The 72,089-nt window shown below is 40.1% G+C and overlaps 1 protein-coding gene across 2 annotated transcripts; it reads right to left on the reverse strand.

Moving 5' to 3' along the window:
- Nucleotides 1–10,399: 10,399 nt before the first annotated feature.
- Nucleotides 10,400–57,388, reverse strand: KCNJ16 (potassium inwardly rectifying channel subfamily J member 16). 2 transcript variants are annotated; one of them, XM_058170847.1, is made up of 2 exons: nucleotides 57,317–57,388; nucleotides 10,400–12,131 (listed from the first exon to the last, which is right to left on the reverse strand). In XM_058170847.1, the coding sequence occupies exon 2, from the start codon at nucleotides 12,048–12,050 to the stop codon at nucleotides 10,770–10,772; it is 1,281 nt and encodes a 426-aa protein (XP_058026830.1). In that variant the 5' UTR covers nucleotides 12,051–12,131; nucleotides 57,317–57,388; the 3' UTR covers nucleotides 10,400–10,769. The 2 variants fall into 2 exon arrangements, with proteins under 2 accessions (XP_058026830.1, XP_058026831.1); XM_058170848.1 differs by lacking the exon at nucleotides 57,317–57,388 and adding an exon at nucleotides 57,195–57,264.
- Between the last annotated feature and the right edge of the window lie 14,701 nt (nucleotides 57,389–72,089).

The following is a 72,089-nucleotide window of genomic DNA, read 5'->3' on the forward strand; positions in this document are numbered from 1 at the left end:
TACCTTGGCATTCTACAGAGAAGTTAAGCAACATAAGGTTGCAGTGAGAATGGTTGAAGAGAATGTGTCTTACCTTTCTGTCTTCCTATCTTAAAGATTTGAAGCAACAATAGAAATTATGAGTAACATGTCTAGAGAAAGAATGTATTATCCCTTTGGGATAGATGTGGATACTCTAGTTCTTTGCAGCTATTGTCCAGATACTTAGTATATCATCTAGCTTCTTGACATCCACCCATGCATCACTCAGCTTGCTGAGAGATGTTCTCATATAGATATCTGCCTTGAACAGTATCAGGGCAGAGACCCAGCAGTTTGCACAGTATTAAAGGTAGAGTTAATGGCACTTAGAAATCAACCTGTGTGAATTTTCATATAAGAACTGGACTGGTTGTAATTGCAATTCTAAGCGTCTTGGGAATTAAATTCAGTTGTGTGAATAAGAGATGGATAACCACATCAATTTTCCAATCCTCAGTTCCAGGTTCACTCATCAATTTCCATTGAAAGAAAGCACACATTTTTGTGGCTACTTTTTCCAGTATGCATATTTTTTTCTAAATACAAATATTTTTCCCTCTTAACACTTCAGTATTGTTTCTATATAATGCTGCAATTTAATTCAGGTCTGAATCCTTGCTTGGCCTTTAAATGCAGCTTAGTTTTTTTTTTTAAAAAAAGTGACCAGGTGGCCAGCTACTTTTTATTAATGCTATACTAATATAGGTAAAGGTAAAGGTTCCCCTTGCACATACGTGCTAGTCGTTCCCGACTCTAGGGGGCGGTGTTCATCTCCGTTTCAAAGCCGAAGAGCCAGCGCTGTCCGAAGACATCTCTGGTCATGTGGCTGGCATGACTCAACGCCAAAGGCGCACGGAACGCTGTTACCTTCCCACAAAAGGTGGTCCCTATTTTTCTACTTGCATTTTTACGTGCTTTCAAACTGCTAGGTTCGTAGAAGCTGGGACAAGTAATGGGAACTCACCCTGTTACACGGCACTAGGGATTCGATCGACAAGCTCAGCGTCTTACCCGCTAAGTCACCGTGTCCCTCTAATACTAATATACCTGGTCCATAAAAGCAACATAGAGCATAGAGACAGGTAAATAGAAAAAGATGGACTTCATTTTTTTGCACCTAGTTATAGTTAACAGCACAGGAACAAGACTATGCAAAGTGAAAGATAGCTGTTTGCTGACATGGTTTGATGTCTAAGGGGGATGCCAAGCACGTTCTGAAGACAATGGCAACTTATTGATTCAGAACTACTAGATGTTTATGGATAAGACTTTTAGGAAAGGAAATATATACCGTGTACCAACCCCCCAAGTTGATTAAACAAATCACTGGATACTGGGAACATATCCTTTACCTTTCCCAAGTTGACAGAAGTGAACTGACAATTCCTGGAAGGAAAAGGGTTAAGAGCCAGCAATTTACAAATGTAACCAAGTGTGAAAATGCTTTCATCCTCTTCCTTACAATCCAAAGATGTTGATTTTACTGTTCTGAAAGGGTTCATAAAAAGGGGGGTGAGTGGGGTACAATAGCCAGATGTTTGGTACATTTTCATAAAATTAACATTGGTAGAGTAGTCTAAGTCAGGGGTCTGCAAACTTGGCTCTTTTAAGACTTGTGGACTTCAACTCCCAGAATTCCTCAGCCAGCAAAGCTTGGTCTAAGGTGAAACATCACCCCAATTATCAAAATAAAAGCTGCTTAAAGTGAAATAGTATATTTTGTGAAGTGTTTTGTGGGAGAAACAACAGGTGTTGATCAGATTCCTGTTCTGCTCACAGGGAAGAAATTTTGCCTGTTTGATAGAAGGATTTGGACTTTTTATAAATAGTAGGTGCAGATAATATCTTCCGAAGAGCTTATTAAGGAAAGAGGCTTATTTTCTTGACACTCTGAACTGAAATATTCTGTAAAGCAGGAGTCTCCAACCTTGGCAACTTTAAGATTTGTGGACTTCAACTCCCAGAATGGCTAATCTTCTCTTTATTGAAGCATATCAGTTTTTAAAAAAGAAGAGAAAGAAAAAGAAAGAAAAAGATGGGGTATACACTGCCTTTGCATGTGCTGGGAATGAACTGTTTTACAAGAGACCCTTTACAGCAGGGGTCTCCAACCTTGGCAACTTTAAGATTTGTGGACTTCAACTCCCAGAATGGCTAATCTTCTCTTTATTGAAGCATATCAGTTTTTAAAAAAGAAGAGAAAGAAAAAGAAAGAAAAAGATGGGGTATACACTGCCTTTGCATGTGCTGGGAATGAACTGTTTTACAAGAGACCCTTTACAGCAGGGGTCTCCAACCTTGGCAACTTTAAGGCTTGTGGACTTCAACTCCCAGAATCCCTCAGCCAGCAAAGTCCACAAGTCTTAAAGTTGCCAAGGTTGGAGACCCCTGCTGTAAAGGGTCTCTTGTAAAACAGTTCATTCCCAGCACATGCAAAGGCAGTGTATATCCCATCTTTTTCTCTCTCTTCTTTTTTTAAAACTGATATGCTTCAATAAAGAGAAGATTAGCCATTGGCTTTTTGTGTGTACAGTACACTCTGTACCAAATTTTGTGACACCTGATGTCATGCTAATGGCATGACATTTTCCAGAATCCGTATCCCTTTATGTACAATCCAGCAAACCATATTTACCCATGAATGATAGCTCTGCATTTGAGCAATAATGACACCAATGCCTGTGTGGGAAATCAAAACGCAAGATGAAACAGGTTTTTCTTTTTCTTTTTCAGGTTTTATGTTAAATTATGTGTCTATTATTTTACTTAAAAAAGAACAAAATGCGTTGGGTGAAATGTGGCCACATATATGGGCTACTTCTGTACAAAACTGCCTGTAGTCTTACATTTAGTGAAACTACTGAAAACCCAATCAGTAAGAAATGTAACTATCAATACAACAATTCTTTTAAAAAGCAGGTCTCTGAGGTGTTTCTCAGAGCTCCCTTGCTTTAAATTACCTCTTTATTTTTTTTTCTTGCTCAGGTCATTAGTGTGTCTTTTCACAGTTCCGGTACATGGCCTTGAAGAAATCAGCAAATCTTTCAGAAACCACGTTTGCTCCTTGAAGGTGTATGACAAACTCCAATGTCAGTGCTATTCTCAGATATCCATTGTATAATTGATTTAACACAAAAGGACCATGGATCACTGGGAAAAGCCAACATGGAGAGTCAGATGGCTTCTTAGCAATTATTTGGGCCTATAATGGACTGGATGTCCTCTCATCAGTTGTATGAGCAGTCACATTTCAGAGTGTATCTGGCACTATACGAAATGAAACTCCCGTGGTTGTGTACTTTGTTGGTAGAAAGTATTTATTAGACCGGGGTGTCAAACTTGTGTGGTCACATTATCATGTGACGTATCGTGACTCCCCACCCCTTGGCTAAACCAGGGGTGGGTGTCGCCAGTGTGTGACAGATCTGGCCCGCGGGCCGCGAGTTTTGCACTCCTGTATTAGACTGATTCAGTACCAGTCTAACCTACCTTGGAATCCTTGTGAACGATTAAACTTTCCCATGTGCCTTCTGCAGGCACAAATATATGTAATGTTTGGAATCAACTGTTTATAAGTCACTACTGATTGTTGGATATATTCTATGCTAGTGTTCTTATTCTATTAACAACAAGCGTTGCAAAGATTTGGAGAGATAAAGCTTTTTACCAAGTGTCCAGGGAAATGGTCAGGAATGCCAGTCACTGCAGTATATGACTCACTGAAAAAGATGCACAGAATTATTTTAAGTCTGCAGGCTCATCTAGCATTAAAGTCATTTTAAAAAGATTAATGTTCTGTTACTATGTTTCCTCATTCTAGGTAGATCATTATCTGAGATAGTGGATTAAGAAACTGTGGTTAACCACAATAGGGAGTTGATAAACCTCTTAGATGTTAAAATAATCATATCTACTTCATTGAAAATATATCTCCAATTTTTGTGTGGGTGAATTTTCAATTGTTGGGGCATTTCCTGATGAAAGATTTGGTGAATGTTAATATTTTCCTTTTTATTTACTGTATGGTGCCATTTGTTTTTCATAGTCAGGGTTATAAAGTAATGGTGTTGGATCTATGTAACCTGATCATTAGGGACCTATTTTCCAGGAGCAAAAAAATATATTGTTGGCATGCCAAAAGAGAATTCTGAAAGCTGTAGTTCATCTGGAAACCACAACAAGAAGGCTATATCTATGAAAAGTAGGCAGCCAAATAGAAGATGAGCATTTCTCTGTTCCATTAGCTTTGATAATATTTTTATTGTCTATTAACATATATAGTTTTTGTCCTTTAGTGGGGCCAGGTTCTTTAGTGAACATCAGAATCAGTGCTTTATATTTCAAGCACAATCAATGTAATTATTTATTCCCCCTGTGGTGATGTTATATATTGTTGTTTTTCAAACTCAGAAATTTTAAGATGTGTGGACTTCAACTCCCAGAATCCCAGTGTTTGACATGCTGGTTGGGGAATTACCAAGATGGAAGTTGCCAAGATTGAAAAACACTGCTATGTATTAATAAAGGAAGAGTTTACTTCTGAGTATCATTTCATGAAAAATCATGTGATTATTATTATTATTATTATTTTGCTCAGATAATTGGGTCTTCCCCCAAAATGCCAAAACATTTCTTCAATCACATACCCAGTGTGTGCAAACATAAGTGGCTTGGCAGCTTTTAGTTTCTTGAAATGAATATCTCCTTGGTGGAGTTATGTTGTGCCACCACATAGACAGCTGCTGTCTTTGGAATGTTCCTTGTAGAGGGTAACTAGTATTAATTTTGTTGTGCATTTAGCCTTGGCCAAATAAACAGTACCGTCATCGTTCATGCTTCTGTAGGTGTGTATATATACAATATAAAAGCAGTGGTAGAGATATGCAATTAGAATTCAAGATTTGATAACTTCATCCCTATTTAATAAAGCCGGGTACTCTATGTGCCTTTTTGTTTATCACATCTATACGCTGCCGGAATTTAAGGCTATTGATGGTGATGGTGATTTGTCGCAAAAAGCAGTTACTTGACAATATAGGACAATTAAGCATATTATTTCCAGTAGCAAGGTTTATGCTTTACCCTAAAACAAAACTAAACAAATTGATTCATAGTTTGGATGAATCTATGAATCCAACTGCCATCTGCCTCTTAATCAAGGAAAAATACACTTACAGGAACACCTGGGGATAGAGACGGGGAATAAATGGGATTTTATAAGTTGTTTAGTAGAACAGAAAAAAGGACATAAGCAGATAATTGGAATCTTGTTCAGAGCAGAATCTGTTGACCTGTGTACCATTCTGGGCTTATGATTTACACAAGTGAGACTGCTGAGGTGTTTACTGTCTATCAACTAAAATGTTGGGCTGATTTCAACATGCATACATGTTGTGTGAAATTCAGCAATTTAAGAGACATTGAGGTGGGGCCTTTCCAATGAACCAAAAGAGAAATGTAGGCTTTACCCTGAACACTGGTCTCATTGCTATTCCCTTCCTTCCTTCCACCGCCCAAGGCCCTCTTCCTCTTGTTGATCCAGACTGTCAGAGGAAAACGCTCACTGTATTAATGACTTAGTAGACAGCAAAGAATTAAGAAAACTGGAAGGACCTCACTCAAAAACTTTCCCGTTATTTCAACCCTTTTCAGCATTAATACCCTCTCTTGTGAATCTTGGCTAAAAAGGATGCTGCCAGCAATTTTTATAATGGGATTGATGTCATTGGCTATGCTTTCTGGGAAGGATATAAACCCAAATGAGTTGACAGCCGAATAATCGGCAATAGCATGTTTCCACCCCTGACAACAATTCTCACATATTCGAAGCTAAGCGAATTCATGGTTTTCCGTATTTTTTTTTCTTTTGGATTTCCCCTTTCTTCTGTTCCCAGGCATGGTAGGTAATGTCAAGAGATTGTGGAAGTTACAGTACAACACAACTGGAAAACAACAGATTGTTTGGTCCTGTGCTAGGTTATCAGCAAGAGATCTCTCATGATATCTCTTGCATCTCCAATGTAAGCCTTTTTGCCGCCTACTTGGTGCTTCCTGCTTTTGCAAGTTAAGTGTTTCCTTTAGGGCAAGGGTCTCCAACCTTGGCAATTTTATGACTTGTGGACTTCAACTCCCAGAATTCCTCAGCCAGCAAAGACACCTGCTTTAGGGGACTTACGATGAAGTATCAAATGTACCAAAGGGTACAAGTAACATTAAGGTGAAGAACTATCTGCTCTGACATTGATTCACGCATTTAGATTAAACATTCCATGAAAGAAATGGAGAAAGGGACTGAAGAGCAATATAGTTGACCAGGCAGTTAAGTATACAAGGAATATGGAGTGGCCAAAGAAGAAAATACATGTCGGGCAAAGAGATGCTTTCTCTGCTCAACGTAAAAACCAGTAGGTTATAATAAATTATAATAATTACATAATTCTGGGTGTGAGCCTTTGAAAGGAAATTTGTATTAGGACAATCAGATTCTCCTTAGATTAGAAGAGTTGGAAGGAACCTTGGAGATTTTTTAGTCTAGTCCTGACTATTCTGGGCAAGTGGTTGTCCAGTCTTTTCTTAAAAGCCTCCAGTGATGGAGTATCTACAACTTCTAGAGGCAAGCCATTCCACTGATTGATTGTTCTCACCATCAGGAAATGTCTCCTTAGTTCTAAATTGGATCTCTCCTTCATAAGTTGCTTTTGAGAAAAGGTTCGCTCCCTCTTCTCTGTGACAGCCCCTCAAATACTGGAAGACTACTATTATGTCACCAGTAGCCTTTCTCTTTGTTAAGATTAGACATACCCAGTTCTTGCAACCGTTCAACATATGTTTTAGCCTCCAGCCCCTTAATGATCTTTGTTGCTTTCTCTCTGCACTCTTTCAGTGTCTCAACATTTTTTTTATATCGTGACCAAAGCTTCTGTTGTTGTTGTTTAAATGGCATTTTCAGTATGTGTAATATTCTGCAAAATAAGAAGCGAGAAATACAGTGAGGCACTTTTTCCACTTGCAAGTGCTTCCCAGCAATGCTTCCTTACGCATGACGTGCTACAGTTCCTCACCCATTAAAACCTGTATTTGTCTGAGCCACAAGGTGGCAGCCTGATGACCCCAAATATTCCACCACAGGAGACTGCAAGAGAACGGGGTTCACTGAGGGCATTTGGCGATTTGTTTGCATTACATCCCCTTTGGAAGAGTTCCAGGATGAAAACCAAGTCTTAGGTAAGATGGCAAGTGAACTATAATTAATAAAAACACAGCTACATTAATGATGCACAGCTCTGGACCCCTTGCAATATATTTAAAACTACAGGAATAAATGGGGGTGCGAGTGATCCCTGGATAAATGAGGGTGCGAGTGATCCCTGGAGCTCATTTTTGTCAAGAAGTGTCAGCCAGGTTGGCTTGCACTTAATTTCATTTTTTATTCAGAAGAAGAAAGTTTATTTAGGTCTTCAAGGAGCCAGAGTTCCTTCGCAGAAAAAAATCCAAAAGAGGTAGGAGGAAGCTCAACTTTCAGTGCAGCCTGTGGATTCTATTCTGAAATGCTCAACCGGTATCAGCTTTTGGGGAGAAAGGTTTTAATCCAAATATTCAGATATATTTCAATAATACGGGCTGTATTTAGGGATTATAAGTATCCCCTTGCTAGCATTTCTTGGGGAATTACATTAAAAAATTCCCAGGAACTTTGATGAATTTCAAACATTTGGGAAAAGAGTGGACACGCCTGACTGTTTTTGGTATCCAGTTACCATATCATGTGCTTTCTCCTCTGTAAAAGATAATAAGCTTGGACTCAGGATGAGAGAATAGCAACTTTTGGTGATGCACACGGGACTTTTTTCTCTTATCTGGCACATCTTTCAAAAATGAAAATTACTTTGCCAGCGTACTTAAGTACCTACTGTTATTTTTTTAAAAAAATCTGGGAACCATCAGAACTAAAGAGCAGTATTACTACCTGTTTATATACTTCCAGTTATTGATGTCCTTCTAACTACCACCACTATTATGTACAGACAGAAAAAGGATGTAAACAGAACTGAGTCAGACGGCCCACTTGAACTGGCTTGTATCCAACTCAACTCCCCAGGCAAGAATGAAAGCAGAGTTATTTCCCTTATGCAAGGATTCCTGGTCAAATACTTGACACTTCTAGTTGTAGTAAACCACTTGAAGTTGAAAGGAAAGCTGCTTCCCAAAATATTGAGCGCAGATTTAATTTTTCATCAGCATTATAAGATTGAGGGCAATCTGCTGGCATTGGACTCTGTTTTTCCCTGCTCTCATATCCCTTCCAGAACTTTGCTAAGGAGCTGTTCATGTGATACTATATGATATAATATTCCATCTCTAGAAGTGGAACCTGAACTATGATTTAGAAGAGACATTGTAGGATTTTGAAACCTCCATATGGATTCAACTTCATTTCAGAGAGCATTCTTCCCAGGAGCACTTTCACTTTTACCAATTCTTTATGTGGTCTTATGCAGTGGGGAAATCCAAATTTTTTAACTACCAGTTCTGTGGGTGTGGCTTGGTGGGCTTGGTGTGGCTTGGTGGACGTGGCTTGGTGGACGTGGCGGGAAAGGATACTGCAAAATCTCCATTCCCTCCCCACTTCAGGGGAAGGATACTGCAAAATCCCCATTCCCTCCCCACTCCGGTGCCAGCCAGAGGTGGTATTTGCCAGTTCTCCAAACTGCTCAAAATTTCTGCTACCGGTTCTCCAGAACCTGCTGGATTTCACCTCTGGTCTTAGTTACTGGACACTTAACAGTTTCCACAGGATTGGTAATGTCAACCTACTGTAGTAAAAACAAATGGTCATATGTCTCCTCCCCTTAAAGAATGATATAGTTATAAAAAGTTATACTTTCAATCAAGTATTCTAAGAATCTTGATATCTTGCAGAATTTTGGAAATCACTTGCACAGCTAATGGCATAGCAGCCATTCATTCATTCACTCACTCATTCATTCATTCATTCAATTTCTACATCATTCATCTCACCTAAATGACTCTTTTATCTTTCCCAACTGTGCCTTGAAATGTGATGTTGGTTTGCATATTTTCTTGCATTAAAGAAGCATGAAGTTTTTTCTTTAAGGACACTAAAGACACCACTTAATTTAGATTTTTCTATTAATTATAGATAATACTATTCCCAAGTAATTTTTAGGCATTGTGTACATACCGTATTTTCTTTCTTTTATATCAGATAAAGGTAAAACATGAACCAATTACTGTATATCCCACAAGTGTCATTTTTATACAACCCTTGAGATCATGCTGGCCTATAATAGATTTAGAATGTTTCGGGGGGTGGGGGTTTCTCTGTAACTAAGAAGTAATAAAATAAGTACAACCAACCCATTAAAACGTGTATTTTATTCAAAAGCTCTATTCTGTCAATATGTTCAGTGAAACTAATCTTCTAAGAATAAATTAGTGCTGATTTTTTTTTCCTCATTTCACAATAGCTATTATTTTCAGTTAAAAGAAAATAAAATCCATAATGCCTGCAAAGGGTATCAGTGGTCCACATTTTCAGTTTTCCACCCACAGTTTTACTTTTAAGGGAAGGATACTCATAAACAGTTATTCTCGTGTGCCTCCAATACTACATCTGATGTTTGCCCAGAAAAATTGGTGACCTACAGATTGGAAAATACACAGTTGTAGCTAAATAAGTATGTTTTATCTCCTCAGCAGACTAGTTAACCAATGAGGGCTTGTCAGAAGCCAGGTTTTCAAGAGCAAGTTTAATAATGGGAATTAAGAGCAATCAACCTATATTTAAAAGAACTGGTTTATCTGGTTTACAGATCACTTGTTGAGATTGCAAAATAGAAAAAGAAAACAAAATGTCCTGATCTAGTTAAGTACTTAAAAATGAAAAGTAAAATAATAGATGCTCTCAACTACTAAGGAGAAAATGTTTATATATTAATTTTAAAAATCAGGCTTAGCATTACTATACATTATAAAATTCTGTTTTCCTCAGACAGGAAGAAATAACTTTTAACATTTTCTGCACAGTAATATTAAATGATTTAAAAACTGCTGTTTGAAAATACTACAAATGTAGGCTTGAATATATTTGACCTTATATCACCACATAAGATTAGTAACTGTTACGTTATTAATGTAAAGTGCAATAAATAAGGTGCTTTTGGCAAAATTAGTTACTTGTTTTCATTTTTCTGTGAAATCAGTATTTTCTCCTCATTTATGTGACCTTAGTATTTTCATTTTCAAAAAAGTCATTTTTTAAATTTGTAATTTTAAACAAGAAAAAAAATACATACATTGAAGAAAAGTGTAACAATTTACAAATAAACAAAAATTAATTGTGCTGCAAGATGCCAATAACCAATTTCGAAGCTATCTTGTCAATCTCCAAAAATTATATAAACCTGGATCAATTCCAAAATATGTCTAAATTGTAGACTAATGTGATTAATATTTCAAATAATAATTACCTCTTTGCGAATTCAGGAATAACAAGTTTGAATTTTCAATAAATAACTTTCAGTGCCACTATGCAAAATTTAATAATTTGTGAAAAAGATAGCTGTTAACAGCTAGTTATATATTAAAAGGAATGTGAGAGCACAATCAACATTTTGTCAGTAAATATCTTCTTTCATTTGTGGAGCCAACCACTAGAATTTAAGTGAACTTTGTGTGCTTGATAGCTGTTAAAATTAGTTGTACAGTTCTGCAAAAGTCACTGAATGCTAAATCTGGGATTCCATTGAAATTCTGCTTAATGTCGCCAGAGCTCTGTCGTATGGAAGCTCCATTGGACTGGAAATTTTGACTGATTCTCCAGAAACCTCAGAATGAATAATTAAAGCATCAGCACTAAATGATCTGATTCTGATTCCTGAGGAGCAGGAAGAAGAGGAGGAGGAAGAGGAGGATATTTCTGATTCTAAATTTGTTGTTTTATCACAACTTGTGTATTCTTGTTCCTTTTTATCCAAATGCTTGGCGCTACAATAAGGAGCGTAAACCTCAGTGGTTTCTTCAAATTGCAGGAAGTTGACTTTGTAGTATTTTTTCTTCAGTTGCAGAACATCATTGAATTTGTGTCCCCAGAGGATTTCTCTAGGCACGTAGGAACTCCTTGACTGATGTGATGTTCCTGTTGAATCTCCAGTGTAAACAAACGTAACCAGGATCTCAAAATTTTCCTTAGCCAGAGTTTTCCTGTCAAAATCGTACAGTGGACTATCCTGGTTAATTTCATGGACAATGGTCACTGGAGTGGCAAGAATGATCTGATCATTTAGCAGTTTTAAGTCCTTGTATTCCAATATCATCCTGCCTACCCTATCTTCTACATACCTCAAGAGCTGAGCTCTTACGGTTCCTTCTACCATATGATTAGGTCGAAAATCACCTATCCGCCACATCAGACAGAGTTTACCATCCCGTAAGCCTACTGTTGCATAGTAGCTAAAGCGGATGGTCTGAGCTCGCTTTCGGGCAGTGGCCATTTTTGCTAAGGCAGCTCCAATAATGAATGTGTCAATGATGCAGCCTAAGACAGATTGTAAGACAACTGTCAGGATTGCTGCAGAACACTCATCGGTCACACAGCGAGATCCATAGCCTATGGTGGTTTGGGTTTCCAGAGAAAATAAGAAGGCCCCTGTGAAACTATTGACATTCTCCACACAGGGGGTGACTTCTTCTTCTGGCAATAAGTCTCCATGCTGGAGTGCAATGAGCCAAAACACTAAGCCAAACAATAACCAGGATAGGATGTAAGATAAGGAAAAGATCACAAACATATGGCGCCATTTGATATCTACCAATGTGGTGAAAATATCAGCCACATAGCTCTCCCACTCTCCAAAGATATGTTTGAAGTAAACATTGCAACTTCCATCTTTCTGAAGGAATCGCTTTTGCATTCTTTTAATCCCCACTGATGTAGTTTCCTGGTAACTCTGTGAATGTTTGAGTTTATTGGCTTCCATGCTGATAAGTTTATCGGTGTGCTCCGCCATGCTTCAAGTCGGTATTGTGAAATTAGTTTAGGAGGCACATTCATTCATCTGTTGATCTGTCCCTCTCTTTTCATTTATAACCTGAGGGGAAAGAAAAACAAAGAGCAAAGGCTTGAGATTTTCAATTGGGCCCCAGTTACATTTTGAAGCCATATGTGGAATCCTTATTAACTTAAATGGGAGATTGAAACAATAAATAGATCGTTTTTATGTTGCATCCTTAACTCAATATATAGTTTTCAATGGACCGCCCTTTTCCAGTGATAGTGATTTATTATCTTCTGTCCTTCTCGGTCTTATTTTATCTTATCTTTAACCTGATACGTTAACTGACTGAGATGCTGAGTCAGTGCTCATGGTCAAAGTATCCTTCAACCTGTGCTTGACAACAATTCTGTGGATACAGTCAGGTCATTCCCCTGGCAACTGTATGGACTTCTCTGGGATGTGTTTCCAACTCCCCAGTCTAGTTGACAGCTCTACTATTTCCTAGAGATCTCAGATGTTGATGTCCAAAGATCCCTCCCAATGAGAATTATATGGAGAGTGGTCTAGACAGCAAACATTTTCCATTGTAGCAAGGGTGAAATGTAAAATTTGTTACTACCGGTTCTGTGGGCTTGGTGGTGGTGGGTTAATGTGACTGGGTGGGCGGAGCCAACTTTTTTTTTTTACTTTTAAAAGCATTTTTTTACAGCCTCTTTGGCTGAAGAGCATGTAGAAAAAATGCTTTGAAAAGATTCTGATGATCCCAGGTGGGTTGCATGATTGCCAGAACCCTTTAAAAGCTTTTTTTACAGCCTCTTCAGCTGAAGAGCTTGTAGAAAAAATGCTTTGACAGGGTTCTGACAATCCCAGCTGAGCCGCACGATCATCAGAGACTTTCTTTTTTTTTTTTACTTTTAAAAGCACTTTTTGGCCGAAGAAAAGAATGCAGAAAGAAAAAAAAACCCCCTCTGATGATCACGTGATTCAGCTGGGCATGTGGCGGGGGGGGAGGACGGAAAGGGGGGCAGGGACTTTTGCTACCGGTTCTCTGAACCACCCGCCACCATCGCTACTGGATCAGGCAATCCGGTCCGAACCAGGAGCATTTCACCCCTGCATTGTAGCCTCTAGGTGATGGAACTGGCTTTCCCTATCTCCTTGCCTTTTGCAAAGTATTGAAAAAAACAATTATTTCAATGTACCATTAGACCAAATTATTTAGAGGTATCCACCATTTATTTGTATGGACATCATGATTTTTACTATTCGATGGCGTTTTATCCACGTTTTCTTGTTCATCTCCTAGATTCTTAACTGGTCAGGAGGTTTGCAAATATTGTAAAATAAATAGATATAAAACAGGTCCAACCTAGCTTCCCTTCTGAACCTAGGAAAGTTCATACAGGTGCTGCCACCTACTGAGATGTATTTTACCTCTGTCAGTGTTTCATGTTTTTGGCACCTCAAGTGAAAAGCTATGTCTAAATCTCTCATAAAAGTATTGGATTTCCCCCAAATATCTACAAAGCAAAAATACCTATTGTTTAAATTTTAAAACCAATGCATATTTTAGACACCGGTGTGACTACTTTCTTATGTGGCTGTTCACCCAAAATTAATTTATGGTTTCACTTGATCTCTGGCTTTGGTAACAGAAGACTCAAATGCGGAATTCTTGGGTTTATTTTAAGTCTTAACATCTAGATTACAATAAAAGGTATCCTTGATACTTAAAAAGATGAGGGTGAGCCATTGTGTTTCACCCCAATATATTAAGTGCAATCTGATTGCTATAATGTAGCAAAAACAAATTAAGTTAATATAGTTTATCCAATTTCTCTGTTCACAAATATGATAGAAAATGTCGAGAACATGTTTGTGCATCATTTCCATGTTTTTTCCCACTAAACATTAAGTTTATATTTGTAGAGAATTTTGTTGCTTGCTACCTGGTTATATAGTTTGTAGTCTGAAGTAGTATAATCAGTTCTGTTACTTCAGCCCTGTACCTTTTTAGTACCATCTATTTGCTGTGCTACTTTACCTTTGCTTTATTTTATTTTTTAGTAGCAAGAGAAAGTTATCTATCTGTCCTAAGAATTCATGTGGTGAGAATGATGGAAACATGAACTCAAAACAGTTGTTGTTACAGTTGTTAGACATAAAGTTTCCTACTTCAGCGATACATTCATAATATTTTCCTCCTCACCTCACCCCACCCCAACCACCCTCTGCATTATGCTTCTTGCACACATAACTTTTACAAGCAGAAATTACAAATTTAGAGTTACTAAAAAGGTTAGTAAAACAATCCCCCACACTGCTGCTTTTCATTGTGAAATATCTGCCCCATGGAGTCCATCTCATTCAGGATGTGTTAAAGATCAAGAATTCCTTAGCCATATGAACAATAATGTCAGCTGTACGAATACACTTTTCCAAAACACTTAAAAATCTAGCATACTTTCCTTTTCTTTTCCGGGACAAAAACGAATGTGACATATGGTGACATATCCTCAGAATGTGGCCTTCATTAAAACAACAGCAACATAACATTCGTGGTTCCAAAAATACTTCTGGAATGAAGTATTGGAAATATTCATAGACTTGATGTAGCTGTGGCTTTAAGCACCCCTTCCCACTTTCATTCATTGCGTTTCCAGGAGCTATCTCATATAAATAAGAATGTGATTTGTATTGTATAACTGAAAATCTTCTCAGTGGCTAAAATGCAACATTTCTCATAGGTGTGGATTCATAGGAAAACAACTAGGAGTTGTATTCTCAGGAGATAGGCCTACTCTGGCTTCTGGCAAGAGAGCCATTCCATATCTTACAAATGAGGGCTGCCTTTAGCCAGTTTTTCAGCACCCGTATTGTGGATAGAAATCACCTTATCTGCAGCACTTACAAAGTTGTTGACAATGAAATACAGTGCCAAGAATAAAGTTCTTTGACTTGGAAACCGCTCATCATTTCAGCCATCCAAATCGCAGACTTCAGCATGGCTTCCAGGACTTTGTGATGAGCTGATATATATACAGGTAGTCCTCGATTTATGACTAGTCTCTTAATGATTGCTCAGAATTCCAGTAGATCTACCTGAGGCTTGCATTTACAACCCAGATTCAAAGTCCTGCTGGTTGGTCTCGTGATCACATTTTGGGCACTCTGTAACTGGGGGGCATTTATGACCATCATGAGCTATGACTATGATGGGTAGCCTCCATGATGTTTGTAACTCAAGTACTACTTGAGTACTATAGTGGCCACTCACATCTCTCTCCTCAAGGAACTCAGCATGTGAAAGATGTAGAACATCTTTCTGTATCTTTAACATGTACCCTAATGAGAGAGAGGAAAAATAATTTGAGATCTGAGCAGCAGAGTATTTTCATGACACATCTTATCTAAAGAAGCCCCTTATCATCTGCTTCCAGAAACTGATGGAATCTAAAGGATGGCAGAATACTCTAGGTAAGGCTGGATCCCAAGCAAGACAATTCAGTTGAGACTATATTTCTCCTATGAGATAGTCCAGGGCTGTCAAACTCCCAGCCCACGGGCTGGATGCGTCACACACTGCCACACCCATGCCCGGTTTAGCGAAGGAGAAAAATGTTCCAATACGTCACATGATGCCGCCATGACGACGTGAGTTTGACACCCCTGAGATAATCTGATGAGATGTATTGTTGGTTCAGTTGCTTAATTATTGTCACTATTACTTTCCAGTCAAGAAAAGTTTGGTTTTCAGAAATGATATAGATAATGAAGTTTACCAGGTGACAGCTAGAGCAATAAATTGGATATCTCCTTATATCAGGAGAAAAAAGGCAACTGCATATTTTGTTGTTAATACTGCTCCATCAAATAAGCATTTAGCGGAATTACCTCATCTGGTTGAGAAGCTTTTAGTATCTACTCCTAAAAATGGATTGCTGGACACCATAGATACCTGCTCTGATTCACCTCTACCAACCAATGATAGGCAATTAAAATAGTAGTTTTATTTGTCATATGCTTACCGCTTGGTAGGATAAAAAATAATACAGTATTAATCATTATAAACATGAATAATATAACTCACTTTAATTCAATTTAAGATCACTACTAAAGTACAGTGCCTTGGTAACCTGAATAGTCCATGATATCTACAATAATGATTAACAATTATAAGTAAGAAAAATACATAAAGCAGCTTTTGAAAACCGATAATAATAAATATCTTATACCTTTTTAAGATTAACAACTCCTGGTAGACAGACTGGCCTTTAATGAAAAAAGCCTGTTTTCTACAGCAAGGGTCTCCAACCTTGGCAACTTTAAGACTTGTGGACTTCAACTCCCAGAGTTCCTCAGCCAGTTTTGCTGATTGAGGAACTCTGGGAGTTGAGGTCCGCAAGTCTTAAAGTTGCCAAAGTTGGAGACCCCTGTTCTACAGAGCTGTTATTAGTATAAGTAAGTGCATGTGGGTCATATCAGATGGTCTGGTTTTCTATACTGTCTAAAGAAAAAAAAGGTGTTGCAGTAATGGGGCCTATTAGCTACTCATTAAAAAAGTAAAAAAATGTGCCTTATAAAGTTTGTGGCCTTTGTGCTCCATCCTATAATACTCAGATTATGAGACAAATACATATTGAGTTTGGACTCTTAGTAGAGAAAGGCAAATATTCTTTCATAAGATGTGAGAAACCTGGTGGAGTAACTCCTGTGAATAAAGAATATTAATTGAAGAATTCATTTTGTTCACAAGGAGCAGAAGTAATAGTAGGGGAAAAGAAGGGGTACTCTTCACTAAAACTCTCCACAGCAGCTCAAAAATCCAAAGGAACAAACTTAGTGATGCTGTAGATAGTATCCAAGTTAGTTTCAGTTTTGTATAGCTGCCCATCTTAGAACACTGGGTGGCTCACAATAACAAAAACTAGTAGCGGAGGGAATGCAAACTATTGTTTGTTCAACCATGGAATAAATGTGAATAATATTTTCCAAAAGTAAACTGAAGATCTTTCAAAGAACATGATGTATCACTGATGGGGAACTTTAATTACTTTGCCATCTGTGAGAGATAAACTCTGTTAAATGGGAAATTCCTGACTTGTCTTACTGACAACTTTCTTCTTCAGAGGCTTGGGGAAGGCACAAGAAGCTTAATATTAACCAGTATGGAACAAGTTCTGCTGGTTGGTCTCGTGACCACATTTTGGGCACTCTAACGGGGGGGGGGATTTATGACCATCATAAGCTATGAGCTATGACCATGAAGGGTAGCCTTCATGACATTTGTAACTCAAGTACTACTCACATCTCTCTCCTCAATAAACTCACATGTAACAGATATAGAACATCTTTCCATATCTTTAACATGTACCCTAATAAGAGAGAGGAAAAATAATTTGATATCTGAACAGCAGAGTATTTTCATGACACATCTTATCTAAAGAAGTCCCTTATCATCTGCTTCCATTTACTCTAAATGAGTTTAAAAACTCAAGGGTCAGATGAATTGAGACCTAGGGTTCTCAAGATTGCTCATAAATTGAACTTCAACCATATTAGACGTAGATGGTTCTGATCAGTCAAAAGTTAGATCAAGGAACAGCTACCTACTAAGCAGTATTTTGGATGGAAACAAAAATAAATAAAATAAATATTTCCTATCTCTCCATTTCCTTATGTAATGGCGCTTTATCTTCAGGCCCAACTCTGCTCCTGTCAATGTAATACATGTGATGTCCTGTTTTTATGCAATATATACAATATTATGCAATATATGAAACAATATTAACATCTCCATACAACAAGGGTCTCAAACTGTCATGTGACGTATCCTGACTTTTTTCCGCTTCGTTAAACTGGGGTGGCCAATGCATGATGCATCCTGCCCATGGGCCTAGAGTTTGACAGCCCTGCCATACAACATAGCACTAAGGTCAAAAACACAATCATTCAGGGCTAATCTCTGAGGCTGACCTCAGGAAGCAGAATCACTGCAACACCGTGTCCCCAATTCAAACTCACAAAGGTGGGCCAGGAATATATGGGCAATAGAACTAAAAGTTACGGAGAGATTTAAAAACAAGGATCAATAGAGCCATATCCCCTTTGTTTCTCTTCAACAAGTGGTTGTCTATCAGGGTGAAAAAGACTGGCAGTGCACAAAAATGAGGCTACAACCTAGACTGAGATAATAAGTCTCCTCCAAGAACATGTGCAGCTGATACAGGTTTGACCTCCCAAACTAGGGGTATTTCTATTTGGACAATAGTTGACTATGTGTGGTTTCTTGACCTTTCAACTAAATGTAAGAATTGACTCTGTCTAAATCTAGTGTTTCCTCGAAAATAAGACCCTGTCTTATATTTTTTTGAACTCCAAAATAAGCGTTTGGCCTTATTTTCAGGAAGGTTTTATTATTTTGGGGCACATGGAGCAAGATGGGGTTCATCTTGCCATCTTACCCAATTTTCAGCTTTGTGTTTAAATACTTTTGGGGAGGGCTTATTTTCTGGGGGAGGCTTATTTTAGCACATGCACTCAAAAGCACGCTTGGGTTTATTATCAGGAATGTCTTATTTTGGGGAAAACAGGGTAGTTGTAGACATTCCATAGTTTTATTTAAGGCTGGGAATATCAATGAATGATGTAAAAATATAGTCAATCTTGTCTGAATCTACTCAGCTAATATAAGTTAAGACAGGCTGAGATCAAGACAACATAAAATAAGCTAGGCAGTCACAATCATCTGTCCTATATTCTCAGACCTCACAAATTAGGTAATTGTACTTAAGTAATTGCACCAGATGAGACACTTCGGTGTGATCTTTCTCAAAATGCATGGCTGTTGGCATAAAGACAAGAGGTTCTTATCTTCAAAATGCCTTCTGAAAGAGATTGTAAACCCTTGTCTCTGTTTTGTTTTGTTTTGTTTTGTTGAATGCAGGATAGATTGTAAATAGCCTGCAGTGTCCTATTACCTCATGTCCAATCAGCTTCAAGATGAGCCTTATACTCTTCGAAGAACCTCATACAAGCTCTGAAAAACCTTTAAAAAGGTTTTTGCTTGCTCTTAGGAGTTGACTCACTGCAGTTAATATGACTCTTAAAGTTAATATGACTCTTAAAGCAGCCACAACTATTTTTCAGGCTTACATATAATAATCATAAAAAGACAGGTTGCTTTAATGAATAACAGAAATGCTATGCTTGCACAAGTTCTGAAGCACTTCTTCCCAATAATTTTCAGACTATGAAGAGTGTTATTCTTATTTTTGAGCTGTGGTGGCACAGTGGTTAGAGTGCAATACTGCAAGCTACTTCTGCTGACTGCTGATTGCCAGCAGTTTGGCAGTTCAAGTCCTAAAGGCTCAAGGTTGACTCAGCCTTCCATCCAGGGGTGAAATGCTACCAGTTCACTCCGGTTCAGGCAAACCAGTAGTGATAAAAACCACCGGTTTGGGCAAACCAGTAGTAAAAAAAAAGCTACTGGTTCAGTCAAACTGGTAGTTAGCTACCAGTTCAGTTGAACTAAAAAAAGTTACCGGTTCCTACAAACTGGTATTTCCAACGATCAGTTGTGCCACGTGGTTTAGCTTAGCTAGAAAGCAGGAAATCCTGTTTTAGCGAAGCTAAATCACGCGGCACAGCTGATCCCCCCCTGCTGTTCTACTTACAGTCCCAAGCCTCCTTTTGCTGCATGCTGCATATGCAGGTGCGTGCAGCATGCGCAGGTGCGTGCAGCATGCGCCAAAAGGAGGCTTAGGAAGGTAAGTAGAATAGCAGGGGGGGATCAGCTGTGCCGCGTGATTTAGCTTTGCTAGAAAGCAGGAAATCTTGCTTTCTAGCAAAGCTAAATCGCATGGCACAGCTGATCTCCCCTTGCTGTTCTACTTACCTTCCCAAGGCTCCTTTTGACATATACTGCGCATGCACATATGCACGCAGTGTGTGTTTGATGCACACTGTGCACGCACTCAGTGTGCATTTGGTGCGTTTGCATGTGCATAGAGCACGCTTGGTGCGCAGCACGCATGCACAGCCAGCTAACTGGTACCAAACAGTACAGATTTCACTATTGCTTTCATCTTTCTGAGATCAGTAAAATCAGGACCCAGATTGTTGGGGGCAATATGCTGACTCTGTAAAACCACTTAGAGAGGGCTGTAAAAGCACTGTGAAGCGGTATACAAGTCTAAGTGTTATTGCTATTGCTATTTTTACAGGGGGGGAAATGTTTCCACTGCCAAAACCCTAAATAACTACCTGCATGCAATTTTCTGATTAATATAATTATCTGTGAAACTAAATTCAAAGAGATTTTACACTTTGAGTACTCCGCTATCATTTCCATTCCCTACACCCCCAGGAGTACTTTGAAACTGGTGTAGAATTTTTCTGTGGGATCCTTCATTAACGGGGAATTCTTTTTTCAGGTGATTTATTTAGATACCAATATGATTAGTTTAATTCTTTTAAGAGTAGATGCCCTGCCACCCTTTCCTCTTCTAATAAATGTAGAATTTTGAAACTTTTGATCCAGCTCATCCCATTCATGTTTGAAGCAATTGGCAGAAAACCCCATTTAATTAGTGCAAAGACAGCCTTAAAATAGTATCAATTTTTGGTGTTTAGTTCTTTTATTGGGAGAATATTTAGTAGCATTTATCTGGGAAAAATTGGGGGGTTAAGAATTAAAGGATTTCCTTGTGATTTTTTTTTTCTCCTCCTTGCATTATTTAGTAAATTATTTTTAATTTGATTTTGCTGTAAACTATTTTAACAGAGCAATGAAATATGCTATAAAGTTTTTCAGTTAATTCCCAGTTTAATGACTATAGTTAAAAAGAGAGCTCATGATATTTGCTCCATAAAGCCACTCATTATGTACATACTATATACGTTGTATATTTCCCCATACAATGTACATAGGAGATTCTTCATACAGTTGTATCACCAAATATATAACTAATCTATGAAGATAAGGGCAGAAGTCCACCTTAGTCAGCCGTAAATAATAGAGTTAGGAAAATGCATTGCAAATTAATTATCTCAACTTTAGGCAATTCTTAACCACCTTTCATAAAAGCTATCTGAAGAAAGAAAATGGAAAAGAGGGTATGATGATCTTAAAGAAAGGAAATAGAATTTGTAAGGTTCGTCACTAGCAAATGTCCTTAAAATATTAGCCTTAAAGGAATGCAGTCTCCATCCTTATCTAAAGATTCTTTTGCAGATGTGTTCCATCTTCACAACTTCCCTTGTTAATGTTGCTCTGGCTAATCTTTTTTTTTCCAACAAAGTTTCTCTTCATGCTTAATCTTAATTTTCTTTCCTGGAAGTCCACTGTTTCCTTCTGCTGTTAATTGTCTTGGAATAAAGCATTACATTCAGTTTTGGAAATTTTTCCTATGGACACTGATGCTCATACAAATGGAAAGCTGCAACCAGAGAAACCATGAATTAACCAATCAAATAATAACCATTTGAACCATCTGACTTTCATCTGGCTATGAATGGAAACAATCTTCTACTTAAAGCATTGTCACCACTTTAAAACATGGTGGCTCCAAATATTTCAACACCCTTCTCTCTTTCTCCCTCCCCCCCCCCTTTGTTTCCCTCTTGTTTCTTTTTTTAAAACAAACCTTGCTCCAAACATCTTTGTAGACTGCATACAAATTTGATTTTGTGTATTCCTGGAAAATCCAAATTTATAACACTGCAATGGGGGTTGGAATCTGACCGCTTATTCAGGATATACGATGCCAAAATATAAACGCTTCTGTTTTACCCTATTGTTATCTTTTTTTATGAATGAAAATATTCCTAGTTTGGCATAATTTTCAACTAGGGAAAGAGGTCCAACTTTTTCAGCATATTATCTTTCTCAGCTTCGTGATATTTTGTTTCCAGTGCCTATAACGTACCATCTGTGGTTATATCATGGAATTCCATGGTAACATTATACAGGCTCTTTCCTAATAATTAGAAAAGTGCCCTTTTCACTGCAATTAGAACACGAGTAGCTATTTTCCCTGAGTTTTCTGCTTTGATCCTAAGTCCTTTTTCCTGGAAAATCTGGGCAGGCATCTGAATCCCATCAGTTTACAATATTTGACAAATTTTAGGAAAATCTAAAACAGCCTTTCTCATTTTGTGCCATTTTAATATCTATATATCCAGGTGTTCTTCCAGATGAATATCACTATAGTATACATTAAAGATACGGGAACACGAACAAATATATACTGTCATATTGACAATTTTTCCCTGGCTCTCATCATGTGCTCACAAATGTTTACCTTACAAATTTTTCTTTCCATCCATGAGAGCACCTTAGTGGGGAATTCCAATATAAGATAGATAGAGAGGAGGAAACGAAGATATATTTTGATGACATAAAATAATAAAATAATAATCCCAATAGTAGGAGATCTCGGAAAAAGTCTTATTAGAAAACCTCTTTCTCCTCTCTTCATCGCAAAGCTTTGTCTAATTTTTCCCTGCTTTAAAAAGAGATCAGTGTGCACTAGTGACATTTTAGAAGCATTGATAGTTGGCATTTATATTTGGTAGGAGCAAAATGACACTTGGATCACAGCCTCAATGCCTTGCTACGCCAATATGAAATTATTAAAAAATTGGGAGACAGGAATAAACATCTCTGCACAAAAGGCTGCTCTAAAAGTCTTGAATATCATGCAATGGAGTTGTCATCCATGGTGGAACATCTTGCAATGACATTTAATCCATCTAACCTAAACCAGATCCTATAGCAGGAACACCAGGAGCAGAAAGTAGCATTTGGCCATGGAGATTTGACAGAAGATGTCCTTCAGAGAACAGATTCAAGGCCACTGTAGGGTCATTGCTTTCACCTGATTGGACTTACTGAATTAGATAAGGTATGAACACTGTGTTATCTGATTGTATTTAACAGTAAAAGTGGAGATTTATTATATGTTAATGGCTGCAAGGATTCTATATGCATTTTATTAGAAAAGACCTCAGTCCTGAACAGGTAGCATTTTTTTGCCATTTTAGATAAATAAAATTACCTTGATTATTATTATTATTATTATTAAAAAAAGGGTAATCTACTAGTTGTGAAAGAACTGGCAATACCAAAGAACATGTTTTCTATGGCACTCATATCACACGGGCAGTATAGGGTTTCATATGGGGTTTTTCTGCTTTTCCGTCCCAGGACAGCTACAGATGAAACCAGTAGTAAAATCCTCCCCAGTTTTCCAGCGGTTCACTGCCTGTGCACGCGCAGTGTGTGCCAAACACACACTGTGTACGCATGTGCAGTGCGTGCCAAATGCATGCTGCGCGTGCATGCAAAGTGCACGCCAAACGCAGGATTTGTTGCTTTCTAGTGATTTTAAATCATGTGGCACAACTGATTGCCGGAAATATCGGTTTGGGTGAACCCGTAGCTTTTTTTTTACTTCCGGTTCACTCAAACCAGTAGTTTTTATCACTACCGGTTTGCCCAAACCGGTGCGAACTGATAGCATTTCACCGCTGGATGAAGCTCTCCTGGATGGGGGATCTGTGATATGATAAAAAAAACATGAGGATGATTTCAGCACTAAACTTTGGTTATTTCCAATTATATAAGGAGAGAAAGCAGCATTTTCTGTTTGACTTTCTATGTCTAAGAACTTCTCCCTCGGTATTGATGTATTTTGATCTGACTATGGTTAGAATAGAAAACGTCCATGGTTTTCCATCACTGGAAAACCATGGACGTTCCATTTCTTTAGACTGCTATTTCTCAAGAAGATTTGTAGTTGTCTGCCAGTATGAGATGGGTCAATCCAGTAGGGTTGTGATATAGTTTTCACTAGTAGGTAAATATATTTATCCAGAGATTAGATTCAAGTTTACTGACTCCTGCTTCCCATTGAAGTACTGCATTTGGAACACAGCGGGTTGAACTTTAAGCAAAAAAATTGCTTGGCTAACCCAGTTCAAATTGTTAGAAAAATTGTAAATAGTTAAAAAAAATATATGGTAAAGTAATATTATACGTGTACTTTAAACTAAGAGAGGAACTCTAAAATTCAGTTTTGGATGCGACACAATTCGATAAATAATAATCTGAGAATGGTTTCCACTTAAAATTAAATCTTATTTTTTGCATGCAAAGTTATTCTGTGGGAGGCATAATTTAATTATTCATTCTTCTGAAGAGGGAGTCAGAGATTTACCTGTAACTGCCTATGATCAGTTAATTATAAGCGCCACCTCAATTGAATCAGCCAGCCATCTTCCAGGCTGTTGATAAGAAAAAGAACATAAAAAAAATTGATATGATCTTATAATATCAGAAGCTTCTAATGATGCATTGGAATATGTTATATTTCAGATTGTTTTTTATCCACCAGTATTTCACTACCCGTAGCTGATTCTTCCATTTGTATCATCTGTTTTTTATATTTTTTCATAGATAGTTAATAATATGGAGAGAAGAAAGGAGGAAGAAGATATTTAAGGCCTACAAAGCCTGGAGAGAAGAAAGGAGGAAGAAGATATTTAAGGCCTACAAAGCTATCTACAAAATATATTTTCAGTAGTAGAGCCTAATGAAGTAAGTGAACCTACAACCTGGTTAGGATTGGAAGTCAGGTTCAGTTTGAAAAACCATTTGCATTATTAGAACTATTGGATGCCTTTAATCTAAACCAGGGGTTTCAAATTCAAGGCCCCGGGGCTGGATCTGGCCCACGGGGTGCTTAGACCTGGCCCGCAGGGCCGTCTTGGAAACAGTGAAAGACCGACCCACGGTGCCTCTGCCCATAGCCCTCCAGAGCTCCATTTTTGCTGCCAAGAGGGATGCAGGAGGCAGTCACAGCCAAAAACGGAGCTCGGGAGCCTGTTTTCACTGGCAAAGCACTTGGGCTAGCACAGGCGGCCCCCGACACCAGTGATGTTGAGCTGGCCATGCGTCCCCATCCCACCCCCCCTGAGGACAAACACAACCGTGATGCAGTCCTCAGTGAAATCAAGTTTGGCACCCCTGGTCTAAACAGTATGTCATCATTAAGATTCTTCTTCAAAAAACTCAGAAATCATTATTAAACATAATATTTTAATATTTTTCCTCCTCCACTCTACTCTTTCTTCCTGGGTCCTTTACAGAGAAAAAGAAATTAAGGGATAAATTTCTGTATTTAGAAATTAATGTATCTTTGCAATTCTCTGGCTATGCATTGATCACAATATTGATAGGTGAGCTACATATTGTGTGAAATGTGTATGCCGATTCTTTCTTCCAGAGTACCTGCTGTAAACTAATCTCCCTTGCAGGTTGTATCCTTATCATCAACAACATTCTTGATGTTCCGATTACAGTTGCCACTTCTTTTTTCTTATCAGACTCATTACACAATAATATAGTATTTCATGTTGGGAAAAGCTGTATCTATTGATTGAGAAAGCTGAAAAATACGTTCACCTTGTTTTAGAGCAGAATTAACAAGAAGAATAACATTTCTTTGGAAAAGGGAAAAAAATAATATGAGGTTTTTAGAAATCCAAATATAGGAAACTTCCCAAATTGACAGATTTGCCTATTCGTAAACAAGAGGTTTTTTTTCCATCTTCTTTACTAAATAATATTAAAATATTGACTTAAAACCAAATAAATGAGCAGACAGTTTAACACACTCTAGCTTAATTTGCATTTCCTATACTAAAGCACATGTTGATACGCAATTATCTATTTTCATGTTTCTCTAAGTTTTTGTTGCTGCTTTCTGATTATGAAAAAAAAATAGAATGACTACATTAAAATTGCAAATTAAAAGGCAAGAAGAGAGAAAAGTGGAGAAAAGTATTGAAAATAAAGATATTAGGGAAAAGGCATAAAATATGAATACATTTTTTTGTAGAAATGTTAGAAAACTAAATTTTGAACTCTTTACCTTCAAGATACCAAAAGTATCTGCTGGTCTGTTGAATCAAAGAGAGAGAAAAACCTGAACAGGTGATACTAGAAGAATCTGCCTAAACTCTTTCTGTGTCAATGTCTCATATATTCAAACATAATGTTTCCCTAACTTAGCGATGGTAAACTTTTTAGGCATTGAGTGCCCAAAGTGTGCACACGTGGCCAAACTGCAAGGCGTGGGCGCATGTGCATATGCGCCCTGTGCCCTGCCCAAACTGCAAGGCATGGGCACATGTGTGCATGTGCCCTGCACACGTGTGCCCCCTGTGCATGCATGTCCATGCCATGCGTATGCACAGCAGAGACTCAAAGACCAGCTGGCCGATGGGAGGCGCACACACATGCGTGGCAGAGACCCAAAACAGAGCTGGGGCGACGGTGCACATCCCACCGAGAGGGCTCTGCATGCCACCTCTGGCACACACGCCATAGGTTTGCCACCACTGCCCTAAATTATGCACTTAGTATATAATTTCTGGTTGATAGCTACTCTAACGAGAGAAAAAAAATCCAGAATGGTCTCTGGAAAGTATTAGTGTCACATATTTCACCCAGGTTTTTCTTGATCCTAGAAAACTCTTCATTAAAATTTATGTAACCGTTTAAGTTTTGTTTTCTTTTTTCCCTCTTTTGCATGAGCATGTAATTTAGGTATTTGGTTCAGGTTAACGTTCACAGAATTTCTCGGATATGCGTAAGCTAGTGGAATCTAGGGCTGGAATTAATATGAATCCTATTTTCCACATCTTATTACTAAAATGTCAATAGTCACCAGTTGCGTGTTTTGGAAACTCCAGCTTCAATTACTTCCTCTCAGGGCTCCCATATAAACATTTCTTTCTTCTAGTTGTCTAGAATTCAAGTTGGTTGCGGTTATGGCCTTGGGGCAATATGCTTGTTTATCTGTAGGCATTTGAATCTGCAGAAAACCATAGTAGAAGGGAGGAAAGAATAAGCACGTTTGCCCAGACATTAATTGAAAATACTATTGCTGGGCTCTGAATCAATATCTGTTTCCTGAAATAGTAAGATAGCATTAAGGGGCCTCAGAGAACAGTACTCATGAGGATCTGGTAATATAAGCTATTCGGTATTTCTTGAAACTCTTTATATCAAGAGTCTGAAAGCTAAAGAATTCATCTAAAAAAGATATTGAGGTAGGACATTGAAAAGTCTTCCAGCAAACATCCAGAGCAAGATCATTATTTCATCATGGGTCAGATCATAGGACAAGTTCAGGCAGGCAGATCAAGGAGCTGTTGTGGGGGAGAAAGAGACAACTGTACAAGAGAGACCATGATACCTAGTAAGAGTTTTGGTGGATTAAGTGGAGATGGAACCAATGGAAGTCGCCAATGAATAAGCCGGCTTACAGAATGATAGGAAATCCAGAGTGTAACGTTGAAAGAGGGAGAAAAACGTGGGAATATATCCAATCTGCTCTTCTCCTGTTTTGTGAAACACCCCATAATGAAGGTGTTTCGCAAAACAGGAGAAGAGCAGATTCTCTAAATTTTATTCTCTGTAGGTCCAAGATTTGATCCCCTTACTGCTACTGCACATTTATACTTTCTCAGTAACAAACTCATCACTTTTTCTGTTACAGTTCCCTGTTCCCGCAGCAACGTTTAAGCTAATGTTATCTTTTTTTCTTTTTTCTTTGCTGGCTGATTGTTTGCTTTCTTCCCCAGTTTTTCGGTTCCAAGTATTCCGTGATCTGTGTTTCTCGAGATACAATTTCATTAAAGTAAGCTCAGAGAACATCACTAATGAGATTCTGATTACACAAGTTTCTCGGTGTTTATTACCAATGCCGTTACCTCTTCCAGAAACCCTAAGGTCAAAAAAATAGCAACAAAGGTAAACAGCCAAGATTCTATTTGGGACTATTTCTTTCATTGCAGATTTATTCTGGTAAATGAGCCCAATAAAGACCAGTTTGATTTGATTTCTGGGCAAGTATCACCTCTTGGACTACTGAGGAACAACGTGCCCCATAGAAAGCTCAAGGGTGTTTAATTTACTAAAGTATGCTAAAGTTTAATATGCTGTTCTTTATCAGGTGCAAGTGGAAAGCTTCACTCTTTGGACATGACACAAAATTTCTACCCCATGGATTCTTCTCTGTTATTTGGTCAATGAAACTAGGATCTCGCCATAGTTTTCAATCTAAACAGGATGGCCTTAGCTGTTTTATAGTAGAGCATCCTACTCTCCTTTTTTTTTTAATCCTCTTCATTAGTTTACTATGTAGTGGTGCTGGACCATCTTCCCGTAATTTGCTTGCTCTCTCTTTGCAAAGTTGAAAAAAGAATATAACATTTATTTATCCCACCACAACGAAGCCCAGGTTTTTTTTCCCAACACATCTATTATCATATAGGTCCCTAGTTCACTCACCAGTTAGGTTGGCCAAGGTGGGAGATGCACCATGAGCACAAGCTGCTGCCACTACGACCCCCGAGGTTCACTGAAGTGGAACCAACTTGTGTCCTTCTTAATTTCCTTATTTACGTATGCACCCAATCTCCAAAAGCTACAGTACAACTAGTCTTTCTTCCTTGCAATCTCAATTCTATGGGGTGCTAAGCAACCTTGGCTCCCACAGCTCATTGAGCATTTAGGACAAACTGGCACATCACAATACCTCTGGCAGACATTCAGGTCTGTGCTTCCGCATTAAGTATTTTGGATATTTCCAAAAAGGGAAGAAAAAAAAAACATAATAGGAGAGTTGCATGCTGAACTTCAGCTAAATTCTAAATCGCTGTTGTGGCTTTGCTCAATCCTTTTAACAGGGTTTTTTTTTTTTAATGGATTGTTTTCCTGCCCCCTCCCTCCCCCTAAATTTGGTTCTCATGTTCTGGTCAATTGGGTCTGTTTTAATTTTTGTTTGTATTTTAGAATTACTTTTAAAACCTATGTATGCTTTTTCTTTTTTGGGGGGAGGGAAATAATAAAAGAGGGATTGAGTTTTAATTGACTTTGTAATTGTGTGTTTGGGCAACACTTCAAGCATCAGTTGGAGAAGAGGATGTGACTTGCAAGTGTTTGAAAAGGATATAGAAATGCGGTGCGCTAAAAATATACAGCATGCCAGCCTTTTCGGAGGCAGACAATTAAAATAATCTGTGTGTATTTTCTGTGAGGCTCCCATTCTTCATGTGACTCTCAATGGAGAGTCTCGGCAGTTCCCCTGCTTCTAATTAAAAGCGTCCTTGAGTTCAAAATTTATTTTTCCACCATAAGAGAGAGAGATTGGGACTGGCTCGGGGCTGAGCTGAAGCAGAGGAAATAGACTTGGGGAAGAGAAATTGCCCCTTCTAAAATGTTTGCTTTCGATGACATTGGACAAGAATAAAGGTGTCAATGAAAAACAGGAAGAATCGTCTTCATTTGGGTAATATATATGGCATTCTAATCTTATCATCCCTTTTTCCAGCTGGAAATATTCTTCCAAGGACATCCGTCACAGGGATATCCTCTAGGTATGAGTACAAATAGAGTTGTCGCATGGCAGCACCACAAAGTGTTGTTTTTTTTTCATTTAAGACACAGCTGGGCTGCCCAAGAGGGCTCATTACAAAGAGAGGGAGAAAGGTTCAGAAATGGACTTATTATCTCTATAAGATTCACAAAGAGCCAGCCCCTTCATTAAGCAGAGTGAAGCAACTGCCTCAGACAGCAGAGTTTGATGTTTTGAAAGAGCCTTGGTATGATTATATATATTTTTATTTCCACAGAGATCCCTATAAGCAACCCCACCATAGCGAGACTAGGTCACTTTCTATCCTGGGATTGTTGTGGTTAGTTGCGAAGTTGTGTCCGACCCATCACGACCCCATGGACAACGTTCCTCCAGGCCTTCCTGTCCTCTACCATCCTCTGGAGTCCATTTAAGCTCACGCCAACTGCTTCAGTGACTCCATCCAGCCACCTCGTTCTCTGCCGTCCCCTTCTTCTTTTGCCCTCAATCTTTTCCAGCATTAGGCTCTTCCTTCTCATTAGGTGGCCAAAGTATTTGAGTTTTATCTTCAGGATCTGGCCTTCTAAAGAGCAGAAGGGTTGATCTCCTCCAGGACTGACTTGTTTGTTCACCTTGCAATCCAAGGGACTCGCAGGAGTCTTCTCCAGCACCAGAGTTCAAAGGCCTCAATTCTTTGGCACTCAGCCTTTCTTATGGTACAACTTTCACAGCCATACATTGCAACTGGGAAAACCAAAGCCTTGACTATACACACTTTTGTTGGCAGGGTGTAGTCTCTGCTTTTTAGTATGCTGTCTAGATTTGCCATAGCTTTCCTCCCCAGGAGCAATTAATCCTGGGTTTAATGCTCTAATAAAGGACTATCTTTGGACAACCCAACAAATGAAGCATCATTTTGATGTAGAAAAGAAGAATTCCTGTTTAGAGTGTAATAATCTAATAAAAGATTTTTGTTATTGAGTCACTAATTCGTGTCTGGTTCTTCCCAACCCTGTGGCTCATAGCACGCTAACCTCTTACCCCATCCTCCACTGTCTCCCAGACTTTCTTCAAATTCATTCTGTGGATGACACTATCTAACCATCTCATCCTCTGCCATCCCCTTTTCCTTTTTCCAATAAGTTTTCCAATAAGTCCTCTCTTCTCATTTGGTCGCCAAAATATTTCAGAATTGACTGATTTGATCTCTTTGCATTCCAAGGGATTCTCAAGAATCTCCTTCCAACAACACAATTTGAAAGCATCAATTCTTTGGCACTCAGCCTTGCTAGAGGAGATGTTTTGTAGAACAGTCCCTCATCTCAGATGGCCTTGTGTGTGCTTGTGTGTAAAATTGACCCTGAGCTATTTGCTACTGCCCCAGAGTTTACCAATCCCTGCATAGACATTTGGGCCTCCTCAAACCATCATTGGACACGGTGGCTCAGTGGCTAAGATGCTGAACTTGTCAATCGAAAGGTCGCCAGTTCAGCGGTTTGAATCCCTAGTGCCATGTAACGGGGTGAGTTCCCGTTATTTGTCCCAGCTTCTGCCAACCTAGCAGTTCAAAAGCACATTAAAAATGCAAGTAGAAAAATAGGGACAACCTTTGGTGGGAAGGTAACAGCGTTCTGTGCACCTTTGGCGTTTAGTCATGCCGGCCACATGACCACGGAGATGTCTTCGAACAGCACTGGCCCTTTGGTTTTGAAATGGAGATGAGCACTGGCCCCTAGAGTCGGGAACGACTAGCACATATGTATGAGGGGAACCTTTAAACCAGGAGTCACTAACCTTTTGGACCTCAGGGAAACTAAATTCATAATTTTAAATCCCATGGACCACTAATATGATCTGTTTAATGACCAGCTAGTTGGGCGTGGCTAGGTGGTCATGTAACTGGGTGGGAGTGGCCAATTCAATGTCACTCATGTCAAGGGGCACATCGCCAGCCTCTACTTGTCCCTCCCCTCCCAGTCACTCCTCACCTCCTTGCCCAGGCTCCTTAGGCCCCCAATAGGAAGCAGTTATTGGAGCTAAGCAACCACCATGAGAAAGAGTTGGCAAAACAGCTCAGTTCAAATTGGATCTGACCGAGAAGGAGGCTCAGCAGAAGCACCTCACTGAGGACTAGGAGCATAGATTTTCTAAGCGGAGGGAAGATTTGCAGGAGTGCAAGGCCAGGTACCGGCGCCTGGAGGCTCAGCATGCTGAGATGATTAGCCAGTTCCGGGCCATGATGCAGTCCCACTGGAACAAGGTTCTCCGGCTCTTTGCTACCAGCGGTGCTTCTCTCCAGCCTTCGCTCAAAGTCCCACACCAGGAGGCTGAAGTAGACCCCAAGTCGGAATTTCTACCCACTTCTAACCCATACAAGAAGACCCCAAAGGGGGAGACTCTCTACAGCAACACAAACATTCATTGCACGTTTCTGTCCCAGGGGCGTTAGTTTGAGGACCCCTGCAATATAAAAAATGGAAATAATTTTTCTGCGGACCACCAGTTGGTGACCACTGCTTTAAACCATCATTAGAAACTGGGCTGTGGTGTCCCAGATGTCACGCCATCGACCACAATATGCAAAGATTATTTTTTTTTAAATGATGCTCTAGATTTTAAAAGTCACACCGCAAGGTTAAGAACGAAGAAAAATGTGATTTTTCTGAATAAGGGATTTATGCAGGCTTTCTTTCAAAGCAAAATCATTCTCTGTGTTATCTGGCTGCATCCAAAGCAGCCTAGAAACTTGCAAGCACCTTCCATCTTGGCAGAGTGAGAAACAAAAAAAATAATAACTTTAGCGTGATGCCTCAAGGGAAAAAGATCTCGCTTTTAATAGCAATTGCCTGTAGGCAAATGAAAGAAGGGAATCTCTGGGCTAAATAATCAGAGGGAAAAAAATGGCAGGAGGTCAAGGTCTCAGACACAGCAATTTTGTCTGGGGGCTGAGGGGAAGGGCTGGCTGAAAGAAAGCCGATTTAGCAAACAAAGCTGTAATTGTAGTCATATAAAGTACATATTCCTATTACATAGTCCATTCATGCTAAATAACTGCTATATTTACTGAACAATTCGTTTTAAATAGGTCAATGATACCTTTCCAGATTGCTTTTCCATGATCATGAACCACATTAAGTGGCAAGTGTGGGTTTGCGGTTCTGCTTTAAAGTGTTATGAATTGCATCCTATTTTCCTGGTGAGCGAGACAAAAGCGTGCCTGTTACCTGACTGGCCTTCTTCCTCTTGTGCACCCTCTAGCTGGGTCATCTTTTTCATACCAGTTCCTGAAATATCTTGGCAGAAATGTAAAGCAGTCCAATCAGTATTCTAATTATTTACAGCCTTCTATCCTTTCAGTGTTGTTCCCCTGACTTCTCTTCCTGGATGTCTTGCTACTGTTCACCCAAAGGTTGCACAATGAGCCCAGTGTTTTGCTTTAGTACTTTTAACACTGTGCACGCAACACATTCTCCCAAGACCCAGAACTAAGTTTTTTTGGTTTTTTTACAGCCAGGGATGAAGGATACATTTTAAAGAGCGGCTTTCAGAGTGAGGGAAGCCTCAACAACTTGCCTTGAACTGAGGTTACCTATCTGAGTCTCCATCAAATGCTGCTTTAAGGTTTCTAAACGTATTCACCAATAGGAGTTGATGCATATATTACTTTGTTTTCTTTTCATTCTTTCAGCTGAACTTTAAGAGGAAACCCTTTCACTAAACTGTATTACAGGTATTCCTCAACTTAACAACTATTTGTTTAGTGACCCCTTGAAGTTACAACGCAGTGGTGAAATCCAAATTTTTTTTGCTAGCGGTTCTGTGGGCGTAGCTTGGTAGGCATGGCAGGGGAAGGATACTGCAAAATCCCCATTCCCTCCCCACTCCTGGAAGGATATTACAAAATCTCCATTTCTATCCCACTCTGGGCCAGCCAGAGGTGGTATTTGCCAGTTCTCTGAACTACTCAAAACTTCCACTACCGGTTCTGCAAACCGCTCAAAATTTCTCCTACCGGTTCTCCAGAACCTTTCAGAATGTGCTGGATTTCACCCTTGTTACAACGGCACTGGAAAACATGACCTATAACCAGTTTTCACTCTTACGCCCATTGCAACATTCCCAAGGTCATGCAATCAGAATTTGGACGTTTGGCAACTGACATGTACTCATGACAGTTGCATTATCCTGGGGTAATGTGATCACTATTTGTAGCCTTTCCAGCCGGCTTCTGACAAGCAAAGTCAATTGGGGGACTGGGTTATCAGATACACTTCATGACCACATTATTCACTAAACTTCAGTGATTCGTGTAACAACTGTGGCCAAAAAAAGTTTGTAAAATGGGGCAAAATCCACTTGACAGCTGCCTTGCTTAGCAACAGAAATTTTGATCTCAACTGTTGCTGTAAGTTGAGGACTAGTAATATGTTTCCTTATTCAGAAAAATACCACGAGTCCTTTCTATGGGCTATATCTTTTGATTCTGCTATGTGAAGTGGTGAATAAAGCCAGTCAAACATTGGTGGACTTCCTCTTGAGCAAACAGGCATAGGGTTGCCATGTTAATAACAGGACTATCGCTTTAGCAAATTAAACTTAATTAAATAATAATATTGGGTGGCTTAAAGGTTCAGTTATAAAATAAACTTTTTTTCAAGTTTAGTTTAATACAAAAGGTTTTTTAAAAAAAACACTATATCTTCCTTCTGTGCTGATACAACAAACACAAACCTGGATAGAAATGACCTGGGGCAAACTCAGCAAGATGGTGCTTATGTATTAATAGAGCTATAGACTACCAAGTGGCACACAACAATAAATGTCAAAGTAATGAAACATAATGCAATTTGTTCTATCACCTTCTCACCAACACTCTGAGAAGTATTTATTACCATAAGAACTGAGAGGAGGAGAAAAGTACAGAAAGAAATATACAGGAGAAATCAAAGGCATCAGAGAATAAAATTTCTACTCCGTCAGGTCTTTGACATCTGGCTGCCTGAAGCACATGGGCAAGTCAATCTGACCCACCAGTCAGATTCAGGTACCTAACCTTATCACCCGTGTTTCCTTGAAAGTAAGTTCTAAGTAAATGACCTTGCAACATTTTAGTCATCTCACTGCTGGGGATCGGGGAGAAGTGTACACAAATGAAGTGGAACGAAATTTACAAGAAAGTACAAGGAGGTTTTATAGCATTTTGTAGACTCATTGCAAGAAATACTGTCATGATCTCAGGTCATTTCACCTGATTAATTTATGAAAGTGTATGCTGCAATACATTCCTCAAACTTAAAATACCAAAATACTTCACTGACTTGAGATAGTAATCCTTCTATGGCATGGAGAAAACAGAATTTTAGGCAATTTTGGCCATTGTCAAGGAAGGAGGGAGGGAAATTTCTTTTCAATACCATTTTGACAAGCCAGGTTATTTATATTCTACAACATACAAAATAGTCTCATGTGATAACTAAAACACAAATTTCATTCAAAGTTCTAACTTTTAATCTCCAATGGCAAAATAATCCTTGTACATTAATTCACATATTAGAATCCCAAGTTTGGAATATATACAATTATATCATAGTCTGAAATGCCATTAAATGTTTTTCATGAAACACCGTGAAGTTGAAACTGTATCCAAATTCTGAACCCATTGTCATTCCTCATTTGCAAACACATAAGCCAAATGCTTTCAAGATTTCATCTTGAAATATCGCATTCTGTTCTCTATTTGTTCATGTATGGTGTGCTCATATTTTCCATGGAGAGTGATGTCAGTCGTGTTATGTCTACAGTCAATATGATGTACACTTACAAGTAATATACTGAACTTTTGTGGGTAACCCTTTTTTTAAAAAAGCAAGATAGATTTCAAACATTGCCCCCTCCCTTCCTCCCTCCCTCCCTCCCTCCCTTCCTTCCTCTTATCCATCCATCCATCCATCCATCCATCCATTTCTTCCTTCCAGAGAAAATAATAATTCTTAACGCTCTTACCTATACTGCAAGATAATGTTTTAACATTATCTCTACATAATAATCATCTACAATAGGGACAAAGAAGCTATATTTACTATGACATCTATTAGAGGTACTCAGGATTGCTGAGCTACAACATTGCTTGCTTGACTGATTGATTGGTTTTCTCCAGGAGAACTACAATATTCCTCAATATTAAGGGGCCTCTGTAGCTCAGACTGGTAAGACAGTCTGTTATTAACAGCAGTTGCTTGCAATTACTGCAGGTTCAAGCCCCACCAGGCCCAAGGTTGACTCAGCCTTCCATCCTTTATAAGGTAGGTAAAATGAGGACCCAGATTGTTGGGGGCAATAAGTTGACTTTGTATATAATATACAAATGGATGAAGACTATTGCTTGACATAGTGTAAGCCGCCATGGGTCTTTGGAGTAAGGGCAGGATATAAATGCAAATAAAAAAAAAAAGTATCGCTTCACATCTTCATCATGAATAAACTTGTTTTGACACCATAACAAGTTCGGTGTAAAAGTTGGCTTTTAAGTGGGGAACAGTAGGTTTAATTCTCTACTAAGTTACACAGTTCTTCTACTGACCTTCCAGAATCTCTTAGTCTAAATTCTTAGTCTAAATATCACAAACAACAGGTGGGGAAATTGGTATATACAGTACTCAGTTCTCTGCAAGAAGGACAATATATACAGCAGATGCAAACAATATTCTGTGCGTGTTATATAGTCATTGGTTTTATAGCAAGCAAATAGGTTAATAGGCTACCAAGTCAGCTGTTCCACCCCTCATTAATTCCGGTTTGAAACAGCTTTGCTTTATATTGTTTTCAGGTCAGTCAGAGATTCATTTTATTCCCCAAAGGCAAACATAATGAAACGAGTGGGTAGATCTTATCATAAAGGCATTAAATGGGATATCCAAATGAAACAGTAGAAATAACAAGAAGGGCAATAAAATCAGCCTAAAGGAGCCTTGGAATCTGTTTATTGCCATTGAGTAACTCTTGAAAAATGTTTTGAGAAACAAAACTTTCTTAGCCTTATAAGATACAACTGACCCTTGAGAAATTAATGTATTACAGTCTAATGTGTAATAATCTCTACACGGTTTATTACAGGGGTTTTTTTAAAAAAAAATTGCTGGAAGATATCCCACTGAACTAAATGCAGTTTCATCCAGTTAGAACATTTCAGAATAAAGTTTAACTCTCCACTGAATAAACAGGAATATGTACTGAATGTGTTGAGGGAGGGAGAGAGAGAAAGAAAGAGAAATAAGCAATATCAACCTGTTCAGTTTCAACAACTTTTTTGTTTGCTTATTATTTATTTATTGTTTATTTACTTATCAGTTTTGATGAACTTCAAATCCCATAATTAAAAGGGGGTTGCTAGAATGTCTTTGTTGTACATATGGACATATGTTAGTACATATGGAGAATGGAATAGGATTATTTATTTTTGTTTGTTTGTGTATGACAATGGACGAGGGTGTTTCATAACAACCCACCAACTCTGCCTTCATCCTTCCTTTTCTTCTATCAGGTATGCAATAACATTTAAGGAAGATGGCCAGTAGCTTGATTTAAAACAAAGAATTCCAGAGTTTGGTCTCATTCATATTCTGACATTGTTTTGGTATTCCAATGAAAGGTTACCAGAAACGTAGTTGACTCGGAGAGAGTGAGCCAAAAATAAATGATTTTCTGATATCTCCCTATGTGGGGAAATTTCCCATCTAGATAGTCAAAAAGTAAAAAAAAAAAAGTAAAAAAAATTGATCAGGCACGACTGTCTCTTCTTATCAATTTCTACACCAGAGGAGAAAAGGAACGCTTTGAAAAGATCAAATCACTAATTTAGGAATTAAATAAATTGTTGTTATTGACCCTTTTTGTATCTAACATTTAGGTTAACAATACTTCAAAGCGATGGTGGAATTCAATTTTTTTTACTACCGGTTCTGTGGGTGTCGCTTGGTGGGCATGGCAGGGGAAGGATACTGCAAAATCCCCATTCCCACCCTACTCTGGGGCCAGCCAGAGATGGTATTTGCCGGTTCTCTACTCAAAATTTCTGCTACTGGTTCTCGAGAACCTGTCAGAATCTGCTGAATAGCACCCCTGCTTTAGAGATAGGAGAATTGGTATGTGGGTTATATGGTATTTTGGAGTGCCAAATGGATTTACCTGAATGGAACATCACTGGAAGACTTTAAACACGAAGGATGGCAGGAACTCCAAGTGGTTTACTCACATGGAAGGATGAAGCACAATATTACAAGGGTTTGTGGCACTTGCATCTCTTAGCATAACAGGGTAACTGTCATGTTTACTGTAGTTTGACTCAGCACAGGAAGCACAGATAACATAAAACAATTTGGAAGGAAGCCAGAAATGCTATAAGAAGGGATAAACAAGCTGGGAGTAGTGACGTCATGCCATATCCTGAGGAAAGGAGAAACAAGGAATCTTCACTCCCAGGCAAATGGTAAATGGATGAAGTTATCTTGCAACACATTGTTAGCAAACATTCCTGAACAACTCTGCCATCTCTCTCCTTCATTGCAGGCCAATCCGAGAGCTTGGAGTACAAATGTCAACAAGTGAAATCCAACCATACCATGATATTGCTGCTAATCTGGACCCAATTACAGTCACTGAATTTCTCCATGCTTTTCAAAACAGAAACTTGTTCTCTTTGTTCTTACCCACCTAACACCACTCTGAGGACATTGTTCTCCACACATGCCCTGAACTGTTTATGAAGACTTCAGTAACCTCAAAGTCCACTTCCCATTCAAGAACAAAAGAAAGAAACACAAAACACGCTGGACCATTGTCTACCTCAGTTTTTGTTTTGTTTTGGGGTTTGTTTTTTTGCTTAATAATGGGCAGGGATGAAGCATTATTGCATGGAGAACTTCTTGTCTTCCAAGAAGGCAATACGTTCTTTGAGGACACATAAACTGTGATAAATACAATAGCCTCGTTTTAAAGCATGGCTTTATAGACCAGTGATATTTCTGATCAGAAATGCACAGATGCATTCAGCTTTCTGATTGACATACCATCTTATGTTCCTTAAACTATGCTGTTGCTGAAGGAGAGCATTTTTCTATGATACTTGAGTATTAATCAGTGTTGTGACTATCTAAATACTTCATGGTAGCAGCAAATGTTTTCTAGGAAGCAGGAGGGGAGGGGAAGGGAGGAAAGGAGAGGAACTGTTTCATAGTTCATCCTGATTTGTCCGTAACAATGCCATAAACAGATTCCTGGTAAACTTTCCTGTGTTGCATGGCCTCCAGATGTTGCCTTTATCACAATCTCATCCATAACTGAGGCAGCTCAATGTCATATTTAGCTGCTTCAGTTTTAAGGTACTGTGTTTTCTCCTATCCTGATACAATTTTGCTTTGGATACGATCTTGCAAACTTCATCAATGATGGCATGGTCTCCTTATGAAGATAGGTTTAATACTTTTTTTGGAAGAAGGGTAGACCTGGTTTTAAAACATCCTGTGTGCACAGGGTTCATTTAAACCAGGGGTAGTCAACCTTTTTATACCTACCACCCACTTTTGTATCTCTGTTAGTAGTAAAATTTTCTAACCGCCCACCAGTTCCACAGTAATGTGCCATGTATCGTCGTCTGTGAATGCCTCTCGTGCATCATGGATTAGGTTTTGGGGGGGGGGGCACCGGCTATCACTCTGATTGTCTGTTACAGCTGGGTGGTGTGGGGGGAGATGCGTGAGCTATTCTGGGACGAGGCTCTTTTGTTTACGGTCACACTATAGCGCCATTTAGTTTCACTTACGTAATGTGAACTAAACTTATGCGCGGGTGATACAAATAGTATATTTTCAGAAATTTAAATTGTCACAGGGAATTTTATGAAAACCTAATGAAAATGTTTTTAAATAATGCTATGAAATTTTTTTAAAAAGTCAATTAAATTAAAAAAAAGGCAAGTGCTTCAGTATCGGACAAAACTCCTACCGCTCACCATGAAAGCTGGAATGCCCACTAGTGGGCGGTAGGGACAGGTTGACTACCACTGATTTAAACAAAGAAAGAGGTATGTCCTGCTTCTAACTTTCTTGGGTGTATTGTAGATTTTCCGCTATTCTGCCAAGAAGGGTTTCACATGGCTATAAAGTTTACTTGTTTTTATTATTTTGATGGAAGAAGGATGCCACTTTATCTACTTCTTTGAAGCTCCATGGCTCCATGGCTGGAAGACCTGGACTTTCTACCGGCATTGTTGCCCTCTTGCAGCACTTGTCAATATGAATAGTGATTGATTAGTTGTTCCCTCCTGTACCATCTTAGGCCCTTCCTCTTTGCTACCTACCTGTCAGCTGGGTTACTTTTAATTCTATTTGGTGGGTTTAATGCTCTTTCAGAAGAGCGCTCTGCCTTTCTCAGAAACAGCCCAACTCACAGGTGCCATGTGCACAGTGCTCACACCTTCTTGGCTACAAGCACCCACTTACTCTAGCCCTAATTGGCTTGAAACATATTAAAGAAAGTGATTGATAGTTAATTTACCACTGGCTGGCAATGTTTTGTGGGAGGAGAAATAAAGGCAAGGAAATTCATCAATTGCTTTCCTTAAATTGACTCTCATTAAAGTGGACATAACCAATCATTGGCCAGAGGCAAAATAATGCTCAGCATCAGTAGAAAACATTTTATATCAACATCCAAAATTGTGGACCTGATTTAGCTGATTCTGCTTGTAATTATTACTCTCGTTACAGTAGAATGCCTAAATTCCCAAAACTATCCCCCATCCCTATCTCACAAGCTTGCAGCGAGCCTGATTTCTAGTAAACTGTAGAAACTGGCCCTCAAATCACATCAAAATCTGTTACCTAAGCAGGGACATGTTTGTTATTCATAATGGATTTAGTGACCTAATTTTAAACCATCCTCAGAACCAATCATTGATGATAAATAATTTCAGGAGACATTTTATTTAGTATTCAATAATGTTTGACATCATTATTGAAACTGCATTACTCCAGATAGAGAAGTTGTTTAAAATGACAAGTCATTACCATGGTGATGATATTTTTTGCAGTAGTTTAAAATATTTTGGAATGAATGTTCCACTGGTAAATCTGCAATCCATAAGTTGCTTAAAAAGTTTGATTAGACAGACAGACAGACAGACAGATAAACTGCATTCAGCGTTTATGAATATGCTATTATGGATAAAAATAGAAAGAACAATTGCCCATATCATCTCACAGAACAAAGAAGGAATTGTGTACCTTGCCATATTAAGATTCCTAAACTCTAAAACAAATAGACTGGATTTGTTTTCACCCATCTTACTGTACTTTGCAACTTATCAGGAAATATTGAATGGACAATTAGGTCACTAGTTTTCTGAAGAACTAGACAAATTTATTTTTTTTAAAAAGCAGAAATATAACCTTGGCTTGCACTGCAGAGGAAAACAGCAGAATGAGATTGTAGGGTTGCCCAAAAATAAAAAGAACTGAAGTTATTTACCTGTTCTTCCCTACATATTTGCACGTACATCGCATAAATTATGAGATGACTGAACATATTATTCTTTTAACTGCTGAAAGGAACTGTTGAGTTTTTGAAATAAAGATATAATCAGGAAACTACTTTAGACTAGTTTAGTTTCTATAGATTCTGTAATGGATTTTTTTAAAACCAAAATTCAATATAGGGCAAATTATGTATATAGGGCAACAGCTACATGTAGTTACTTCAGACTAAAATGCCTAATGCACAGAACTGGCGACTGATAATTGTCCCTCCTCCCAAGTCTTTGTCTTATCCATTATGTTAATTCATGACATATTGCCAGGCCATTAAGCATATTGAAGTACATGCTAAAGCTTTCATGAGCTGACAGATTTAAAGCTGCAGGCAGCATTGTGGGGTACTGCAGAAATATGTTCTCTCTAATTTTCCATTTCTGCAGCCTAAATGTCTGCACAGTCAAATAAAGCATAATTAAACCTCAAAATAACCAGCCCCAATACATACATACATACATACATACATACATACATACATACATACATACATACATACATATATATTTGTTTTCTGAGGTTTTCGCGGATGTTTATATGTAGGTCTTTGGTTAATGCTCCCAGAAGCACGAAGCTGAAGCCTGAAGATGACAAATGAGACTTCGTCGATACATCGCCAAGACACTTCCAATTTTACGCGGGAGAAAACCCGAATAACCAAAGACCCACATATATATATATGTATGTACGTACATACATACATACACATACATACATATATATACATATATATATATACATATATATATACATACATACATATATATATATTGCATCACAGAACAATGGGAATCCTTAAACTGAACTGGGTACAAACAGATCTGGCTAGAAATAAGTTAAGTACAAGGAATTTTGGATAGTTAAAGTTTAGTGCAAATCAAAAGACTTAGACTGGAAAAAGCTCTACATTCAGAGAACAGAATGTTAAGTCAGGACAGGACTTTTTTTATAAAAAAAATTTTTTTCCATTCATACTGTCAGGTTGCTCTGCTGGAAGGCAGATCCAACATAGAACTAAGGACAAATTTCCTCACTGTGAGAATAATTGATCAATGGAATAATTTGCCTCCTAGAGTTGTGGGTATTCTGCCATTGGAAGTTTTCAAAAATAAACTGGACAACTATATGAGTGGGATGTTATAAGGTCTCTTGCCTTGAGCAGGAGGTTGACCTAGAAAACCTTCCAGTCCTATGATTCTATGTTATATGTTCTATGAAGTACAGGTTACCATATTCTGGAAGGCAGGAATGGATGCAATATCTGCATGAGTTTTTCTGCTCTTCTATGAAAGCAGTGATTTCCAGATGATGTTCACCCCAACTTGGGCAGAATTTTTTAAAGATATTTAAAAATATCTTTATTTTTAAGATATTTAAAAATATGGACACAGCCAATATCAGCCTGCAGTAGGAATTGCTCAAAGTTAGTGTGAATATGCCTTAAAGACCTTCTTTTCAAATGATAAAATTGCAGCCAAATGGAAGGTTTTGTTTGCTAAGGTTCGGGTTAACATCAATGCAACCGAAGTAACTACACATAATATTATAATATTGGAAGCAGCAGCCATTTCAGTTATAGGAAGAAAAAGCATGATCTCTGACAAATGAAGCTGAATGTAGCAAGATGATATTGTTTCTTTCATAGGAGAGAGCTTGTCTGTTTTTCCTATATTTTGCAATAAAACACATTAGGTCTTCCTAGTTTTAAATAGAAAAAGCAAATGCCCAGTGCCTGGAAATACTCCCAAATAATTCATGCTAAAATTACTATTCCATACTAGAAGTTGAATATGCTTCACATGCTGTCCTCATTTATACCTAAGTTTAAATTCATGATGAAGAATAATACTAATTCTATATTGAGAGTATCCTTTCTTTCCAAATGACACCAAAACCTGCACTTAATGTACAAGACTGAGGCCACCCAGTGACCGATCTATGTCTCCTTAAAGCTCTATGAACTCTTAAAACTATTAACTGTTGAAGAAGAGTTATTTTCTGATGTCTTTACCCATTTTTCTCGCACCTGCAAAAATTTGACCATAAAGTCTGTTTTCGATTTAATTTTCCCTCACTTGGTTCTAGAGGTTGGAAAAGAACAATTTCAGAATAGGCAAATGTCTTTTTTCTTCTGAGCGATGGTCAATGATAGAAAAGGACTTCACGAAAACTGGAACATCCATGGAATAATGGCAAAGAAGGCCATGTTCTGGATCTTTCCACTGTCAGCTTTCACAGGAAGACCAAATAGGAAACACGACCAGATGAGCTGATTCTATTTTAAGGAAACTTTAACGGGAATCTTACAGGTCTGAAAGTACAATTCTTCCACTGTCTGTTTTACAGTCTGAGAAGTCAGGGAGGGTCTCTCCTGAGTCTCTTTCTTCATTCATTATACCATGGGTCACCAACCTTTCGGACCTCAGGGACCACTAAATTCATAATTTTAAATCCCGCGGACCACTAATATGATCTGCTTAATTACTGGCTGGATGGGCATAGCTAGGTTGGTATGTGACTGGGTGGGCGTGGCCAACTTGATATCACATCGAGGGGTGCCTCACCAGCTTTTACTCGCTTCTCCCCTCTCAGCCACTCCTCGCCTCCCTGCCTGGGCTCCTTAGGCCCCCTACAGGAAGCAGTTGTTGGAGCTAAGCAGCCACCATGGGAAAGAGTTGGTAAAACAGCTGGCTCAGTTCAGATTTGGCAGAGAAGAAGGCTCAGCAGAAGCACCTCACTGAGGACTATGAGCATAGGCTTTCCAAGCAGAGAGAAAACCTGCGGGAGTGCAAGGCCAGGTGCTGGTGCCTGGAGGCTCAGTGAGCTGAGATGGTCAGGCCATTGAGCCATGATGCAATCCCACTGGAAAAAGGCCCTCCAGTTCTTTGCCACTAGCAGCACTTCCCTCCAGCCTTCACCCAAAGCCCAGCACCAGGAGACCGAAGTAGACCTCAAGTTGAAATTTCTGTCCCCCTCCAATCTATACAAAAAGACCCCGAAGGGGGAGACTCTCTGTAGCAACACAAATGTTCATTGCACGTATCCCACCCAGGGGCTGTAGTTTGAGGACCCCTGATATAGCGCAATATAAAAAATGCAAATAATTTTTCTGTGGACCACCAGTTGGTGACCACTGCATTATACAGTTGTGGTCCATGCCCTCTCTTCTGTGACTAGACAGCCTCTCTTCACCATATTTCTCAAGTCTTTTTCACATACCATTATAACCTCACAGAGAAAGTATGCTAGGCAAAATCTTTTCAACAAAAGACAAGTTTTCAATGAGGATATTTGAAAATCAGAATGATCTCTGGATACTTTCCTGGAATTTTAAATTTAGTTGCCTTTTTTTAAAAAACCTCAATCCTGTAAACAATTTCCTGGAATCAAAGCCCATGAATGTGATGAGAACTAATTGCAGAATTATCAGAGATACAATATCCAGGCTGCCAAAATCCAGGCAATCCCCAGATGGCATCAAAGAGATAAGAAATGCTAAATTTTTGTCAACTTCTGGTTTACCCATTTTTTTCAATCCACATGTCTCTTATTTGTTATACCACAATTCTACAATGGTCTTACACTCATTCAAGTGATGACATGATTGCAATTTTAATGAATTACTTGTAGTCTCTCCCTATTAATTGGAAAACAGGTTCTTAAAAATCTTATTAATATTTATAATAAAATAATTGCAGATAGCAACTGCTAAATATTATGTACATTGGAAAAACTATTGGTGGAATTATCAACTAGATATATAAATCCCAGGTAAATTATCAATAATTTATTTTTTGAATCTTACAAATAATTTTCAACTTATGACTGTTCATTTAACAATAGTCCAAAGTTGCAATAGGCTCAAAAAAAAAAAGTAACCTATGGCCCATCCTTGAAGTTTACAACCACTGCACCACTTTTGCACTCGCATGATGACAATTCAGGTGTTTGACAACTGGCTCACATTTATAATGGTTGATGTGTCTTGTGGCCATATGATTATGATTTGCAATTTCCCAGCTGGCTTGTGACAAGCAAAGTCAATTGGCGAAACTGGACTCACTTAATCATCTCATGATTCACTTAATGGCTGTGGTAAAAATGATTGTAAAATTGGGTCCTGTCGTGTGATGACTCGCTAAATGACCAGCAACTGAAATTCTGGCTCCAATTGTGGTAATAAATCAAGGACTATCCTGTACTTCAGATCTTGAATTACAAGTTTTATAAAAGTAGGAGATTAAGGGGAAATGTTCATTTTCAGGAAAGGTTATGTTTCTAACATCTTCAGACTTTCCCATCTCTTTCTTCTTCCCTCCAGAGAAACCATAATAAGATGTTTGCATAGCTCTTCATAAACTTTACCATAAAACTACCCAGATGAACATGTTGTTTGTATAATTGCCAGTAAAACAGATTCACAAGAAATGTGAAAGTAAGTAATCTAGATTCAATAAATTCTGAAGTGACAGGTAATAGGCAAAAGGGCAGGTAAGCAGTTGAGCAATAGAAGAAAAAAATATCCCTTCAAGTTAAGAGTAGAGGATCAGGCTGAAGAAGACATGGACCTCTGAAAATTCCCTCTTCCTCAGCAGGTTTATGAAATCATGGGTTGACGGTGCTCAGTTAGATACCCTCCGCTCTGCTTGATGAAGAGTTTACCAGCTGACAAACCAGCTTGGAAGGCTTTATCCTAATATGGTTTCTAAATCACATAGCAAACAAAAATAACTAGGTTGCAAAAGTCATGTACAAATATTCCCTATGTTTGTTCTTTTGGACTTTACAGTTGTGCTTGGTCACATGACCATTTTATGAGTTGCAGCATCTGTTGGTCCAGAACTCTGATTTTGACTGTACAGGTAGTCCTCAATTTACAACCATTTGTTTAGTTATCGTCTGAAGTTATAACAGTACTGGAAAAAAATGTGACTTACGATTGGATTTTATACTTACAACTGTTGCAGCTTCCCCGTGGTTATCAAAAATTTGGACGGCTCTTATCTATGACAGTTTCAGTGTCCTGAGATCATGTCATCACCTTTTGCAAAAATTCTGAGAAGCAAAGTCAACAGGGAAGCCAGGTTTCCTTAACAACTGTGTTACTAACTTAAGAACTGCTGTGATTCACTTAACAATTATGGCAAGAAAGGTAAAATGGGGTAAAATTCACTTAACAACTGTCTTGCTTAGCAGCAGAATTTTTGGGCTCAGTTGTTAAGTCGAGGATGATTCACTTAATAAGTGTGGCCAAAAAAATATCGTAAAGTGAGGCAACTATCTTGCTTAATAACAGCAATTTTGGACTCGGTTGTGGTCTAAGTTAAGAACTACTTGTAATGGTTTAATAAAATTTAACAATGCGACCCAGGCTTAAACTATACTGCTCAAAGAACTCAATGGATATATGTCATTGTTAGCAAATAATACAGAGTTTGCAGAACTATTCTTGCATTATAAATTTAAGGTCTTCTTTTTCATTTTGACTGTGACATGTTTCTGTTATAGTCCAAGTCTCCCCAAGTGTCCCCAAAATTGCATTTAAATTATATGCATTTTCTCCAAGTAATACTAGAAATATACAATCAAATTGCATTTTTTGAATCAAGAATTGGTCAAACAAAAACCTTCCCTATTGAAAACTAATATATCAGTGGAACGTGGCTTTTGATATGGAGGGATATTGACATCCTCAGACAATTTTTACAAATGTTCTCAAAAGGTCATCGCTGGTGAAGTATGTCTTTTATTGAAAAAATGGGAATGTGGACCTTATTAAATTTAATCCCTCCTATAAATGCAGTTGCATTACATAATAAAACAATGCAAAGAAAAGGACTGAATTGTTCTTCAAAATCAGCTTGGCATAGAACCATCTGTATCTTCTTCTGGAGTTATAATACAGATTCAGTTTATTTCAGCAATAAACTGGATTACTCTGGACCCAACAAAGAGTTTGGGGGATATTGGTTTGTTTTTTTTAAAGCACTGACAATGCTTTTAAGAATAGGCGCTATCCTTTCAGCACCACAACAGCACATTACAGATTAAGATAAACAGAATGCAGACTCGTGCATAATAATATAGATCTAAGGGTCTATGTAGAACTTGGTAAAACAGGTTTTTCACCTTTTGAAAAGAATATTGTGCAAAATGCTGCATAGTGAGTCTCAAAAACTCGGGGAATGTTAGTTTTTAAATAAACTTCTGCAGAAGTACCTTAATAAACAGCAGCATCAGCAATAATAATAAGGCTATATTCATATGCATGACATGGAAAAAAAACTGCCTTTCTACAGGATTTTGTACATGCATGTAGAGCATCAAAGCACCAAACTCTGTCATTTTTTCCCCTGCATGATTCAATATTCAAACTGGCTTTACCAATTGGTCAGAAGTTGACCAGTAAGACTGAAAAGCTTTGAGCTCCTTCAAATTAAATTCAATCGCCACTTTTGTGAGGATTTTTTTTTTTTTTGTCAGCCATACAGAAGTTTTTTCTCATTGCCCTGTTTCAAGATACGTTTGTTTGTTTTTTTGCTAGTCTAGCTAGCCTTTGTATATATCCTGGTGGTGTGCAATCTGAGAACTAGACTGTTTTTGACATCAAGCAAGGTCAGCAAAGTACTGTGGGATAGCTGAGCAATGAAGCTACAAAGTACAATAAATGGAAATGGAGAACACATTCTCTAATTCCCTTACTACAGTCCATATTTGTGTCACATAAAAAAATCAAAACTACTATTTACTGAATATATTTCCCTGTAAGGGATAGTCTAGTATATTACAACTCGCATGAGTCAGACAGAGCAAAAATCTCTTGGTCATTTCAAGGAATATATTAAATATCAAATTGATGCCTCACCTCACCCAACTCCATCCCCATCAATTGGTGATTCCTCAACCAAATTTGGCTTTCATCTCTGGAGAACCATCATCACATACCAGTATTTCCAAGCCAAGCACCAAGAGATGACATGGGACAATTTGATCCAGTCATAGGAAGAGAAAACTGAGATGAATTAACAGTTAAATCCTAAACTACCATAAAAGGGACTGACCAAAGTGGAGGAAAGTGAAAATACCAGCAATGTTGACATGGTAACAATGTCTTCTCTATCGTGCCCAAGGATTGCAAATTATAACCTTAGACGCATGTATACAGAATTACAAAGAAGACAAAGCAAAAGAAAGGGAAGAGGAGCAAAAAGAAATATTTTCCCATGGCCACTAAAAAAAAACCAACATTATATCAGGCAAGCTTCTCTGAAAGGGAATCCCGAAGATAAGGATTCTGCCTCATTCCCAGGGTTTATTGGAAAGACCAGGCAAGGCCACTGAAGCAATCAGTATTTGGGCCAGTTTACATAGATGCAGAATTCTTTAAGGATTCCATTTGTAAGTTGTTTATGCATTAAAGCCAGATTCAGAGAAGAGCAGCAACTATTCTAATTGCTTCAAACTCAGCAAGCTTTTCACTGATTCTGAACTAGGTGAAGTTTCCAGTATTCAAAAGCACTCCCACGTGCACTGTTCAACATCCAAACAAGTTTTATCTATCGATGGAGAGGTTCTAATGGTGTATCTGCCACAGGTAATAAAAGATGCCTTAGCCTGTCAAGGTGGCTAATGTCTCCGCAGATCATGCTCCAGGCAATCTGTTACATCTCAAACTATAAATAGCTTCTGTAGCTTTCAGATACAGTCTATATTCTACTACTATTAATTATTCTCACTACTATGTTACCTTCAGGCCCAGAATCTGTCCAAATATAGGCCTTTTGGATTTCTTACATGATCAAATAAAATGCAGCTGATAAAAACAGTGGGAGTAGCTGAGATGTTATTGGCCAATATGAAGCATCACCAGTTCAAAAGTACATGCTCTGCTAGTATGACTTGGTCTTCAGCTATACTTTTTAGGGAGATACACACAGAACAGGACAATGCAGTACTAACCGACACAGGGCAGTTAGATACTGTAGATCTAATCTGTCTTTCATTTCCCTCTTCTATTTTTGACAGATGCACTTGGAACATGTTTGACAAGTTTTTCTGAAAAGTATTTTAGAGGATGTGTGGAAAGATGGGCAATTATTATCAAAGAATGAATGAATGAGAATAATGTGCAGCGCCATATATGATGTCAGGAAGGAATTTTCTATCAGTGGTTATATATATCCCATGTTTACTTGTTTGAATGGCCTGGGGTGACTTCCCATTTTGCATGTATGTGTGTGCGAGGGATATACTTTTCATGGTGCACAATTTTTTTTATAGGAAAAGGGTTGCTATAATTATAGGACAGCTTTTTATCAGCTGAACAAAACAATCTTTTTTGTCCAGATTATAAAATGCTCCATGAAATCCTGAATATCACAACCAAGTTTACTTTTGCTGAATTAACATGGCTGTGTGCATTCCAAGCAGGCTTGTTTAAAGCACTGAACACTTCTGAACTGCATTAGAGGACTAAATTTTGGCATATTGTATTATATCATTGGCATATTGTATTATATCATTTTTCAGACTGAAGATTTTGCCAGGTTATGGTCTTCCACATAAGGGAATATCCAAAGGGCAGTCACCTCAACTTATAGTCATCTTATTAAGATAGTTTCAAAAAGTAATACATGACTACTACTAAATTTAAAATGAAATACACCTTCAGTGTTTCAGAGTTATGTACTCTGTTTCTGAAATAAAGCATTTGTGTTCATTTTCTCAGTGTTGCTAAATGTGAGGAAGACGTTTTGTGCCTGGCCTTATATGGCTTAATAACTGATGAGATCATCTTACAAGCCATTTGTTAGATAAGGCTGCACCTGCTTGTCAAATCACCAGCATTCAAACAGCTAAATATACCCAGGCAAAGAGGCTAATGGGGAGTCCCATTTCTGGGGGGTCTTGATTAGCTCATTGCTCACACCAGTCTCTCCCAATCTTGGCAACCTTCTGATTCTAATTCTGGAAGATCTAGTTTGACACATTGCAAAGCTTTCCAAGTTAAGGTCTCACTAAGGCATCCCTAACAGATGGGATTCTTTTTTTCAAAGTCTCATTTTTGTGGATAGTATGATTGAGGGGATTTTAACAAGCAGGAGGATATGTTTGAAAGGTTTGCAAAAACATCTAATGGATATCAAATGCAGATTATTTTAAAAGTCACCATATTCGTCTGTTCCAATGTAAATCTGCATTTGCTTACAGAGTTGAGGGTTCAAATAAATGAATGAGGGGTGGGGTTAATTTTCCAAAGCTTGAAGCTGTGTTTTGCAATAATCCATTTAGTAAAATCCATTTACAAATATAGTTACTATTCACTGTCTGGGACAAAAAGTTTTTTGAAAGGAATAATTAGAAAAGAGACAAAGAGACACTACCTTGTTTTCCTATTATTTGACAAAATTGGTTTTTTTTGGGGGGGGAGGGCAGAATGCATTGAAGTGAGGACTTGAGTGATTCTTGCTTCTTTCGGGGAAAAAAAATAATAAAACAAAACCCCAAAGTCGATTCTCTCCCTGGTGTTGTGAAATCAGTAGATTCAATTCTAGTGTAGCTGAAGCATCTGGCTAACCAGTGGTGGGGAGAGTGTTTTGTGCTAGAATAGCTCTCTCCAATCTGGCGCCATCCAGATGTCTTGGACTCGGCGCTCAGAATTCCCAGCCACTTTGGCTGCTGTGGCTGAGAATCTGGACAAAGTAATCCAATGCAGCTGCAGGGCAAAAGGTTGAGGAAGGCTAGGCTAGACACAACCTTGGCCTCCTCCAGCAAGTCGGCGCTCAGAACTCCAATGCGGCTGCTACTATGCTTGCCTTAAAAGCAGCTAGGCCCTGCACAGAGCATAAGAGCAATGTGAGCTCAGTTTGCATCCCCATATAGAAACTGCAATCTGACAGAGGCCTCCTCTATCCATGCGGCTGGGTGAAGTCCTACGATCTTGAGGCAATTAAGTGGTTGGCACCATTCCAAGTTGATGAGGTATATGTACCAGGTACCTCTCTTATTGCTGTTCCACAGACTGAACTTCCTGTGCTAGTTTTTTTTTTTTTTTTACTACAAAGTTTGGGGTTCTTTTGACTGGGAACTGTGCTAAACTAAACCCGTAGTCATTTCACCTGTAGTCCACCTTTTTAGCCACAAGATGCTTCCCCAACTGAAAATGGTAAATTTTAATAGCTATACAAGCGATCACATTTTTCATCTGGAGGAGCGCACAACCAGGAGCAACCCAGTGGTGCTGTCCGGTTCTATAGAACCAGTAGTAAAACCGGTGGGAGGCACTGCCCACCTGCCACATCATCATCATGGGTCATCTGCGCATGCACAGAAGAGCACGTGCTCCCGCTGCAAACCGGTAGTAAAGGTAAGTAGAACCCAACCCTGAGCATGACCCATTCAAGATAGATGCTGCGAAGTGAACTAAGCCAAGATTTTCTGGGCTTTTTTTTTTCTCTTGAAGTATTTTGGGGTTTCCTAGGTGATTTAACTATATACAGATAGTCCTCGACTTACAACCATTTATTTAGTCATTGTTCAAAGTTGTTCGAACGGCACTGAAAAAAAGCGACTTATGACTGTTTTTCACACTTACGGTGGTTGCAGCATCCCCATGGTCATGTGATCAAAATTCAGAAGCTTGGCAACTGGCATGCATTTTTGCCTGTTGCAGTGTCCCAGGGTCATGTGATCCCCTTTTGCAAATTTCTGACAAGCAAAATCAACGAGGAAGCCAGATCTGCTTAACAACTGTGCTACTATCTTGACAACTGCAGTGATTCCCTTAACAACTGTGGCAAGAAAGGTCATAAAGGTCATAGGGGCCGTGGTAGCTCAGGCTGGTAAGAAGCCTGTTATTAGAACACAGCAGCCTGCAATTACTGCAGGTTCAAGCCTGGCCCAAGGTTGACTCAGCCTTCCATCCTTTATAAGGTAGGTAAAATGAGGACCCAGATTGTTGGGGGGGCAATAAGTTGACTTTGTAAATATACAAATAGAATGAGACTATTGCCTTATACACTGTAAGCCGCCCTGAGTCTTCAGAGAAGGGCGGGATATAAATGTAAATAAAAATTTTTTAAAAATAAAATAAAATGGGGCAAAACTCAATTGTTTTGCGTAGCAATGGAAATGTTGGGTTCAGTTGTGGTCATAAGTCGAGGATTACTTGTATATGAAACTTACCTTAGGACCTATGTAAGAAATTCTTTTTTTTCTTTTCTTTTTTAAGTATCAGGATTCAGTGCTATTATTTCTAACCAAAAATGATTGGATGGGATATGAGGTCACAAAGAGGGTAGGGGTGAAGTGCTCCCGGTTCGGACCGGATCGCCCGGTCCAGCGATGGTGGCAGGTGGTTCGGAGAACCAGTAGCAAAAATCGCTGGCCCTCCTCCCTGCCCCAGCTGAGCCACGTGATCATCAGAATTTTTTTTTTTACTTTTAAAAGCATTTTTTCTTCTGCCTAAAAGATGCTTTTAAAAGTAAAAAAAAAAAGCCTTTGTTGATCGCGTGGCTCAGCTGGGATTGTCAGAACCCATTAAAAGCTTTTTTCTAACAACCTCTTCGGCCAAAGAGGTTGCAAAAAAAAGCTTTTAAACGGCTCCTCTGGCGATTCCAGCTGAGTTGCCTAATTGCCAGAACCTTTAAAAAGCATGTTTTCTACAAGCTCTTCGGCCGAAGAGGTTGTTAAAACAATCCTTTTAAAAGCTTCTGACGATCAGGCAACTTCAGCTGGGATCATCATAGGAACCTTTTAAAAGCTTTTTTTTTTCCTCTGGCGATCCCAGCTGAGTTGCCTGATCATCACAGGCTTTTAAAATCATTTTTTTACAACCTCTTACAACAGCCCCCAACCATGCCCACGCAATCACCCGGTCCCCACTTGCCTACTTGCTGCTTCGTTCGGGTTCGCAAAGCCTTGCTTCAGCTGCTGCAATCAATTGCATCAGCTAGCAACTGAATCTGCCTGCCTGTAATCCATCTCATCAGTGAGCAACTCAATCTGCCTGCCTCCAATTGGGTAAGTAACTGGGGGGGAGCTTTAAAAAATAGTTAATTGGGTTTTTTTAAGGAGTTTTTTTTAAAAAGAGCAATATAAAGTTAAGGAAGCTTTAAATTTAGCTGCTTTTACCTAAAAATATAAATAAAATAAAATAATAAAATAAAATATTTGTGCTGCTTTCTGAGATTTGGTGTGTTTTTGTAGTGTTTCACTCTAACCACACAAACACACAAAATCTCACAAAGCTTTATGTGGCATTTTGTGTGTTTGTGTGTGAGTGAGTCAGTTGTGTTGTGTTTTGTGTGTGTAAAGTGTGAAAGTTGGTTTTTGAGCTTTTTGTGGCTGTGTGAGGTTCCTGCTTGTTGCAGGGGCCATTTTGGGTGAAATACAGCTGCTTTTACATTGTGTGTGAGTCAGTTGTATTGTGTGTGTGTAAAGTGTGAAAGTTGGTTTTTGGTACCTCTTATTGTTTTGTGTACTTTGTTTATTATTTTTATTATTTATTGTTATTGGTCATGCCCACCCGGTCACCTGACCATCAAGCCACACCCACCAATTAAGCCATGCCTACAGAACTGATAGGGAAAATTTTTAGATTTCACCCCTGGTTTGAGGGTTTCAGGATATTGACTCCTGATTTAACTGTTGCCTTATTCTGCTACATGTATAAACCAGGTCACTGATAGGAAAAAGGACAATATTAAAATTTAAAGGAAGAATTAGTGTAGCAAGATCGATCACTTAATGGGTGACCCCTTACCAATACATTCTACATCCCTGCTCATACTTTCTTTCAGTTTCAATGGTGTTGATAATACTTCATCACCTCATGACCGACCATAAGGGACCATAAGTAAAGTTAAGTATTTACTCTGTGCCTTTTTTTTAAATTCATCACTGTCTAATTTTTGTCTAAGTAAGGGATGACTACTCTGAGGTCACTCCATTCTGCTTTTTTTCTTAGGCACACATGCATGGAGCATAGCCTTCCTCTACTCTTCTGGGTTGGCTGGATGCGGTTGGCTGAGTTCTAAGCTTTGCCTATTCCTAAAATGTATTTCCTTTAAGTGAACCTCCCTTCTGTTTCTGTTATAAAACCTGTTTTACTCAGCCTTGCTTAGATTGAATTCCTGCTCTCAGAAATGCTCATAAGTACGCACCAAATGCTTCTGCCTCAGGCACGAAGAAACCTGTGACCAGAAATCTGAGTAGAGAAGGGGAAAAAAAAAAACTTAAAGAGGTGGGGAAAAACACTGAAAACACTGAAAATAATCCCTTCTCCATCATGCTTTGCTTCAGACTTGCTCCCCAAAGAAATTGACACCTGGATCTGCCCTATTTTGCAAAAATCATGTCTATCACCTGTCTCTGAGTTTTATTGGATCTTTTTAATTACCATGGAAATGAGCCATAGCCTACAAAGTCTGCTCTTGCCTCCCCCAATAGTATTTAGGAGAGGACAAGCAAGAGTGAACAATGACGAAGTCTTGCCCTTATTTGAAGAAGCAAATGGGCTTTTCAAACGTCCCATAAATGAGTTTAAGTGGGAAAATCTGACTCTTATTATACTTCGTCTCATTCTGACATGCACAGCAATTTAAGAATAAAAGCCATTTCGAAACAGAAAGCTGCTTAGAAATCCGTCTAGGAAGCTTGTCTAGCAATCCTTCCGTCTTAAGTCACTTAGGAGACTTAATATTCCTAATTCGTTTGTTTTCAAATGGTCTCCTGAAAAAGCCTTCCTTGGAAATTTCTCAGAAATTTCAATCAGAAGGACCAGCAAGGGCAAGGAAATGTCCATTGACCATGACCAGCTGCATCCCATCTGTCAGGGTGGAAAAGGTGGGGGCAGATGTTATTCTGATGCACAAAAGCAGAGTGCTGCATGATGCACAAGGGATTACATCATCATCTACTGCAAATGATGATGTAATCGGCAGCATGCCATGCCTAGCTCCTCCTCCACTGAAGATGACCAGTTCAGCAATGTGCAACATGAGGAACATGGTCTGTGGGTTCTGGCAATGAGGAAGCCCAACAAAGTAGGCTATAAGAACTGAGCATACACAGTGGAAAAAAACCCCAAGATGATTAAATAATATTCAGATGCTTTGAGGCAGACTTGTTGGAATTCCTAGATAAGCAACTGTAACTACAGAAAGACTTCTATGGCAGGTAGGAAATCAAAAAAGTTAAGACAGGGTAGAATGTCTATGGTCATCCAAGTCATCCAAGTCATGGTTGCCTCAAAGGTGCTTTTCAAAAGGCAACTGCACTTTCTTTGTTTTTATTTGAAGATGTTTTGCTTCTCATCCAAGAAACTTCTTCAGCTTGATCCTTCTTTGGCTCAAGATAGGAAGATTCTGCCAACCTTTGTCTGAAAATTTTCAGACACTGCTTTGTTATTGCTCTAATGAACTTTGCCTGGGGAAGGGTCATCATTCTGAACATGTTATGAAGGAGATCCCTGAAAATATATTTTAATGCAATAATGAGAAACCTGTGGGCTTTTTAGTTGTTGCTGAACTATGACTCCCAGCAGGCCCAACCAGCATGAAAAACTGCTGAAAGCTTTAGATCAGCCTTCACTTGAAGACTACTAGGTCTATACTTAAGAAGTGAAAAATGTTGTTCTCAATCATTGTTTGCCATTTGTTCTTGCAAAGTCACCCTATGACTAAGTCATATAACTGAATAGAATCTGTGGGTTGGCCTCTCTAAATGAAAGTAGAACTAGACAACCAGAACAACTAGACACAAGAACAGTTTTTTCCCGAAGGCCATCACTCTGCTAAACAAATAATTCCCTCAACACTGTCAAACTATTTACTAAATCTGCACTACTATTAATCTTCTCATCGTTCCCATCACCCATCTCCTTCCACTTATGACTGTATGACTGTAACTTTGCTGCTGGTAATCCTTATGATTTGTATTGATATATTGACCATCATTTGTGTTGTAAATGTTGTACCTTGATGAAGGTATCTTTTCTTTTATGTACACTGAGAGCATATGCACCAAGACAAATTCCTTGTGTGTCCAATCACACTTGGCCAATAAAAAATTCTATTCTATTCTATTCTATTCTATTCTATTCTTATATAATTCAAAGAATTACTCAAATAAAAATACTACTACAGAAAGCATGTAGTAATATTATGTCAGAGCAAAGATACAACGCAACAGCACTATACACAAGGACACCATTCACATAATAGATGAAGAATCCTCTGGCAATCATTATCTACTCTAATTCCATATTAATTCTATTGTTTTTCTAACCATTATTGCTACCAGTGGAGTTTTCCTTTTGAGTTCTTAATCATCACTGACCTTTACCCTTACCTCTTTGTGAATACCTATCTTCTGGGACCATTTCTCCTCAGATAGCAATCCTCCAAATAAGCATAACTCTGGGGAGACTATTTCTCTTGAGTCTTTCCTGCAGGGACTGTATTTATTGTTCAACCCACAGCAAACCCCCCCCCCCAAAATGAGAGAGTTCACTAGCAATGGAACATTTTCGTCCTCAGAAAAATACCTATAGAGGAACACATATGGAAAATGTTAGGGTGCCATTGAGCTCCCTCCCTCCCTCTCCTCTCAAAACCCCTGTTTTAGCATCAAATCAAATTCAATATGATTGCTTCTCTTTCATTAGATTAGATTTCCTGTGCACTCCTGATTATGAATCTTTTACAACCCATGTGGATTTCATATTCCAATAGTTCTCAAATGAGGTAGTCTGGGAATATTGATTTCTAGAGGGGAAAAACATATTCTTTATAATCAATCTTGGGTTTTTCAGGGCTACTCTCTTTCTTCCCCACATACTTGGAACCTATAACTGCTTTTGTACATGGAGCCCAATTGGCTAAAAACACAGAGGCTAAGAAAGCTAAATAATTTACAACTTCAGGTTTTACTGTCAGGCAGCTGTGATTTCTCCCTCTGTATTTCTTTTTGGCTAAGCCATTTATCTTCATCTTACTCCTGGGATAATGTTAACACTGTATTGATCCCCTAGTTGTGTCTGTTTTTGACACAGAATATCAGCAGGGGGGGGGGGGAAGCCACTGGTCTTCCATCCAATTTATAAATGTAATAGTCTCAACAATATGGAATATAGAGCTACTTACTGTGTTTTCCTCACTCCTTCATGCCAGCAATCACGAAAGTGACCATAAAGAAAGCGGAGACTCAGTTAAGAATAAACCAATTCGAAAGCCACAACACTCATGAATCCCAGTTAAACATTTACCCCAATTTGGAGCAGCATTCTTGTTCCAGGAATCTGCTTAGGTCGTTGCTGGCATCTCAAGAATCAGGTGACAAGCAGTCCATTCGCTTGCTGCTATGCCCACCCCGTCAAAGGTGTGCTCAAACTTGCACAGAAGTCACGGGAGACATTCAGGCTAGGATTGCAACAACAGCAAGAAGGAGGAAGATTTTTTAAAAATCCATTCCGAATACAAATATTTGCAGACAAGGCTGGTTTGGTATTACCTATTGAATGGTTGCTAAGAAACAAAGACATTTATTTAGAGGGGGGGGAAAAACCCCAAACCCTATCTTTTTTTTTTTTTTTTTTTGGTCAGTCTTCTGTTCCTTTATTTACCCTAAGTTTGAGTGGAAATTTCCAGAGCAATAAGGGGCTATTAAAGAGAATTGTGCCTTATTTTATTTATTTATTTATTCGAATTTTTATACCGCCCTATCTCCTGAAGGACTCAGGGCGGTGTACAGCCAAATAAAAACATAAGAATAATACAAGTAAAAACAACAATTAAAAAACTTATTAATTAGGCCGAAATTAAAATATCACTAAAATAGTATAAAACCCCATTAAAACTAAATTTAAAACTAAAAACCCTAGGCTAGCCCTGCGCAAATAAATAGATGTGTCTTAAGCTCGCGGCAGAAGGTTCGGAGGTCGGGAAGTTGGCGCAGCCCTGGGGGAAGCTCGTTCCAGAGGGTGGGAGCCCCCACAGAGAAAGCCCTTCCTCTGGGTGTCGCCAGTCGGCACTGCCTGGCGGACGGCACCCTAAGGAGTCCCTCTCTGTGAGAGCGTACGGGTCGGTGGGAGGCAATCGGTGGCAGTAGGCGGTCCCGTAAATAAGCAAATGCCTTGAATGGGACAGCCTACACATCAGGGGAAATGGTTAGTAATAAGAGGGGTTTCTAAGCATCACACAATGTCTTTCAATCATCTGTTAGTTTTGAAATGTTAGGTATAATGTATACTCCAGCTACAGGTAGTCCTCGACTTGCAACAGTTCATTTAGTGACCGTTCAAACTTACATTGGCGTTGAAAGAAAGATCACTTACAACTGCTTTTCACACTTACGACCATTGCAGCATCCCCATAGTCAGGAGATCAAAATTCAGACGCTTGGAACTGTTCTGTATTTATGACGGTTGCACTGCCCAGGCTCACCTTTTCTGACCTTCTAACAAGCAAAACAAGGGAAGCCAGGTTTCGCTTAACAACCGTGTCACTAACTGAACAGCTGCAATCATTCACTTAACAACTGTGGCCAAGAAAGGTCATAATATCTCCAAATTTTAATTGTGGCCAATTTAAATAAGTTTTTTATTAGTATTTTAATTGTATTTATAATGTATTGTGCATTTTTTACTTGGCTGTGAACCGCCCTGAGTCCTTCGGGAGAAGGGCGGTATACAAATTTAAATAATAAATAAATAAATAAATAAATAAAATGAGTCAAAAATCACTTAACAATTGTCTTGCTTAGCAATGGAAATTTCCGGCTCAATTGTGGTCATAAATTGAAGTCTACCTGTAATACTGAAATGTTCATTATAATGCATACTCCAGCTATTTCTCTACATAAATGCAATTTAAGTAGAATGCAGAACTCTTTCAAACACACCAGCTAAAACTCTTCCATGCCAGCAAGGGTGTGTGTGTGTGTGTGCAAGCAATACCACCTTTCACTTAATTTTCCATCAGCAGCCGATGAAGACATCACTAGATTTCATAAGAAGGACCAGTGTGAAATTAGATGAGGTTGCAAATAGGTTTGCTCGGCCTTTGTCCTTCCTGTTTTATAGAAATTGTCAGAAGAAGACTGAACATGCATGAAAGTTATGAACAACAAAGTATTATTCCTTTACAAATGAAAGTTGTGATGACGAAAGAAATTATCATTGGCCATTGAGTTCATTTGTCCATTCAGTGTCTCCAAAGATCTTGTGGAATCTGGGATGTCCATGGGATTTGGTCAAAAAAACAAAAAAACAAGGTATCAGCTGAGATGGAACAATCAAGGTGACGCATAAAAATGAATGTACATTGTTTCCCCAAAAATAAGACCCTGTCTTGTATATATTTTTTTGAACCTTCACTTATTGCCATGCACTCAAAAGCCTGATTGGGCTTATTATCAGGGGATGTTTTATTTTGGGGAAAACAGGGTATCATTATACTTAACCATCTTGATTTTTTTTTTTTACCAAACCCTGCAGATACCCCACCACTACTGACTCTGAGTGGCATTCTCCAAATGTGAGCTATGGAAGAGAGGAAGGGGCAATGGTCTGCATCCTCTCTGCCCATCTCCCTCCCAAAAAAAGCCTGAGCTGAACCATTTAGAAATGCTTTTTTTTTTTTTTTTGGGGTGGCAGATGAACTCTAATCCTTTCCATTTTAGTCAACAAAATGAATAGAGGCAGGGAACATTTTCCATTCTTTGAATTCTTGCTTATTATTTTGTCTAGGTTGGCCCTTAATTACTATCAGGTTACTTTTCAAGCTGAGAGATTTCCATCCTGTCTACACCTTTTGTTTTCTCTAGGGCGCTTCTTGGGTTGTTTTTTTGAACATCTTTGCCACTGATGAAAACTCTGCAGAGTTTAGGAAATTTGCTTTTGTGCAGGTCGAAACTTGAGAGCATTTGAATCCCTCTGGGTAACAGAACTGGAGGCCATGCTAGCGAAAAACCTATTCCTGTTTGTCCCTTAACAAAGACATATTATATTCTAGTCAAAGTCTGCACCCATCAGCTGTTTTTCTCTCTATCGCAGCCGCTGTTTTGCCACTTAATCTGAAGCTTTGGGTTAACTTTCCAACATATGGAAGTTTATTCCCACCTCTCTGACATTCCCCACCCCCATTATATTTCCTGGTTTATATATATTTAGACCAGACAGGGCTCAATGCGAGTGCATGTCTGTTTAATATTTGGGAGTCTTGAGGAATGCACTGGCCGTCATTGCTGGCCCTGTTGGAATGTGTGGCTGTGTCTCATGTGGGCAGCCTGAGTCAATACTTTCAACATTAAAACAAGTCATAATTCAAATATGCATGCTCTATAAAGGTTTTAATTACCATAAGGTGCCGGGTGCCTCTCCCTGGCAACATTGCGCCTGTAAGAAAGACGAGGCTGCACCACTACAAAGGCAACGGCAGCAACGACGCACGCAAGATATAAAAAGAAGAGACAATTGTAATGGAGCAAGGAAAAATGGGTGGGAAAATATCTCACAGATGAACATCTTCGTTTTGCAAGCCGGGGCTTCCTGTATGCGCATACAACACGCTGCTTGGAAATTAAAACAGTTGCTTGGGGTCTAGCTGCCAATCTGAGTTGCTATATCTTCACTTGAAGATTCCCCCCCGGCCCCCGCCGGACTCTTCTGGCTCTATTGTCTTTCCTGCTATGGTTAGGAATGAGTCAGGTCTCTGTCCTCCCTTTGAAAGCCTTCTTCCAGAGCAAGCTGCTTAAGTTTAGGAAACAGATCAGAAGGAAGGGTGAAGTTCCTTGGTCCTGTGAGTGGTCATATCCTCAGATGAGAGAGTTCCTTAATGAGCTTTCCTTGAAATTTTTGTCCCTTGAGTAACGGCTATATGGATCCGCTTTGAAAATAAAGAGATATTGCCCTAAAAACAAAGGATCTTAATACTTCCCTCCCGTGCCATTTTCCCAGAGCACATCTGTCCCTCAAGTTCTCTTTATCTGCTTTGTGATGAACAGACCCATCCTGGTCAGACTGAAATTTCAGTGAATACATAAGGGAGGTTATAGTTCTAAGCAGTGGTGGGATTCAAATAATTTAACAACCAGTTCTCTGCCCTAATGACTGGCTGGGTGGGTGTGGCCATGGTGGGCATGCCCAGGGAGTGTGACAGGCAGCACTCATCCTCTGCACACACCCCGGGAGCAAAAACAGACCGGGGGGGGGATGCGCTGTTCCACCCCCGTCCCCTGTTTTGGGCCTATTAGGCCTCCCTGCACTTACCTGGGAGCCAAAATGGGGCATGTGGGGATTCCTGGAAGGGGCGGGGCCAGCCAGCAATTTAACTACCAGTTTGCCTGAACCGGCCTGAACCAGCTGAATCCCACCACTGGTTCTGGGTCTGCTATGACTGTTCAGGGTTTTTTTTTTTCCCCTGTTCTTGTTCATTCAGGCTGATCCCAACTCCTGGGGATCTCCATTGGGGTTTTTTACAGAGCTTTTGATCTGCAGAGCATAACACTGTTCACAAAAGCTTTCGACGTGTTTTCTGAAAAGTGCAATGGCATCACCTGGATGTATTTATGCATTTACTTCTGTACCAATCTATCACATTTTTATCTTGAAATAGAGTCCATGAAAGTCTGAAAACTATTTTTATTTAGATTAGATACAGTACCAAAATGTTGTAATTGTGCTTCTGCATCTATTATATGCATGTGAATTGGTGGGGGGGAGGTATTTCTATTTGAGGCATTTTCATAAACCCCCCCTCCTCTTTGGTCTTAAACATTGTTTATCTGACTCATTGTCTTGCCAATAGATCTTCCCTCTCCCATTAATCTTCACTCTCTGCTCTATACATCGCACATTAATCTTAAGAGGATATCAGCTATAAAAATATTTTAAGATATCCTAAAAGCAGTTATCAGCCAGTGTTGCTTTTACTGTCCATAAAACCGAGTTAAGGTCTCAATATTTCAATATTTCTGAAGACTGTCAATAGCATCATTCGTTCAGTTGCCTCTGATTGCAATTATAACTTCAGTTTCAACCAGCAAGCAAACCTTTAGAGGTGGGGGAGAACATTGTTAATATTGTTCCCTGTTTTATAAAAAAAAAAAAAAACAACCATCGTATCAGTTAGACTACCTCTCCCTTTTTTGTAGAAAGCAGAAGGTGGGCTCAGAATAAAATGAAATGGAATGTAGTTATTATTATTTATTATTATTTATTTATTTGATTTTTATACCGCCCTTCTCCCGAAGGACTCAGGGCGGTGTACAGGCAAAAATAAAAACAGACAATGCAATATACAATTTAAAATGCAAATTAAAAACTTATTATAATTGGCCTAAAACTTTAAAATATATAAAAAACTAAAACCCCATTTAAAAATTAGTAGTAGAAAATTTAAAATCAATAAAATTTAAGCCAGCCCCGCGCGAATGAAAAGATATGTCTTCAGTTCGCGGCGAAAGGTCCGAAGGTCAGGTATTTGGCGTAAACCCGGGGGAAGCTCGTTCCAGAGTGTGGGAGCCCCCACAGAGAAGGACCTTCCCCTGGGGGCCGCCAGCCGACATTGCTTGGCGGACGGCACCCTGAGAAGTCCCTCTCTGTGAGAGCGTACGGGTCGGTGGGAGGCATGTGGTAACAGCAGGCGGTCCCGTAAGTACCCAGGCCCTAAGCCATGGAGCGCTTTAAAAGTCGTAACCAAAACCTTAAAGTGCACCCGAAAGGCTACAGGTAGCCAGTGCAGTCTGCGCAGGAGCGGTGTTACATGGGAGCTACGCGAAGCTCCCTCTATCACCCGCGCAGCTGCATTCTGGACTAACTGAAGCTTCAGAGTGCACCTCAAGGGGAGCCCCATGTAGAGAGCATTACAATAATCCAAGCGAGAGGTAACGAGCGCATGAGTGACTATGCACAAGGCATCCCGATCAAGGAAGGGGCGGAACCAGGCAAACCTGGTGGAAGGCCCCCCTGGAGACGGCCGTCAAATGATCTTCAAACGACAGCCGTTCATCCAGGAGGACACCTAAGTTGCGCACCCTATCCTTTGGGGCAATAACTCGCCTCCAACAGTCAGCTGCGGCTGCAGCTGACTGAATCGGGATGCCGGCATCCACAGCCACTCCGTCTTGGAGGGATTAAGCTTGAGCCTGTTTCTCCCCATCCAGACCCGTATGGCTTCCAAACACCGGGACAGCACTTCAACAACTTCATTGGGGTGGCCCGGGGTGGAAAAGTACAGCTGGGTGTCATCAGCGTACAGCTGGTATCTCACCCCGAAGCCACTGATGATCTCACCCAACGGCTTCATATAGATGTTGAACAGAAGGGGCGAGAGGATCGACCCCTGCGGCACCCCACAAGTGAGGCACCTCGCGGTCGACCTCTGCCCCCCTGTCAACACCGTCTGCGACCGGTCGGAGAGATAGGAGGAGAACCACCAATACACGGTGCCTCCCACTCCCAATCCCCCCAACCGGCACAGCAAGATACCATGGTCGATGGTATCAAAAGCCGCTGAGAGGTCTAATAGGACCAGGGCAGAGGAATAACCCTTGTCCCTGGCCCTCCAGAGATCATCCACCAATGCGACCAAAGCTGTCTCCGTGCTGTATCCGGGTTGGAAGCCGGACTGGAACGGGTCTAGATAGACGGCTTCATCCAGGTATTGGGGTAGCTGTCGCGCCACAGCACTCTCTACAACCTTCGCAACGAAGCGAAGGTTGGAGACTGGACGATAATTACCCAAAATAGCTGGGTCCAGGGAGGGCTTCTTGAGGAGGGGTCTCACCACTGCTTCTTTCAAGGCGGCAGGGAAAACCCCTTCCAACAAAGAAGCGTTGATAATCCTCTGGAGCCAGCCTCGTGTCACCTCCTGAGTGGCCAGTACCAGCCAGGAAGGACACGGGTCCAGTAAACATGTAGTGGCGTGAAGCCTCCCCAACAACCTGTCCACGTCCTCGGGAGCCACAGGGTCAAACTCATCCCAAACAGACTCGACAAGACGTGCCTCCTCTCCCTCGCTTGGATCATCCCAATGTCGGTCCAGACCGTCCCGGAGCTGAGCGATTTTATCATATAGATAACCACTAAACTCCTCGGCACGTCCCTGCAAAGGGTCATCCCGCACCTCCTGATGAAGGAGGGAGCGGGTCACCCGAAACAGGGCGGCCGGGCGGTTATCTGCCGATGCAATGAGGGTGGAGGCGTAGGAACACCTCGTCTCCCTTATTGCCACTAGGTAGGTCCTAGAATAGGACCTAACTAGTGTCCAATCAGCTTCGGAACGACTGGACCTCCAGGTGCTCTCTAGGCGTCTTCTCCGGCATTTCATCTCCCTCAGCCCCTCGGAGAACCAAGGGGCCGGACGAGATCTGCGCCGGGTCAGAGGCTGCAAAGGCACGACACGGTCCAAGGCCCCAGCTGCGGCCTGTTCCCAGGCCACGACTAGTTCCTCAGTCGTGCCGTGGGCCAGATCCTCAGGGAATGGCCCAAGCTCCATCAGGAACCTCTCAGGGTCCATCAGGCGCCTGGGACGGAACCAACATATAGGTTCCGTCTCCCTGCGATGGTGAGTGGCGGTTCGGAAGTCTAGGCGAAGGAGAAAATGATCGGACCATGACATCGGTTCTGTTACTAAATCATCTAATTCCAGATCATTTAACCACTGTCCAGAGATATAAATCAGATCCAGCGTGCCTCCCCCCATGTGCGTAGGGCCATCGTTTACTCGAATCAGGTCCAAGGCCGTCATGGAAGCCTGGAACTCTCAAGCTGCTGTCGATAACAAGCCAGCTGATGGCAGGTTGAAATCCCCCATGACTATCAGTCTGGGGGTCTCAACCGCCACAGCAGCTAGTACCTCCAACAGCTCGGGCAGGGCTGTGGTCACGCAGCAAGGAGCCAGGTACACGATCAACAAGCCCAACTGATTCCTATGGCCCCACATAGAGGGATTCACAGCCGGCAATCTGAGGAACAGTGGCCTCCCTCGGCTCTAGATCTTCCTTAATAACAACCGCCACCCCCCCACCCCTACCTTGGGCTCTCGGCTGTTGAAATGCTCGGAAACCTGGAGGGCACAGCTCAACAAGGGGGACCCCCCCCTCTGGACCCAACCAGGTCTCCGTATTGCCCATAAGGTCCGTGGACTCCCCCTGAATAAGATCGCAAATCAGGGGAGCTTTATTGACCACGGACCGGGCATTACATAACATCAACCGAAGATCCAAGCTCTGAGGATCATGGCCGCCCGAGGAATGGGTAGGGACTGAGGGGCCGGAGCACGTGATCGCTTTCAGACATCGAGCACGTGCTCCCAACTCTCGATACGCCCCCCCCGCCATATCTGCCTCTCCCACTTACCGTACAGATTGAACAACCCTCTAGTCCTGGAACAAAACCCTCCCCCCCTGCCTTCAGACCAGATGTAAAAGTGCCGCGAACAAGCACAGGGGCTGGATCCCTCCCCGACGGGTTAATCCCCCCACCCGTCGTATCCCTCCCTCCCCTTAAAAGACCCCTTTTTAAAAACCTATTTAAAAATCCCAAAAAATTCTTCTTGGCCGCATGCCACCTCTCTGGGTCCCAAGACCCTTCGTTAAGGTAGGCTCTCGATAGCCTAGAGGGCCATTCCTGCGAGGCGGGGGAACCTCGCAGTTGTAATAGGTCGGTGGATGAATATCTCATGAGAATATCAAATTCAAGACAGCAGAAAGTGTACATCCCGAGCCGGCATAGATGTTAAGCAAGTTCTAGGCCCACAGACTTGTCCACTTCCACTTATATTGGTGGAATGTAGTCTGGAGTCCCAGAAGGGAGGGCAACGGGAGGGCAACAGGTCAGCAGAACTTGGAATGTTTGGAAAACAGGAAGAAGGCAAAGATGGTCCCTCCCTAGCAGTTTACAGAGTATATCAATAAAGCTTTGAAGCTAGTTGCTTTAGTCTGGCAAGATTTCTGTCTGTAGGCGAACAACAATAAAGTACATAACTATTCAGAAGTACCTCTACATGTCATTCTTGATCCTTGAGCCTGGCATTATATTGCATTATGTACATGCCTTGCTATTTGATGTTAAAGATGGTTGAAGAAAAGCCAACCATGAGTAGGACTGGGAGCAAAACATCCTACGTTCTTAAAGTGCTGCTGCATTTATCAAGTGTTTCCGCCTGCACTTACGAGTCCCTATCCAGACAGCATCTGTAACAGCAGGATGATTTTCAGCTATACTCCAACATGAGACTGGGCCCATTCGCCTCTGGATTTTGTGTTTGAGGTGAGAAAAAAATGAAACTTTTTTGGGTTTTGCTGATTAGATGGCTTTGTTGTTTTAGAAATGGCTAGTATATATTACTGTGTAAAAGCAAAAAGTTGACGCTGTAATGTTATTATCTTCTACTGTGCTAAAAAGAGTCAATGTTTTGCCCCCTTTTTATCCTACACTTTCTCCTCTTACCCTTTTCCTCATTAGTTTCATTTTGCTTTGTATTTTATATTCTGATAAACTAATTAAAAATGAATAGAGACTGGGCCGATTTATAAGGTCGATTGGAAATGTGGCTGAATGCTTTCTTGTAGACTTCGACATAAGTAGGAATGGTATGATCATTTCAGCTTAACCCCAGTTGTCTCTTTTATGATGTGAGGATCAAATCTATGATTTATAATGTTCTAATTATAACAAAGGCATCCATTCCCATCCATACTTACTTCTCTTTGTAATCTCAGAATTCTGGGTTAATCTACTCAGGAAATCACTGTTAGGTCATGTAAAAGAATGAACCATTTATCTCATGGCTTTAATGAGATGCACATTGTGCCCTATAATGTTATCAACAGAGCAAACAATCTACTTGAAACAAGCCTGAAGCAATGCAGATGTGCTGGTTTCGTGAATCAAGATTTGAACATCAGGACTGAGGTTGAATACAGTTACTAGAAGGAGGTGGCAAAGGAAAACACTTCTGGAATTTCTTTGATTGTTGACAACATTATAACTGCCTGACCAACCCCTGCAGAGCGACACCAATAAATTCATTCTATGTGTTCATGTTATCTCAACCTAGTCATAGGCTTTCTGGAGGCCTATAAAATAATCAACAAAGTATCTCAAACATTGTATAGGTTAGATGTAGCCCACATAACTGTGAACCACCAGGCTGAATCCAAATGTTTGAAAATTTCTGAAATCCCAAAGAAACCAGGCAGTTTGCCAAAGTCTTTGTAACTTGTATTTATAGATTAACTGTGTTTAGCCTGGTTTTTATGGAGATAACTCCTCCTGGTTTTCTTACATACTGAATAAAGAGGAATAAATCATGGAACTCCAACACTGCAGACCAAAGCAGATGCAGCAGTTGTTCCATATTTAATCTGCCTATCCTTGGGCAGATCATGCATTCTCATTAGCCCTTGTTCCAGTCATTTTATAAGGTTTATTTTGGAGAAGGATTAACTATACCAAAAAAAAAGTAAATGTATCATTAATCTTTAAGCTACAGCACATCCAATAAAAGTCTTGGTTGATGCTACGAAGACTGCATATCTTCAGTGTAAGGCAGAAATGGCTATCCTCCAAAATCTTCTACATTCATGTAATTCTGATGTGATTACTGAGTTCAGTTATTTGAAAAATATTAACATATTCTATGTTATAATATCGCACTGTGGTAATTAAACCAAAACATTTCTATAGTCTGAATGCCTAGAGAAGCATTTCCTAATCAGAGTTCAGGTCCCTTTCCAGGTGTAATTCCAGATAAGTAAAACTACCTCAATTTTAAAATAATGATTGCCATAGGTTCTTAAATTTTTATTGAACTCTATTTATTTATTCAATTTGTATAGCCACCATCTCAAACCAGTGACTCTGGTTTCATAAAAACACTTAACCAGTTAAATCACAATGCAAAAAGAAAAATGAAGTAATAGCAGCCAAGAGATATTATAATTCATAGGTGTCAACATAACCAGGAAATGGAGCCCTTACACAGGGTGAAATTCAGCTGGTTCTATCCAGCTTGGGTGAACTGGTAGCAGCAGCTGCGAGAGGCTCCACCCACCCGTGCAGACATCATGACATCGCCTGTTTTGCGACATTTTAAGCCTCTGCGCATGCACAGAAGACTTTGCGTATGTGCAGACAAGGGCGCATGCGAGTAAAGCATGAATGGTGCACACACATTTGCAAACCAGTAGGGAAGGTAAGTGTTATGTTCGGGCAATGAAGAGGCAGGAGACGATACAAGTGACAACAGCTCTTTGGTTTATTGTGATCCCAGCAAAAACCAACAGGCAAAAACCCCTCTTTAAATAGGATTTTGGCTGAGGCATCAGCCAATCAGCAACGTGCAATTTCCCGCCCAAATTTCCCTCCTGAAATTCAAATACATTACACACTCCTCCCCTCCCAGAACACATTGTACCATATTTACATAGTTTTTACATAACATTTGCATGTTATTTTTCCACGTAGTCACGCAGGTAGACAGGGCATCTCCTAACTCTTTCTGACCTGCGCAATTCATTCCCTGGGAGTGAGTCGAGCTGGTCGGAGGGACCGTTTGTTCCTCCCAGCTCCTCCTCTGGGCCATCCGTCCCTGGATTATTGGCAGAGTCGTCCCTGCTGTCCTCTGGAAGAGCCAGTTGGCGTCGCTGGACTTCTTCAGACTCAGCTAAGTCCTCCGATTGCCTCGGGATTGAGTTAGCTGTTGGTTCAAATATTGGGTAGTCAGGGTCTGACTGTTTGGTTTCTGGATTGTTTTGTATTCTTTTTCGTAATTGATCTATGTGGCGTCTCCACACTCGGCCATCCCCCATGTCCACTATGTATGACTTTGGGCCCATCACTTCTACAATTGTTCCCTTTAGCCACGCTGGGCCCTCACTATAGTTATGTGCCCATACCGGGTCACCTGTTGTCATTGTTCTGGTTCTTCCCTTTGTGTTTTGGTACCCATCAGGGGAGTATGTTGGGTTTAACTGATCTAGGGGGCACCGGAGTCTTCTACCCATTAGTAACTCCGATGGGCTGTGGCCGGTGGTCACACAGGGAGTTCTATGTTGGACTGCCAGGAAGGTATCAATTTTGGCTTTCCAATCTCCTGGGCTAATTCTAGATAGCGCTTCCTTGGCACTGCGTACGAAACGTTCTGCAAGTCCGTTCGTCGCCGGGTGGAAAGGCGCCGAGAGGACATGTCGGATGCCCTCTTCTGCCAAGTACCCCTCAAACTGGGTGGCCATGAATTGTGGGTCATTATCGGACACTAGAGTGTCGGGCAACCCATGTGTCACAAATAGATGCCTCAAGACTGTGATTACAGCTTCCGCTGTTGTGGTTTTCATGAGTAAAATTTCTAACCACTTCGAGTAGGCATCTACCACAATTAAGAAGGTCTGCCCATGGAACGGCCCGGCAAAATCTATATGGATCCTGGACCAAGGACCCTGGGGTTTCTCCCAATCCCTTATGGGGGCTGTTGGGGGTAGTGGCCATGATTCTTGACATGCTTGGCATTTCCCTACCCGGTCGCTAATGTCTTTATCCACTTGTGGCCACCACACGTAACTTCTCGCTAGGCTCTTCATCCTCACAATCCCCGGGTGGCCCACATGCAATAGTTCCAACACATGCCCTCGTAATTTCTCCGGAATAACCACCCTATCCCCCCATAACAGACAACCCCCTTGTACCGACAGTTCCGAACGCTTTTTTGTAAATTCTTTGAAACAATCCCCCGGTGGGCCATCCCCTCTGCACCCAACCGATCACAGATGTCGTGTTCGGGAGCAGATAAGCAGACCCCGGCTGCGGTGAGAGCGGACAAGACACAACAACAGTCCTTACGACAATGTCTTTGTAAGATGCCCTAGTCACTTCCGTAGATGTGACTGGGCCAGAGTCCAAAGAGTCAATTAACAAGACGGGCGTCCCTGGGGTCGGGTCTTCGATAGCCTCTGGCAAAGGGCATCTACTTAAAGCGTTCGCATGTCCCAAATCTTTGCCCGGTCGGTGAGACAGTTTGTACAAATATGCTGCCAGGAAAATAGTCCAACGGGTCAGCCTGGGTGATAATGCAACCGGTGTTGGACGGTCCCCCGCCAAGAGTCCCAATAAAGGTCTGTGGTCTATGACTATTTCAAATTGCTGCCCAAACAGGTACTCGTGGAATTTTTTAACCCCAGAAACTATAGCCAGGGCTTCCCAGTCTAGTTGGCTATAGTTCCTTTCTGCTGCAGACATCGTGTGGGAAAAATATGCAATAGGGGCTTCTGAACCGTTCGGTAACCTGTGGCTGAGGACAGCCCCTACCCCGTAGGGTGATGCATCACAAACTAGTACTAATGGCAACGTCCCATTATACTGAATTAGAAGGCTATCGCTAGATAAGAGATTCTTAATGCCTTCAAATGCCTTAGCCTCAACCCTGCCCCAAGTCCAAACAGATTTTTTCACTAGCAGTTTATGTAGCGGTTCGGCTACCGTTGCCTTATTTTTTAAAAATACCGCATAGAAGTTTACAAGCCCCAAAAATGTTTGTAATTCTGTTTTGTTTTTTGGGGTTCGGGCCTTTCTAATGGCTCGCACTTTGCTCTCAGTTGGGTGGATGCCTTCCTTATCTATCCGGTAACCCAAGAATTCTACAGATTCAACTCCTATCTGGCATTTGTTGAGTTTAACCTTAAGCCCCGCAGACCTGAAAATGCCCAAAACCTTCCGTAATTTGATCCCTAATTCTTCCAAGTTTTCTGCTGATACCAGTACATCGTCGAAATATGGAACTACTCCCGGTAGACCTTGTAAGAGTCGTTCCATTAGGTTTTGGAATAACCCGGGGGCTACACTAACTCCGAATTGAAGTCGAGTGCATTTAAAAGCGCCATGATGTGTGACAATCATCTGCGCTTCGGCCGTTTCGCCGTCAACTGGTAATTGTTGGTAGGCTTGGGCCAGATCGAGGTTGGCAAAAACCTGTCCCTGTCCTAACGAGTGCAACAAATGTTGCACTACGGGAACGGGGTAAGCACTCTTTTGCAATGCTTTGTTAAGCGTTGCCTTATAGTCAGCGGAAATCCGGACTGATCCGTCCAGTTTGACTGGGGTCACTATTGGTGTCTCCCATTTTGCATGGTCGACGGGGACTAGTATTCCCTGGCTTACTAATTTGTCTAGTTCCCTGTCAATCTTGGGTTTTAGGGCGAACGGGACCCTCCTAGCTTTTAATCTAATGGGAGCCACCTGGGGGTCCAAATTGAATGAAATGGGGGTCCCCATGTACTTGCCCAGGCAGTCTTGGAAAACGTCCTCGAATTCTCTCAATAATTCGTCCTTCAGGTTGACTCCGCTTCTGTGAACCCTGGTTACTTCCATGCCCAAGGCTCTGAACCAGTCCAGACCTAGCAAACTGGGCAGGTTTCCATCTACGATGGTGATCGGCAGGGTTTTCTTGATTTGTCCATATTTCACTCTGACGGACGTGACTCCTCGAACAGGGATTCGGTTCCCCTGTAGTCTTGCACTCTCAGCTTTTGGGGTTGCAGCTGGCATTTCGCGACGTCTGGCAGGTCCCTTGCGATTGTGTCCCAAGACATAATCGTGATTGATGAGCCGGTATCCACCTCCATTTTACACTGCACTCCTTCGATGTGCGTCTTGGTGAATATTTTCTTCTCTAGCCGTGTCGATGCGTGGCCCACTCTCACAGTGGTCTGATTCAACTTCGCGCCCTTTTTGAACTGACCAATCCCTGGCCGCTTCACGGATCCGGCGCCCTGTTGATTGGCCGGTTTGAATTTTGGGCGAGAAAGTTGAGAGGCTCGGCAGGCCTGAGCTATGTGTCCTTTCTTTTCACACCGCCGACAAATTGCGTCTTTGAACCTGCAATTCTGTCGTTGGTGTTGGCCTCCGCAACTCACGCACTCGTCCCGGTCGCCCCTCTCTGGCCTCCTGGTGTGGAAAACCTCTTCCTCTTCTTCACCGTCCGACTCGGCCTGGATTTCTTCACTGTGGACTGGCGTTGCTTTCGCCGCTGTATTTGGCGTGT

The sequence above is a fragment of the Ahaetulla prasina genome, chromosome 2 (genome assembly GCF_028640845.1).
Source record: "Ahaetulla prasina isolate Xishuangbanna chromosome 2, ASM2864084v1, whole genome shotgun sequence".
NCBI lineage: Eukaryota > Metazoa > Chordata > Lepidosauria > Squamata > Colubridae > Ahaetulla > Ahaetulla prasina.

Bases quoted from the DNA above. Each gene is read 5' to 3' on its own strand.
- KCNJ16 (XM_058170847.1), bottom strand. From the start codon at position 12,050: ATGGCGGAGCACACCGATAAACTTATCAGCATGGAAGCCAATAAACTC.